The sequence below is a fragment of the Rana temporaria genome, chromosome 5, assembly GCF_905171775.1.
Source record: "Rana temporaria chromosome 5, aRanTem1.1, whole genome shotgun sequence".
Taxonomy (NCBI): Eukaryota; Metazoa; Chordata; class Amphibia; order Anura; family Ranidae; genus Rana; species Rana temporaria.
Genome location: NC_053493.1, coordinates 389,144,206 through 389,216,294, shown reverse-complemented (window position 1 = coordinate 389,216,294; position 72,089 = coordinate 389,144,206). Strand labels below are relative to the sequence as shown.

General features: G+C 42.1%; 1 protein-coding gene across 1 annotated transcript; it reads right to left on the bottom strand.

Annotated features, from left to right (window-relative positions):
- Positions 1-20,346: 20,346 nt before the first annotated feature.
- HAS2 (hyaluronan synthase 2) lies at positions 20,347-69,078 on the bottom strand. The gene is made up of 4 exons (XM_040354910.1): positions 68,532-69,078; positions 39,664-40,290; positions 24,594-24,695; positions 20,347-22,077 (listed from the first exon to the last, which is right to left on the bottom strand). Exons 2-4 carry the CDS (start codon positions 40,288-40,290, stop codon positions 21,148-21,150), a joined length of 1,659 nt encoding a protein of 552 aa, XP_040210844.1. The 5' UTR covers positions 68,532-69,078; the 3' UTR covers positions 20,347-21,147.
- Positions 69,079-72,089: the final 3,011 nt, after the last annotated feature.

Sequence of the window (72,089 nt, the reverse complement as noted above, 5' to 3'; positions counted from 1 at the left end):
CTATCGACGTCTAAAAGCATTGCTGGTATGATTAGAGACCCTGGGCCGAGTAGCTAAGCTGAGGCGATCCTTTTATGTTGCCAAATTGAAAAAAAAAAAATTGCGATTTTTCGCTATTGCGAATGGGAAAATGATTGCGAATTTTCGATAACTGTGGTAAGAGAACTCTGATTGTCTCTGATGCAAAAGGGGGGGGCTTTGTGTATGTGTATGTTATGAATATTTGTATGTTTGATATTATTATTTTTTGTAAGAAGGAAAAAATTGCGCATACCTTAAAAAAGGGGAGAATACAGCAGCAACTCAAAAATGTTATACAACATAAATTAATACAAGACAGAAAATGGAGTCGCTCTACAAGAATAAAAAATATGTCTAGTGACAAGACATGTGGGCAAATTATAAAATAAGCAAGCGCAAGTAACTTGTGAAATACACAGTGAAACAAATATATAAAGAAATATAGTCCCAATAATAGAAAAATAATCTTTCATAAAAATGTCTTTGATATGTGAAGTGAAAAAAAGTCCAAAGCATGCTGCATGAACGTGTTCAATCTTTAAGGTGTTTGATTGACAAACGGCTGTGACAGATGGATAGAGTAAAGAATCACCACCAATGCAAAACACTTTTTATTTTCTATTGTAAAATATCAATAATATTCTGAGCCAATCAGAGTGCTCCTTCCGCATTTGCCGAATATTCGCAATTATTTTGTATTGTAAAATATCAAGAATATTCTGAGCCAATCAGAGTGCTCCTTCTGCATTTGCCGAATATTCGCAATTATTTTGTATTGTAAAATATCAAGAATATTCTGAGCCAATCAGAGTGCTCCTTCCGCATTTGCCGAATATTCGCAATTATTTTGTATTGTAAAATATCAAGAATATTCTGAGCCAATCAGAGTGCTCCTTCTGCATTTGCCGAATATTCGCAATTATTTTGTATTGTAAAATATCAAGAATATTCTGAGCCAATCAGAGTGCTCCTTCCGCATTTGCCGAATATTCGCAATTATTTTGTATTGTAAAATATCACGAATATTCTGAGCCAATCAGAGTGCTCCTACAGCATTTCTCGAAATTGCGCAATAAATATCGCATTCGCATGTTGCGATATTTCGATAAAATATCACGAATATTCTGAGCCAATCAGAGCGCTCCTCCAGCATTTCTCGAAATTGCGCAATAAATATCGCATTCGCATGTTGCGATATTTCGATAAAATATCACGAATATTCTGAGCCAATCAGAGTGCTCCTACCGCAGTTATCAAAAAATCGCAATTATTTTCGCATTCGCAATAGCGAAAAATCGCAATCATTTACTTTCGATAAAATATCACGAATATTCGAATTTAGCGAATATATCTCGAATATTCGAATATATATTCGAGATATATCGCGAAATCGAATATGGCATATTCTGCTCAACACTACTCCTGAAAAGGTGCTGGAGCTTCTTTAGGACGTTTGTCATGGATAGGGTAGCCCAATTAAATTAATGAGCTTCCCTATGTGTTTTACACCAAAACACAAAAGAAAGCACACTAGCAAAAACCCTAAAGCAGAAGTAAACCTCTTTAAAAAAAAATAATAATGGGTCCCCAGAAGCACTTTGCACTGAATTTTAGCACATTAGGGAAGACTTACCCTGCTAGTCTTCCCCTCCAGTGCTGCACTATAAGTGCTCCTGCCAGTCACAGGCACAACTTCTCCTGGCCTTGCTTTCAGGACTTCTCCACTCTTTGGCCGCTTGGTTGGCAAGGCCGCTATGATGTCACTGCTGCTCATGCACACAGGAGTAACATCATCACAGCTCAGAGTCATGCCTTAAATGTACACATGCACTGACAGGCAGGGAGGAAGGCTTTATGACAAAGAGACTAGCACGGTCTCTCAATTGTTTGTGGAATATTTTATTTTACTTCCTGTCCCATATCCAAATCAGGAAGTGAGAGGAAATCCCTCCAAAGTAAAGTCCTTGGTAGCCACCAGAACTAGTGTCCCCATGATCAGATCTTTGCTCTATTCCTATTCTGGTGCCAAACCAACATTTGGGATTTTATTTTACATGCAATTTTGGTAAAACAGGACAAGAAGGCAAATCTCCCTAATGGGGACACAGAAAGCCGTAAAAACCTGAGGCCTCGTACACACGACCGAGGAACTCGTTGTAAATGAAACATCGTTTTCCTCGACGAGTTCCTTGTTAGGCATGTGGAGAAACTTGACAAGCTTTCTTTGCGTACACACAGTCAAGACCAAATCTCCTCGTTCTTAAAAGCGATGACGTACAACACATACAACGGCAGGGGAAGTTCGATTCCACTGGCACAACCCTTGGGGCTGCTTTTGCTAATCTCATGTTACTGCGTGTTAAATAAAAGTTTGGTAAGAGACGATTTGCACTTTTCAGTCTGTTACAGCGTGACAAATGTGCTATCTCCATTACAAACGCTACTTTTACCGAAGGTGCGCTCCCGTCTCATACTTTATTCTGAGCATGCGCGGGTTTCTTAGCATACACACGAACGTGTTTCTCGTCAAAAACCAGCCCGACGAGGAACACGACGAGGAAATTGAGACTCCCGTCGAGGAAAAAGAGAACTTGTTCTCTTTATTTCTCGTCGAGTTTCTCGACAGTTTCCTCGATGAAAAACATACACGCGACCGTTTTCCTCGGCAAAAAAGCTCTGCCACCAAGTTTCTTTATGGATTCTGTCGAGGAAAACAGTCGTGTGTACAAGGCCTGACAGGTGTTCTTATCCCTCTTTGCCTTTAGTTACATTTTAAAAACAATTTTAGTGATATTGTGGTATTTAGTGGTATTGTCCATCTTTGGGTATTTGCTACATTTAGTTGCATCAGCTTCAAATTTGGCCAACTTGGAATTTAGAAAACCCGGTAAGGACTTAATTGATAAGAAAACTCAATAAGACATTTGCAACACATTTCTGGTGGTGTGTATGCAGTCAGAAGCCTCGTGACAAATTCATAGAGAAATGCCACCATATTGGCGATAAGGAAGGTGGAGGTAACAAAGACCTCTTCCATCTTGGAGTAAAATTTAGGACTTTCAAACAAATTTTCTCTCTTGGCTGAAAGCACTATGTGACCGACCCTCAGCTATAGTAGCTGTCTTCCTTCCCAATCCACACGAATCCCAATACATAGAGGTACACGCCATGGATGCCCTCTCTCCCCTATCCTGTTTATACTAGATTTGGAACTATTGGTGTTCCTCATTAAATCCAATCCAGATATTCAAGGCATCAGTCTGGGATTCAAATAATTTAAGATAAGCTTGTTTGTTGATGATTTACTTTTAAAGGGGTTGTAAAGGTACAATTTTTTTCCTAAATAGCTTCCTTTACCTTAGTGCAGTCCCCCTTCACTTACCTCATCCTTCCATTTTGCTTTTAAATGTCCTTATTTCTTCTGAGAAATCCTCACTTCCTGTTCTTCTGTCTGTAACTCCACACAGTAATGCAAGGCTTTCTTCCCAGTTTAAAAAAATATTGGCATCATGCCACCGGCTCTGCCAGTTGGCGATAGACCTGGAGCTATGAGGAAATGCAGATCGTGAACTCCTAATAGCTAGGAACCACGATCTGTAATTTTCTCTTGTTAGTCCCATCCCCTCTTCAGTTAGAACACACATCAGGGAACACAATTAACCCCTTGATCGACCCCTAGTGATAACCCCTTCCCTGCCAGTGACATTTTTATAGTAATCAGTACATCGCTGTATAAATGCCAACGGTACAAAAAATGTGTCAAAAGTGTCCGATGTGTCCACCATACTGTCGCAGTCCCGATAAAATTTGCAGATCGCCGCCATTACTAGTAAAAAAAAAAAAAAATGCTCTAAACCTATCCCCTATTTTGTAGACGCTATAACTTTTGCGCAAACCAATCCATACACACCAAAAATATGTAGAAGAATACGTATCGGCCTAAACTGAGAAAAAATTCACTTTTTTTAAAAAAAGTTGGGGATATTTATTATAGCAAAAAGTACAAAATATTGTGTTGTTTTTTTTAATTCTCTCTCTTTTTTTGTTTATAGAGCAAAAAATAAAAATCGTAGAAATGACCGAATACCACCAAAAGAAAGCTCTATTTGTGGGAAAAAAAGGATGTCAATCTTGTTTGGGTACAACGTCACACGACCGCGCAATTGTCAGTTAAAGCGACGCAGTGCCGAATCGCAAAAAATGGCCTGGTCATTGGGCAACCAAATCTTCCGGGGTTGAAGTGGTTAAAGTTTATTTTTGGCATACTGGCTATTCATTCTAACATGCATATCAATCTATCGCAAGTGCCTTCATTTGTCGCACTGCCAAGAGATTTGTTAAGAGTAACTTCAACGCTTTTTTTTTAACTCCAGAGCATGTGTGGTTATTTTTTTTTACTTTTTATTGTCTTTGATATTTTATTATCTTTTATATTGTATTTTATATGTCTAATTCCACTTTTGTAGCCCAATTTTGGATGTTTAATTTAAAGAATGGCTTTAAAAAACAAACAACACATCACAGTAGCATTGTACAGATCTGCCATTCAGCAGTTCCCAGTTGTCACGTCTCCCCACTGGCCATGTAGGAGGTTACAAAGTAAACGGAGGAAATCACTGATCAATTTTCAGGCTGTGAAATGGTCCTTTGCTTTTCCTGACTATGTAAATGATGTCAGATGCCTCCAGAGGTTGAGATGTCAGCTTCCTAAATTGCCTGATGGCTCCAGCTGTCTCATGAGAAGCAGTTACTGGTGGTCTTGGGCAGACCTTTTGCAAATTGCTCTTGTACAACTTTAAGGTAATACAAACCCTAAAAATTTATGAAACAAAAACCAAAAAAAAAAAAAAAAAAATACAAACCCTTGTCCTCGTTATGGTACATGTTAAAATAAAGAAAACTGAAGAATAATATTAGGTTACTTAAAAGCAGAGCTAAAATCTGCGTCCTAACTTTGAAAATAAATAAATATATATATATATATATATATAAATTTGTGAAAAAGAAAAATAGAAATAATGACAATAATAAAAAGAAAGAAAATGAAGAGTAACATTAGGTTACTTGGAAGAAGAGCTACAAGAGGGTTCACCCAAAGCAGAGCTATAATCTGTATCCTAAATTATATATATAAAAAGAATGTAATACTTATGGAAAAAATAGAAATAATGATAATAATAAAAGAAAGAAAAATTAAGAGTAATATTAGATTACTTGGAAGAAGAGCTACAAAAGGGTTCACCCAACTTTCCGCTAAAATACTGTATATACTCGAGTATAAGTCGAGTTTTTCAGCAATTTTTTTTGTGCTGAAAATGCCCCCCTCGGCTTATACTCGAGTCACCTTTTTGCGCCTGATCTCCTGGAGTTTGGGGACCCGGTACTGGCCGGTCATAGGTCCCCTGGACCACAACCTTGGAACACATGTAGCCCCATTCTTCCTCTTCAAGTGTGTAAAGTTTGTTGTCCCGGGGACCTACGGCCGGGGAGCACCGATTTTTCAAAATCGGGCACCCCTTCCATAGACTCCCATGTTAAATGGTCATTTATCCGGTAACTTTGGGTACCCGGTACCGGACAACTTGGCACACATGTAGCCTCAGTTCTCATCTACAAGTGTGCAAAGTTTGCCAGGGTGCACCGATTTTTCAAAGCCGGGCACCCCTTCTATATAATCCCATGTTAAACGTAAGTCTAGTCATGGACACAGTGAGGTACAATGAGGCATGGACACAGTGAGGCATGGGCACAATTAAGGCATGGACACAGCGAGGCACAGTGAGGCATGGACACAGTGAGGCATGGGCACAGTGAGGCATGGGCACAATGAGGCATGGTCACAGTGAGGCATGGACACAGTGAGACATGGGCACAGTGAGGCATGGACACAGTGAGGCATGAACATGGACACAGTGAGGCAAAGTGAGGCACAGTGAGGCATGCAGATGGACACCCTAGACTTATACTCAAGTCAATAAGTTTTCCCAGTTTTTTGTGGTAAAATTAGGTGCCTCGGCTTATATTCTGGTCGGCTTATTACTCGAGTATATACAGTAAATAAATACATAAATAAAGAAAATATGTCCTGAATTTGTAAAAATAATGTAAATTTCTTGTAAAATAATAATAGTAAAAGAAAAAAATACTGAAGAGTAATATTAAGTTACATAGAAGCTTCACTCAACATTCAGCCTCTCAAAAAATAAAAGGGAATAAAATCAGTGTCCAGAATTTGTCAAAGGAATATAAAAGTTTTTGTAAAATAATATTTAAAAATAATAAAAGAGTAAAAACTAATAATATTAAGTTACTATGAAGCAGAAGAAGCTTTACCCAACGTTCACCCCCCCCCCCCCCCCCAAAAGGGAAAAATTTAACTATAATCTGTGTCCTGATTTGATTTGCCTTATTCTAAGTAGCAATATTGTGATATATAGTAGTTGTTACAAAGATATGTTTTGCTAAGCAGCACATCTACAAGGCTGTAATGTTCTGAAACATAATAACTGTCACAAAATTTCATTTTCTTTCCCTTACCTAAATTCTAATAATTTGCAAGGTAACTACCAAGCTTCTTTTATGGCTATTTTTAAAACAAGTATTTATTTTTTTTGGTTGATTTTGTATGTTTGCCCACTTACAAAGAAATGAAGGGTCTATCATTTTTATCATAGGTGTATTTTAACCACTTCCATACAGGGCACGTATACACCTTCCCGCCCAAGCCAATTTTCAGCTTTCAGCACTGTCGCAATTTGAATGGCAATTGCGCGGTCATGCTACACTGTACCCAAACAAAATTGGCGTCCTTTTTTACCCACAAATAGAGCTTTCTTTTGGTGGTATTTGATCCCCTCTGCGATTTTTTTTTTTTTGCGCAACAACTAAAAAAAGACCGAAAATTTTGAAAAAGATTACGTTTTTATTTTTTCCTGTAATTTTATTTGTAAATAAGTACGTTTTCTCTTTCAATTACGGGCACTGATATGGTGGCACTGATGGGCACAGATGAGATGGCACTGATGGACATCGACAAGGTAGTACTGACGGGCACAGATGAGGTGGCACTGATTGGCGGCGCTGGTATGCGGCACTGATGGGCACACATAGGCGGCACTGATGGGCACTCATGGGCGGCACTGATGGGCACTCATGGGCGGCACTGATGGGCACTCATGGGCGGCACTGATGGGCACTCATGGGCGGCACTGGGCACTCATAGGCGGCACAGATGGGCACTCATGGGCGGCACAGATGGGCACTCATGGGCGGCACAGATGGGCACTCATGGGCGGCACAGATGGGCACTGTGGGGTGGCACTGATGGGCACTGTGGGGTGGCACTGATGGACACTGTGGGGTGGCACTGATGGACACTGTGGGGCATCACTGATGGACACTGTGGGGCGGCACTGATTTACTTGTTGCCAGTCAGTGCCCATTTGTGGGCACTGATTGGCATCTTTTTTTTTTTCAGACTTTTATTATTTTTTTGGACTTTTTTTTTTGTTTTGCCCTTCCCTGGTGGGCATCCCTGGTGGTCCATGTGGCGATCCGAGGGGGGGCTGCGCTGATAAACAATCAGCGCGAACCCCCCCTGTCAGGAGAGCCGCCGATCGGCTCTCCTCTAGTCGCGTCTGTCAGACGCGAGTGAGGAAGAGCCATCGACGGCTCTTCCTGTTTACATCGTGATCAGCCGTGGTTGGACACGGCTGATCACGTGGTAAAGAGTCTCCGTGAGAGACTCTTTACCGAGATCAGTGTTGCGGGGTGTCAGACGATCATATGACGTCCGGTCAGGATTCTACAACCACTTTGCTGCCGTCAATCTGTCATTGGTGGGCGGCAAGTGGTTAAACTATAGAGACAGAGGGCCAGATTCACATAGAGATACGACGGTGTATCTCCTGATACACCGTCGTATCTCTGAGTTTCGTCGGTCGTATCTATGCGACTGATTCATAGAATCAGTTACGCATAGATATGCCTAAGATCCGACAGGTGTAACTGTGTTACACCGTCGGATCTTAGGCTGCAATTCCAGGCCGGCCGCTAGGTGGCGTTTCGGTTTATTTACGCGACGAATATGCAAATGAGGAGATACGCCGATTCAGAAACGAACGACCGCCCGACGCTTTTTTTTTAAGTCGTTTGCGTTCGGCTTTTTCCGGCGGATAGTTACCCCTGGGTCTATGAGGCGCAGCCAATGTTAAGTATGGCCGTCGTTCCCGCGTTGCGATTTAAAAAATTTACGTTGTTTGCGTAATTCGTCGGTGAATGGGGCTGGACGTCATTTACGTTCACGTCGAAACCAATGACGTCCTTGTGACATCATTTAGCGCAATGCACGCTGGGTAAATTTGCGGACGGCGCATGCGCTATTCGATCAGCGCAGGAAGGCGCCTGATTTGAATAGTACACTCCCCCTAGCCACGGAATTTGAATCCCGCCGGGGGATTTACGATACGCCGCCGCAAGTTTTGAGGTAAGTGCTTTGTGAATTACCCACTTGCCTCAAAAACTTGCGGCGGCGGATCTTAAATCACATAGGTTACGCGGATCTAAAGATCCGCTAACCTATTTGAATCTGGCCCAGAATATCAACAAAAAATCCAGAAAAAACACATAAAACAAATGCTATAAATTGAGTTGCAGTTTAGTGAATAAAATAAGTATTTGATCCCCAAGCAAAACATGACTTGGTTGAGAAACGCTTGTTGGCAAGCACAGAGATAAGACGTTTCTTGTAGTTGGTGATCGGGTTTGCACAGGAGGCATTTTGGTCCACTCTCCTTTACAGATCTTCTCTAAATCCTTGAGGTTTCTTGGCTGTCACATGGCAACTCGAAGTTTCAGCTCCCTCCATAAATGTTCTATAGGATTATGGTCTGGAGACTGACTAGGTCACTCCGTGACCCTAAAGTGAATGTAAACCCAATATTTTTTTATCTTTTTGCTGCCACAATGTAGAGTATAAGACCCCTTTCACACGGACGGAAAGAATGGTGCTTTTAGCTGCGGATTCTACCGCAGCTAGAAGCACACAATGCTTTCCTATGACACCCTTCACACACTGCGTTTAGCTGCGGTTTTGTTACCTGCGGTTTGGTGCGAATAGAAAAAACTGAATTGAATGCGTCCAGATGCGATCTGGCGCAGCTATCGGCACATAACCGCAGGTAATCGCAGAGCACTGTGTCAGCTAAGTTTGGTATGAATCTTGAGGGGGAACTCCACGCCAAATTTTTAATAAAAAAACGGCATGGGTTCCCCTCCAAAAGCATACCAGGCCCTTGGGTCTGGTATGGATTTCAAGGGGAACCCCATATGCCGAAAAAACTTTGTTGGGGTCCCCCCAAGATCCACACCAGACCCTTATCCGAGCACGCAGCCTGGTCGGTCAGGAAAGAGGGTGGGGACGAGCGAGCACCCCCCCTCCTGAACTGTACCAGGCCACATGCCCTTAACATGGGAGGGGTAGGTGCTTTGGGGGCGCTCTGCAGCCCCTCCACACCAAAGCCCCGTGTCCTGACAACCCTGGCCGTTGGTTGTCGGGGTCTGTGGGCGGGGGGGCTTATCAGAATCCGGGAGCCCCCTTTAATAAGGGGGCCTCCAGATACCGGCCCCCCCACTCTAGGTGAATGAGTAAAAATGTAAAAAAAAAACACACTACATGGGTTTTAAAAGTAATTTATTAGACAGCTCTGGGGGGGGGGTTTTCTGACTTCGGGGGTCTCTTCTTCTGCTCTCAGGTACGTTCTTCCTTCTGCCGGGCTACTCCGCTGTCTTCTTGCAGCTCTTTTACCAGCGAAGGGGCCCGGTCTTCTGTCGTCTTCTGCCCTCTTTTCTGGTGTCCTTCTGCCGGACTTCTCCGCTGTCTTCTTGCAGCTTATTTACCAGCAGGGGGGGCCCGGTCTTCTGTCGTCTTCTGCCCCGTTCTTTTCTTTGATGTTGACATGTTGCTTCCTCCCAATGTAATGCCGGGTGCGTGGCGCGCACCGATCTATATAGGCCTTTTATGATGTCGCAGTCCCATCATGCTCTGGGTGGTGACGACATAAGGGGGGCGGATATGATCATCGTCACCACCCAAAGCATGATGGGACTGTGACGTCATAAGAGGCCTATATAAATCGATGCGCGCCGCGCACCCGGCATTACAGTGGGATGAAGCAACGTGTCAACATCAAAGAAGAGAAGAGGGCAGAAGACGACAGAAGACCGGGCCCCCCGCTGGTAAAAGAGCTGCAAGAAGACAGCGGAGAAGCCCAGCAGAAGGAAGAAGGCACCTGAGAGCAGAACAAGAGACCCCCAAAGTCAGAAGAAGACCCCCCAGAGCTGCCTAATAAATGACGTTTAAAATCTGTGTTTTTCCTCCAGGTGAATGGGTAGGGGTTTCCCAGAAGAGCCTGTGTTCAGTGTTCCGCCTATCACGGATGTCCTCTCGTCCGAGGCCGAGGACGAGACGATGTCCGTGATAGGCGAAACACTAAACACAGTCTCTTCTGGGAAACTGACTGTTCCGCCTATCACGGAACACCACGAGGAGGAGGCGCGGCTTTAAAAAAATGGATGCCCGCAGTTTGCATCCGGCTTATAAGACGACCCCCGATTTTTGACCCATATTTTTAACTGTAAAAGGTCGTCTTATACGCCAGCAAATACGGTACCGTATGTACTTGAATATAAGCCGACTTTTTCAGCACATTTTTTTTATGCTGAAAAAGCCCCCCTTGGCTTATACTTGAGTGAGGGTTTCCCTCTGTGTCATGCAATTGTAGTCAGTGGCCATCCACTGTAACAAAGCCCCGCCTCCTCCTCGTCCATGATAGACGGAACACCGATAACAATGCTGGGGACTGCAGTTGCATGACACAGCAGGAGATCAAAGGTACATGAGGCTGCAAATGGGCAAAGTGAGGCTGCAGATGGGCACTGATGATACAGATGATCACAGTGGGGCTGAAGATGGGCACAGTGAGGCTGAAAAAAGGCAAAGTGAGGCTGCAGATGGGCAAAGTGGGGCTACAGATGGGCACAGTGAGGCTGCAAATGGGCACAGTGAGGCTGAAGATGGGCACAGTGAGGCTGCAAATGGGCAGTGAGGCTGCAAATGGGCAGTGAGGCTGCATATGGGCACAGTGAGGCTGCAGATGGGCATTGTTGACCCTCTTTTCCACTTACAGTAGCTACTGCATTTCCCACCCTAGGCTAGACTCGAGTCAATACGCTTTCCCAGTTTTTTGTGGTAAAATTAGGTGCCTCGGCTTATATTCGGGTCGGCTTATGCTCAAGTATATACGGGAACTATTAAATTATTGTAATTTCCTTTCAAAATTGGCTGTTAGTGAACGTAACAAATATGAAGTTTTCTAAAGTTACGAATTATCCGAAATAATGAATGCTGCATCTGAACAAATGGGACGGAATGAATTAATAATAAATAATAAAAATAATAATATGTTTTTTATTATTATTATTTATTATTATTAATTCATTACGTTCCACGTTTAAATATGGCATTCCTTATTTTGAATAAATCCTAATTTCGGATAAATTCACATTTTTTACGTTCACTAACAGCCAAATTTGAAAGGAAATTCCAATACCTATAATTTAATAGTTAGTAATAATAAATGTATTATTAGTTAGTTACTATTTCCAGATTTTCGGGTTTTTGGATTTTCAAATTTAAAATGTCTGAATTTTCGAATTTTCAAATTTATGAATTTCCGAATATTCAAATTTCCGAATATTCGGGAAAAAAAATTAAAACTGGTTTTCGTTAATTTGGTTATTTACAATGTTACGAATTTGTCGAAATTGATTAAAAAACGAATTCAGAGAGAAACAAATTGCACATATCTAATACTGAATAATCTCACAAACTCCTGTTCTGAGCTGTGAAAACTCTTCTCCACCTTTATCTGGACAGGAAAGACTCAGAGATTAAGCCTTTCTTAATTATCTCATTCAAAGAATGCAGGCTGGTCTCAAATTTTATCATAGAGCTTGCCACCTCACTAAGATGATGGATTGCCATATCTAAATTACAGTGAAAGCATGGGTGGGCCTAGAACAATATATGACTGATGTTCTTTTAACGGTTATTCCCTGGCTCCAAAAAAGGCCATATCCTCATCCTTGAATAGGCCCTCTACCGCCTGTACCAAAGCGCTGCCATAACAGCAGGGCTGGATTAAAGTAGGGGCTATTGGAGCTGCAGTTCCAGCCCCCTACCTTAATGTAGACCCAGCCACCTAAAAACAGCAGACTGCTCATGGAAGGCAATGGGCTAAAAGGGAGAGATATCCCCTGACGGACCCTGCATTTCACATGCACCGCCTGGGCAGGATGGTGGGATTGATCATAGGTGCCACATGAGTAGTCCTAATGGAAGCCTGGGGCACATCAATGCAGGGCTCTTACAGAAGCCTGGGGTTTCCATAGTGCAGTGTTTCTCAATTCCAGTCCTCAGGCCCCCCCAACAGGTCAGGTTTTCAGGATTTCCCTCAGATGAAAAGGCTGTGGTGATTACTAAGGCAGTGAAACTGATCAAATCACCTGTGCAAAATAATGGAAATCCTGAAAACCTGACCTGTTGGGGGGGCCTGAGGACTGGAATTGAGAAACACTGCCATAGTGTTAGGCCTGCATGGCTGTACTCTTTTAGCTCAGAGTGCATGCCGATACATGGCCCTTAAAGAAACCTGGTGAATCAAATTCCAGGCTTCCCTAGTGTTACGCCTGTGCTGGCGCACATCAGCACAGGCTCTTGGAAATGCAGCAGGGTGCCAAGTAAAAGGTCCATCAAAATCCTCGGCACCAAGCACATGATGCTCTTAATCTAGCCCTACATAACAGTGGTAAAACGCTGCTAAAAAGAGCGGCGCTTTACAACTAACTCCAGCACCGCCCCAGCGTGAAAGTACCCTTACACTTTGGTCATTGACAACTGCTCCCATATCTCTCGTTGCCTCGCTTAAAAATGGGAGGAGGGTTTGGGAAACGCAGAAGAAGACTGGGATAAGATCCATATACCACCATCCATAAAGGTTCCATTAATGTCAGCATAAAGGAACATAAGTTTAAACTCTACTCTAGGTGATATAGAACTCCATCTCTTTTGCACAAAATATACCCAACCGTCTCTAACCAATGCTTTCACTGTAGACAAGGCCGTGGGCACAATTTTTCATATATGGTGGGAGTGCTAACTCTTACAACCTTATTGGACAAAAGGAATGGATGGCTGCACACTGAGGTAGTGATGAATCTCTTGACCATTGTATAACAGATATACCTTTCTGCTTGACCGAGTCCCAAACTCCAACCTCTTATCAATACCCATTAAATTAAAATAAATTGGAGTAAAACATAGGCCGTAGCAATACTTTTTAAATTAACTTAACCGTAAAACATCTTTTATTACCCATCAGTCCATACTAATGTTGGTCTTTGCAGGAACCCCAAAAATAAACATTGGTGTAAATACTGCACTACGGTACCTTTCAAATATGATAATAGGCTCCAGCCGTCATGCTGGCTCAGAGACAACCACTGACCGCAGTGTACCTGTTACTCAAACTTCCAGCTAAACCACCGTTAGCAGGAATACCACCATCGGGACCCATACCACCAATCCGAACTCTTCCTTCCATGGTATCTTCATTCACCGGCAAAGTCCAACACCTGCCACTGCCACGACATTCTGAGATCATAATGCTCTGTAGGGAAAAAACACAAACTCCAACCATACAAACACAAAAGGGAGGGTGGGTGGTAAGCTTTTCCCTCACGCTGTGGTGATGCTGGGGAGGGGCCAGCTACTTTTTTTCAGCTCTGACCCCTCCTCCACTAATACTCCCCCAATCATGTTACCCCTCTTAAAACTGTACCCTGTTTCTCCTGTTATGTCAGCCCTGTGCTATGTAATTTCATTTATTTTTTGCTCTGGCTTCTCTTTATTGTAAAATCCATAACATGGATAACACTACAGGACAGGCAAACAGGTACAGGTAGACACCTTTCACACAGCGACGCTGTGCTAAAAAAGCACAGCGTCGCTGTGTAAAACGCGTTTACCTGTACCTGTTTGCCTGTCATGTGGCATTATTCATGTTACGGATTTTACAATGAAGAGATTCAACACTACCTCGGTAATCAGCCATCCATTCCTTTTATCCAAATTGCATGGCCGGAGAGCAGAGGCTAGCACCCCTGGGAGGTGTCCACTCCCCCTGGTTCCATCACTCACCTGGAGCAGCATTTTCTTTTCCTAAACCCGATTGGACACAACATTACCTCACAAGTTACCTCCTACCAGATGGAATTGACTGATTGACCATTCCACATCTATGGGACATGCGGATTTTGAAATAATTAGCAATGTATGTGCATTAGACATTTGCACACTAAAATATTTAGTTACTCCCGAAATTCGTTTTTACTCATTTTGTTTTTCTTTAGGAATTGCATTCGTCTGAAAATCCGAATGAATTAAGGTCAAATCTGTCATTGAAGGTGTCTGTCGAACATTTAAAGAAGATTCGACGGAGCAGCGAAACTGTACGGCGCTGTGATTGTACATTTCCGGTCGAATGTTCCACCTACAAGCTAGCTATATAGAATTCCAATGTTGTATGGCTAGTAATAATTATATTTATTAATTATTATTACTAGTCAACCAACAATTGACCGGAAATGTACGATTGCGGCGTCGTACAGTTTAGCTGCTTGTCGAATCTTCTTAGAACTTTCGACAGACACCATAAGCCTTCAATGACAGATTCACCATTTGTATGTTTTTCGATGCTTTGTCGAATCTTTGTCGTTCATGATGAATTGTCAAGTTAGTTCTAGCTTTTTTACCGCTCCTCCTCTTTGGTTACAATCAGCTAATAACATTCATTATCATCATTATTTTTATTTTACTTCCCCCACCCAATTCCAGCAGCGATCTTTTCTCTCTATGTCGAATCTTTTCTCTCTATAATGTCGAATCTTTCCTCTCTATGTAGAATATTCTTGGACTAATAAAGTTAAGGTTAGGCACATTCGACCGCAGGTTCGATAGACACAGATTGTTATTGTCAGCGTCATGTTGAATCTCCTATCTATATCGAACTGTTGTCACAACAAAAACGAAAATAAAGCATTTGTTTATGTCGGATGTTTCGGATTTCAGATTCTGCACTTTAGTTTTCGTTTATAAAACGATAACGAAAATACCTGAAATTCAGACATGTCTAATGTGCATTCCTCACTTCTGGAGGCAAACTCACATCCCCTCACTTAAAGTGGAGTTTCCATCCCAAAAATGTGTTTTCATTATTGTGCTCATTAGACCTAAAAAAGAAAAAAAGAAAAAAAATGTTTTACTCATCTGGAAATGCCTGTTGCTATGCAGTCTCACGAAATCTGTCTTTGGAATCACCTAGGATCCTGACATCATCTCCCTCTAATGCTCCTGGGAAATGTGTGTAATCATTTCCCAGGATGCAGTGCACTACCCAATTATCACTCCCCATCCAAGACTTCCAAGAAGTAAGTGCTTGTGGGCTTCACAATGCCCACAAGCAAAATGACAACGGTGTGGACATAGTTTTATAAACTATCTTTTTTGAATAACTATGCGGAGCGGCGGCGGATTTTAAAATAGTAAGTGACCGGATTTATATTATAAAAACGCATGATGAAAGGACATACATTTAAAAAATTGTGGTTGGAACCCTGCTTTAAGGACTAGTTTACCAGACTAAACGGGATGGAGTTACGTATACATATCTCCCAAGATAAACTATTAGCGTTAGATAAAACTTGGGTCTGTTAGATCCATTTCAAAACCACAATGGCCTATCTTTATGTAATGACCCCCCGATCAATCTAGTGACTCCCTGCCTCCCCGTATAAAGCATATGCTTAGAAAATATTTTTTGGAGGGCTTTCGAGCAACCTCATACTAAACTATATCACCTCTGTAGATTTATAGAGCAGAACACAGATTAAGGATAAGTAACCATCAGCAACCGAGTCCCTCTAGAGACATATCACCTCTGTATTTCGAGTAGTTTTTCAACACAGGGTAGTTTCTTTCGTAATCTAGCCCTTTCCCTATCCACCTTTCCCTGATCCACCTTTTTCTTTCTTTCTTTTCATTCTCCACCTTCCCTCTTTCTTAATCCCTCTAGTTGTTGACAATGGTGCCACCTTCCTCGTGCCATTGCTGAGACCATCTATTCGATGAGGGTTCAAATGTTGCTATTTTTTTGCGTTTCACAGAACAAGAAGTTATGTAATATGAGTGATACTCTGATTCTTTACACATCCTTTAAAAGGGTAACATTTCTGTCCACGACTTTTAGTGACTTTAGTTCTCAGATCATATGCAGATGTTCTGGATGCTTTGGTGTAGGCATGCATTAGGAAGAGAGCACAAGCGATGGTTTTAATTCCTTCTTGGTCCCCTTTGAAGGGTTATTGTTCTGTATGCGTTTGTAATTTGAAGATTCTAACCATAGGTGTGCGCAGCCTATTGCATTAGGGTGTGCACCCTTAAGCTCAAACACACATGCATGTGTATGTATCTACCTATATATGACCCCCGGCACATTGATCTCCCTGCCGGCACAGTGAAAGAGAAGAGCATAAACACTTCTCTTATGGCAGAGCCGGTAAGAGGGATATCTTACCCATGTTCCTTCTGCTACACAGAGTGAAAAACACTAATGTGCATGGGGAGATTAGGGTGTGCCTGGGCACACCCGGAACACCCTGTCCGCACGCCTATGATTCTAACGCGAGTCTTCTCCTATTAAGATCATTTCTCTGTGATGCACTTAAGAAAATTATGACTACAATGACTTATAGCTGGTTATGTTTTATGTTACTCTTTTGCATTCCACTCCCCTTGTAAGTTTAATATGTATTGCCCTGTATTCATTTGTACTTGGAGATGGAAATGTCACCACCAACTTTCACTATAATGTTTTCCTGCTTCTGACCTGTAACTTTGCATGTCTAAAAATATTAACAAAAATATTAAGAAAGTAAAAATATAAGTAGGTTGTCTATCTAGGAATGACAGAATGCTTTCACATTTTCGTGAAGTTATGTATAGCACCCTTCTGTTTTAGTAAATAACCCTCACTGTGTAATGGAGTTTAAAGTATGAGCTCTGGTTATGGATATACACAAACATGTTCCATTAAGTGTGGCGAAATATCACGTTTGACAATACATTACAAATTGCCATCCACATGAAAACCCAGACGCGTTTCAACCTAATCAGTCATAGTCTTCTTCGAGGGGATTTAAATTCTAGGAAGATATATCCCCAGGAGTAGAATGCAGAGTGCAATTTGTAATGTATTGTCAAGCGTGATATTTCGCCAATCTTAATGGAACATGTTTGTGTATATCTGTAACCAGAGCTCATATTTTAAACTCCTCTAAATAATATATTTTCACTTTGTATAAATAAAAGATTTTATCAAATTTTTGTATTCTTTTGATTTAAATATTTTGCTACTAAACCCCCCCCCCCCCCCCCTGTGGGATCAATCTAATTTTTTGCAAAGTTTTCTGGGATGCGCACCCCTATAGACTCTTATAATGCGTTTCTCTATTCCTAACCCTCACTGTGTCTAAGTTAAGGTATGTAATGAAAATTTAAAGGTTTAAAAGGTTTTATTGAAAAATGTCATTAGCATGTTGATATGGGGCAAGGATGGGGGGTGGGGGGGCTGAAAACATGGGAAAAGCCAATTCTAAGGAGATTAAACATATAGATTTAAAGTTTATCTAACCTCAAAGGCAAATCTAATATTCTCAGACAATTTTTTCTTTATATTCACCCGTTGATCTTGCCAATAACACCTGTCCTGTCCTATAGTCTACTGTATCTATGATGGGAGCAGTGTTTTCACCCTAGGCTGCACTCATGATTTGGACTTCAAACACCTCCCCTCCCCTTATTCCCATTACATATGTGGAGGTGTTTTGAAGTTCCCTGATGATAACAGGAAAAGTTCATAACACTGTTTAAGATTTTGCTTCAGTATGCAGGATCAACAGGTATTTTTTTGTGCATTTTATGTATTTGCAGAAAACTAAGTCTAAAAAAAAGTATAAGCAAAGTATACATTTTTCTTATTTAGATATACTTTAGGGCCTAAAGCCTCGTACACACTACAATTTTTCCCCCCAAAATCTGATGTTAGTACAGCGATCTCCCCTGCTGAGCTATTGTGTTCTGACAGGGTGACAGCTCGGGCCACCAGAACACTGTGGTCAGCAGAACGTTTTCGGTCATGAGCCTTCTTTAGAAGGTGGCTGAACTGGCTGCCGTACACATGGGATGAATGTCATATGTTTTCTATTGAATCATTCGATGCTGCCCGACATTCGGCCTGTGTAGTAGGCTTAAGTTCAGACAAAATAAAAAGCACAAAAATCAGCATTAAGCGCCTGTCACAGGCTCTCATCAAGAGAGACTGACTATGCCGACCCTTCCTGCCATTCATAGAAGCCGTGCTACCAAATAAAACAGGATCCATAAATGGAGGGGGCAGACCTATTATTCATCCTCCTGTCCTCCATTCATAGATTATTTTTCACTCATAGAAACTGTAATATGGCTTCTATGAATGTAGGAGATTGGTGGAGAGGATAGGCATGGTCAGGCACTCTTGACAAGAGCCCATGACAGTCCCTCAGTTCTAATAGCGCCTGCCACACCTGAAGATTGAGGTTGCAGGAGTGGGGAAGGGGACATGTATAGAGGAAGATTTCACCTAACAGATGAGGCATAATTTTATCCCTTGTGCTGATATTTGTGTTTTTTATCTTAGCTTCACTTAGGGTTTAAGGTTTGTTCAAATGAGTTTTAGCTTGTATAAGTTTGGCATGTGCACCAAACTTTAAAAAGCTTTTAGCTAGCTTTGAGCGGCTTTGTTAAACCCTTTAAAGCACCACCTGGCTCCAGTATAGTGAGTTTAAATAGATGTAAATATAAGGTGACTAGATTTTAAAATGAAATCCGGGCACATATTGTTTTTGTTTACTAGTAATGGCAGCAATTAGCTTCTCTCTGCCCCCCTGCCTCACAACCTGTCAAGTCTTACTCTCTGGGCCCCAGGCTACTACTGGGTGGAGAGTGGAGGAAGGTCACTTCACCAGGAAAGGCAAGGAGATAAACAGGCAGGGGGCTGGCTGGGACTTAAGCCAAGGAAGAAGAACATGCAAGCAGAGCTGGATGGGCATGCACCCGAAACTGAAGAAATATTCCCTCCACTCTGACCAGCACATGATCATCAGAAAGGGGCACAGATAATGAAAAGAAATACACCCCCCTAAGCTAGTAGGTGCGATGGAGTGGGGGTGTGTAATTCAGTTTTTTTAATTCTGCACTGACTTTGAAATTGCCCCAGCCCCTGATCAAATCCAATCCGGGGACAAACCCGGGGACAGACTTGGTCTGGGGACAGTGTCCTCAATCCGGGGACTGTTCCCTGAAACTGAGGATGTCTGGTCACCCTATGTAAACAGGAGTGATGGCTTTCACCATGCTTCAGCACTACCTAAAGCTTTTAAAAAGCTTGCGGAAATCTGCTAGCTGCTTGTTTAAAGTAACAGCCAGGGCTCTCATTAAGGTCCCTATAGTCCCTACATACTTTGGACCTCAATGGTTCACCCAAAAATACATTTTTAACATTACATTCAGCCGAGTTGTCCTAATGACAATCGGCTGTTTGGTTTTTTTTTTTCAGTACATACCGTATTTCACCGCCGCTTCCGGGTATGTCTTCTGCGGGACTGGGCATTCCTATCTAATTTAACAGGCTTCCGACCGTCGCATACAGCGCATCACGAGTTGCCGAAAGAAGCCGAACGTCGGTGCGGCTCTATACAGCGCCTGCGCACCGACGTTCGGCTTCTTTCGGCAACTCGTGACGCGTAGTATGCGACGGTCGGAGGCCTGTCGATCAGATAGGAACGCCCAGTCCCGCAGAAGACATACCCGGAAGCGGCGGTAAAAATACGGTATGTACGGAAAAAAAAAAAAAAAAAAACAGATGATTGTCATTAGGACAACTCGGCTGAATGTAATGTTAAAAATGTATTTTTTGGGTGAACCTCCACTTTAAGCTTGCCAAAACCATTACAAATGCTTCCCTATAGCTTTTAATATTTAGCTCTTATACAAGCCATACTGTATGAACAGGCTCTGATGGGAAGTGACAGACAGGGAACCAATCATTTCACACATAAAGGGTAGCGTGTGCTCATGTTATCACTTCATGATGGAATAAATAGATTCAGAAGTTAAAGTACAAATAATTATTTTATTCAATTGTTGGTAAACAATATGAACTGTTATAAAGCTTCACATTTTGACCAGTATCAGTTAAAAATAAAAAAAATTTAAAACATATTTTAAAAAGAATAGAGAACCAAATTATTTATCGGATAAGTAAAATATAAAATATGCATTTTTTTAAACATTGGCATACAAATAAAAAACATAATTAATTCAATAATATAAAAATACAGCATTCCACCGTGCTTGTATTTAAAGCACGTATGACATTTATAAATTGATGGCCACGGGGCCATCCCTAAAACAAAAAAAATAAAATAAAATTAGAAAAAGAACTTTAAAAAATAAAGTTTATAAATAAGGTTGTCCTTTATTGCTAGAGCCGATTGGCCCACTTTTAAGGAACTTTTCCAGAGGAAAAATACACACTTAGAAAAGATCCTGTAGGCCTAAAAATATTTCAGAAGGCTTTGTTCACCACGACATAAGCATGACCAGTGAGGTATTCAGAACATAACACTGTCAGGCATATGCACAATCAAAAAAAGTGCATAATAAAATGGCTTCACCAAAACAAGGCAAGGCCTGGTTTAAAGTTGTGTTCATTTTCTCAAAAGTTTTCTACAATTTTTTTGCTTTGGATGCATGACAAGTCACAATAGTGTTTGTTTAAGTCCCAGCAGCAGTGTTGCGTTTCCCTTCAAGACATGACTTCATGCCCCTAATACTTCTAGGAATTCTAAGTCTATTAAAGATTTTTTTTCAGAATGTCTAATAGGTTTGCAAATGTTGTAGGTAAGTTATCATCATACGTCAAGTACCATGTCATATTGCTGTTCTTTCTTCCGCCTGCCACACTTTGTTATCATCGCCACGTACAAAGTCAACAACATCACCCAGTAGCACGCGTAAAGTATTGCACCAATGATCAGAACCGTCTGTTCAGATTCTCCAAATGGCTTTCTTGTTTCCCTCCATATAGTGTAGAAGACTCCACCCAAGAGGATTGTAAACCAAACGGTTATAGGAATTAATCCTATAAAATTGACGACCATAATTTTTCTACCTGAAGTGCCCCACCCAGCCTTGTTGATGGTGGCGATAGCAAACATCTTTGCTGGTAGTAAACTGGACATGTACAAAACAGAGTAAAGAGACATGAAAACCATTACTATATTGCCTCGGAGTGCACTGGCAAAGGAAGACTTGATAAGGCCAACAAACTGCACGGTTAACAAGAAGAGTAGAATGTTCCATATACGTCCCCTGTAGAACAACTGAATGACTGTTGCAATTAAGAAGAAAGGAAAGAATCCGGTAATCACAGCTTCGTAGGTCATCCATAGATGATGCTTGTGGAACCACATAGAATTGTACAGCCACTCCCTGAAGTAAGACTTGCTCCAACGAGTCTGCTGGTTAAGCCACCTTAGATACTCAGTAGGTGTTTCTGTAAGGCACTTAGACCGTGCTGTATATTTGGTTGCATAGCCAAGGCTCAAGACCCGGTTAGTTAGATGCCTGTCGTCTCCAAAGCTACACTGGGAGCCCATAAATTCTTGATTGTACCAATCTTCTATGAATTCATGTAGTAGTGAATTTCTGTACATTCCCAGAGGTCCACTGATGCATTGAACACACCCAAAGTAGGACTGACAAGCTCTCTCGATGTTGAAGGCCATCCAGTATCTCACACTACTTAAGAAGGAGATCCATGAGTCATATTTGTTTAAAATCTGCCAAAAAAAAGACATTACATTAGTTATTGATAAAGTTAATACTAAGTTAAGGAGACATTGCTGAATTCTGCTTTGCAAAGCAAACTCAAATCTACAATATTTTGGTACATTCATCTAAATTATTTTAGTAAACTTTAAAATGATGCTATGTTTCTTTTTTCTTTGTCCTCTACTTTAATTTTACAGAACTTATGTTCCATGTGCAGACAGCTGGGTTAAGCTTTACGTTAGCCAGCAATTAAAAAAACTTACATAGATGATAAAAAAAACAATGGTACAAAAAGACTTGATAAAGCTAGGAGATATCACCTCGTTGGAGATGCCAGTCATAGCAGCCATCACTATGTTGTTTGGCTTTAAACCAGATCAGGTAGTCAGGTCTATTAAACAAAGTGTCAATTCACTTTTGGTGTGAGAAGCAGGCAAGGGATTGTATCAGGCAAACCTCATTGCTGGCATTGGGTGAAGTTCCCAGCATAGGTTGTGGAGGCCACCAAACATCTAGGTGTTGGTATGGTGTTGGGTGGAATAAGCCATTAGGATGGTAAAAAATTCACTCTCAATAATTTCTAAATTAGCAAGAATTTTAGGGGGGTGGCCTGATAGAATTCCAATACCGGCCATTCAGCTGATTGTGGTTGAGGAGGGCAATATTTCTACCTGTGTATGTGTTTTTTAACCTTGTAAGGTAGCTAAGCTCAAGTGACTGGAGAATTTTAATTGATGGCCACTTCTATTATAGCAAAAGAGAATAGTTATTTACGCAGAAAGAAAGAATAATAAAGAAAAAAAAAGGAAAGAAGCATAAATAAAAGCAAGTGGTATGAAAAGAAACTGAAAAGGAAAGAGGAAAAAAAAGTAAAAAAAGGCAATGAACAGAAGGGAAAGAAAAGAAATAAAGAAGGAACGAAAGACATTTTATTTGATTTTATATTTATCAATCTTGTTGCAAGCCCTTTCTGCATTCCTGATACAATAAAACTAATAACAATAATTAAAATATACAGAAAATACTCAAAGGAAGTGTATGGTGCCAACTTAAATGGAGGAGATTTAACACAGGAATAATTACTCTCTGTTGAAAACATCATGAGGAGGTTAAATTATATGTATGGGGACGAGGAACAATAGGGCAGTGAGCTGAACATCAAAAGGAAGATCTTAAGTCTTTCTCCTCCATTGCTCATATTTTACTTTAATTGTAAAAGCACAACTGCTGCTATAGCAGAGCTGCACTTCCTGCCAGTCCTCAGGAAAGTCATAAATTTGTATTTCGACGAGCCCCATGTCATCCAAGTGACTACAAGGAGGTATTACTTTCAAAGGGATGGAATTAGCCAAAACCAGCAAGAAACTTTGGGAAGGGACAAGCAGCGCTGTCTGGCTGGGTTACAGGCACACGTCGCTATAAGAGAAAGATGTCTGCCAGGTCATGTAAATAAAACAATATAATGCTAAAATTAGGCAACTGTATTCTGTCAAGCTCAGGTTCATTCAGTGTGGTAAAGTGCAAAGTACAAAGGGGGCCTACGGTGCAAAAAACAGATGCAGCATCCAGATTTCACTTGTCTGATTTACAATAAAATGATTTTGATTGGCTACTCGAGGGTTAATGTACTTGTAAATGATATCTTCTCTTTATAGTGCTTTACTGAATAATGGATAGGCAGGAAAGCGGAAATAACTACTGAAATTTTTTTATTGCTGCTTGTGTCCCCACAGGGAGGAAACATTGTCCTTATTTGCTCTGGTGACTACAGATACAGAAAGAAAAGAGAAATTTAAAATTTGCCGTCAGAACAGGAAGTAAGGATATTTTCCCAATGTTAACCCCTGTTCCTGTGACAGCTGCCCAAGAGGGGACCTCCCCTAACTTTGTAGAAATGTCCTCATACTTTCCTTTGCATCCCTGGAAGAGGAACAGAAGAAGTAGAAACCTTTCACAAAAAAAAAACTGAGTGGTTTTTAATCCTTCCCAATCTTTCGATCCAAAACGGAAAAAAACATTTTCGATTGTCATTATAGGCATGTGCCCAGGGTGTGCGGGTAGTGCCTGGGCACACCCTAATCTCCATATGTGCGTTAGTATTATCGCTCTATGTGTCGGCAGGAAGACGGGAAAGATCTCCCTCTTGCTGGTTATGCCATAAGAAAAGTGTTTAGGCTCTTCTCTTTCACTGTGCTGGAAGGGAGAGCAATGTGCCCGGGGCATATATATGTAGACACACACACCTGTTTGAGCGTTAGAGTGCACATCTTAATGCAATAGGCTGCACACACCTATGATTGTCATACAGTTGACTTTTAATCTGCTTATATGTTGCCTTCCCTGGTTTCTTATCATCAATACACTAATCTCCTTATCAATTTGTGTATAAAAATTTAATCAACCCCTATGGCATGAAAGGGCAATATGCAAGTTATATTACCAGCAGTTAGATGGGATTTTTATCTATACTATAAAAATAAAAAAAACAATAAAAATAAATCAATATCTAAGTTGAAGTGTTTACCTGTACATCTCCTCCGACACCGCCAACCATGATATCTTCCTCCAAAACCTTCACCATCTCCACAGATGATGCCGGATCAAGCACAGTGTCTGAGTCACAGACCTAAGAAACAGAGACATAATGGACATTAGATGAATCTTAATAAATATCTCAAATTTGATAAATCAATAATGTATTTGTATGCGAAATATACAATCTCTGAAAACAAGCATTTGTTACTTTTCAGAATATTTATAACTATTACCATTACTTTACCATTAAAACAATGTTTTCTTTTTTTTAAATCCCTTGAGTTAGATACAACAGGCTTCCTAACCTAGACGTAAACCCAGTCACTAAATTCTCATTCAAGTTGTACCTAAATATGGAACTTCAAAAAACAACTTTCTAAATAATAAATGAGAGCAACATAAAAACAGAAAAAAAAGACCAAGTGGTCCATTGAGTCTGCCCCATATTGTTTTAATTTAAATATGTTTTTAGGGTTATTTTGAGTATGTATCTATATCAGCAGTGTTAATTTTGGCAGGAAATTTTGATTTCGTTTTAATCTTAGTCTTAGTCGTATTTAGTCGACTAAATCTCCAGTACATTTTAGTCGACTAAAAATGTCCAAACTCATTATATACGGCTGGAGAGAAAAATCGAATATGTTATTATTTATGGTATTGATGTATGAACATGCACTACTATCTTGTACATGCACAGTGAGGAGCCGGCTGCAAAACAGCAGGAAGTCACAGCCGGCTTCTCACAGCCAAGATGGTGGGGATTAGAAGGTTGGTGTTCTGTCAAATACTCCAACCCATCAGAAACTCCAACCACGGTTTCTTTAAAATATCAGTAATTGGATATTTTTACGAATTTCTGTTTGGACATCACACCGGCAACCGAATAGAGTCCGGTACTGGATGATTTAGCTATTTTGACACCACAGCGGCTAAGGAAGACAAAGTTGTCGCCGCCATGGAGGCGCCATTTTGTTGACTAGTATTGGTGCAGAGTAACAATCTCATAATAGCGTGCACCAGACTCTATTCGGTTGCCCGGTGTCGTGTCCAAACGGGAATTAGTCAAAAAAATCCAATTACTTATGGTTTAAAGAAACCCGGAAGTTAAGTGGTTGGACTTTCTGACAAGCTGGATAATATGACAGAACACCGGCCAAGAACTGACCCAAGTGAAGACAGTGCTGGACTCATAGGCTGGTGAATGTCTTAAAAGTCAGAAGCTACAGAATTTTTTAGCTGCTGATTTATAATAGTTTAAAAATGACCATAGTTCCTTTTTAAAGAAGGAGTTGAACTGCCTATTCCTTTTAAATCTTACCACCTTGCTAGCCCGACCCACAGCCATATTACAACGTGCATACCACGTGCTGTAGTGCAGTGCTGTCATCACCAAATGGCACCACACAGCGTGCCATGTGTTTTACGGTAACATGCCAAAGGTATTATACCACCCATTACCTCAGTACATAGGTGTGAAGAAAGCTTCAGTATAAAAAAGATTGTGAATAACAAAACCAACTGAACTAAGAAGAAAAATGTTTTGGGTCTTTGGGAGGAATACACAAGTAAACTAATCTCTGGTTTTATTTATTTCTCTGGAACTCTTGAAATTCCTGGTTGGCAGAATTAACTGTGAGAAAATTCTAAATTCTTTCCTAAGTGTTAAGAACACAGACAAAACTGAGGTTTCGGTTTTCCCCTGAACCAAAAAAAAAAAAAATAGATCTCAACTTTTGGCAGGTTTCCTCAAGATGATCTTTAAATGATTCTGGCTCCATCAGTAATCATTTCCCACTTCGGTGTCAATCGTGAAAGCCGTCTCTGATTAGATGACTGTAGCAGAGGCACAGCTCCAGGCTGTATAGCTGTAACAGACACGCTGCAGGTGCCTCGTATTGTGGGAACATCATCGAGATGTAGAGAAAGATGATCCCAACACAAAAAAAGTTTAGCCTTCCTCTGTTCCCTGTGTCTCATCAACGAGGGCCTAATATAATTTTTTCTCAGGCTGCTTTACATCTCAGGTAATTCAACATTAAAGATCAGTATCCTAACATTATGGGGGAGATTTACTAAAACTGGAGTGCTCAGAATCAGGTGCAGCTGTGCATGGCAGCCAATCAACTTCTAACTTCAGCTTGTTGAATTAAGATTTGACAATAAAACCTGGAAGCTCATTGGTTTCTATGCAGAGCTGCACCTGATTTTGCACTCTCCAGTTTTAGTAAATCAACCCCTATGTGTCTTACTTGCTGAAGATTAATATCTAATTGTTCTGAACGACCAGGCCATGGCCTCCCTCCTCCCGGGTCTCCAGTCAGTTGGAGATCCCCCAACCTCCAACAGTGGTGTTAAGCTCCCATAGTGCCTCCCAACCTCCCATAGTGACTTGCAGTGCTCCCTAACCTCCCCCAGTGCCACCCTGCACCCTGGAGTACCCCCTATCTTGCTTCAGAACCTCTAACCCCCCATTCGTCCCCCTGCAAAGCTCCAAGCCTCCTGGAGAGACCCCACAGTTATATCCCGGCTCGATCCAGAAATCATCAAGTCTGCTACAGAGTCCCCTACTTTCCTCCAGAACACCCAACCCCCCACAGTGACACCTAGCCCCATCCATAGTTTTACTGTGTGAGTATAAAGCATGGAAGATTTTGGAAGAATTCACCAGGCCCTGGTCTCAATAAGGTGAAGAACCACTGGTCTAACCTACAATGAAGACCTGGGCATCACAGTGCGCTGGAAAATGGGGAAATATTGCGCTAATCTGAGTGAAAATAAAACTAAAAAACAGCTGCTACACAACAATGTGACAAATATTTTTTCTCCACATCACAGTGCGCTGCCAAGTGGATGGCAGCTATGGCCCAAACTATATACTTTGCAACCATAATAGAATATTAAAGTATATATCTGGCCTATGAAGCCTTGTACACACGACCGAGGAATTCGACGGGCGAAACACATCGTTTTCCTCGTCGAGTTCCTTGTTAGGCTGTCGAGGAACTCGACAAGGCAAGTTTCTCCATTCCCGTCGAGGAAATAGAGAACTCGCTCTCTACGAGGCTTGAGTCTTCTTTTTGTTTGGAACAAAGTAAGGAGGGATGGATAAAGCTCCTGGTGGTTTTCTTAGGGAGCTTCACTTCCCGTTACAAAGTTACCAAAATAAATGAGGGGAAACCTCTTCAAAGTGGCGGGAAATCCCCTCCAGCACTATTATCACCAGGAAAGATGTCCTTATTGGAAGATTCCTCCTCATCTCCTGTCCTGGTGGCGATAGTGTAAGGCCCCTTTCAGACAGACGGCAGTTTTGCCGCAATTAAAAGCATGTACATTTTCAGTGAAATTCAAGGCTCTGGGCATTGCGATTAGCTGCATTTGTACATTGCGATTACGTGCGGTTACATGCGGCCGCGTTTAGCTGCGGTAGTCATTTCCATAGCAACCCTTTTTATTTTTTTTGGATTATGATGTGCTTCCTGTTGTTCTTTTTTTTCCCTCACGCTGCTATGCGCAGTTGACACAAAAGACTGTGGTTACCTGCGGTTAAGTGCATATAGCTGTGCTAAATCGCACCTGGACGCATTCAATTCTATTTTTTCTATTCGAACCAAACCGCATACAACGAAATCGCAGCTAAACTTTGTGTGTGAATGGGGCCATAGGAAAGCATTGTGTGCGGTAGAAAACTAGAAAATCTGCAGCTAAAAGCACCATTCTATCCGTCCGTGTGAAATGGGCCTAACATTTTGGACATTCACTCATTTTCTGGCTTGGGGACAATGATTTTGAGGACAATTTGAGAGGGTGAATCTACCCACAAGGGACACAGACAGCTTTAAAAATCTGAACACAAGTTCTAACCATTCCCTGCTTGACCAGTATTTACTTAACCAAATCATTTACTCTTCCTAAGTCCATTTAAATCTACAAATAACAAAAAGAAATTGGGAAAATTAACTAGAGTTGAAGAGACTTTGGTAAATTAGAGGAGCAGATGTCAATGAATTGAAAGCCACAGGGGGGGCTGATTTGCTAAAGGCAAATAGATTGTTTACTTTGCATGTTTCCCAGAGCTTAGTGAATAAGGTTAAGCTCTGCCTATGTCTATCATTTGATAACATGCAAACAAAAATTCTGGCCCGGATTCTCAGTGGAGATACGACGACGTATCTCCAGATACGCCGTCGTATCTCTGCGTTGCACGGTCGTATCTATGCGCCTGATTCTTAGAATCAGTTACGCATAGATTTCCCGTAGATCCGACTGGCGTAACTGTGTTACACCGTCGAATCGTAACTGCATATTTATGCTGGCCGCTAGGTGGCGCTTCCGTCGAATTCCGCGTCGAGTATGCAAATTAGCTAGATACGCGAATTCCCGAACGTACGCCCGGCCGACGCAGTAAAGTTACGCCGTTTACGTTAGGCTTTTTCCGGCGTATAGTTACCCCTGCTATATGGTGGCGTAAGTGCGGCGTACCAATGTTAAAGATGGCCGTCGTTCGCGTGACTAAATTTGAAAATTTTACGTCGTTTGCGTAACTCGTCCGTGAATGGGGCTGGACGTAATTTACGTTCACGTCAAAACCAATACATCCTTGCGGCGTATTAGGAGCAATGCACACTGGGAGATTTCCACGGACGGCGCATGCGTCGTTCGTGAAAAACGTCAATCACGTCGGGTCACAGCACATTTACATAAAACACGCCCCCCTGTTCCAAATTTGAATTAGGCGGGCTTACGCCGGCAGATTTACGCTACGCCGCCGCAACTTACGGAGCAAGTGCTTTGAGAATACAGCACTTGCCCGTCTAAGTTGCGGAGGCGTAACGTAAATCGGATACGTTACGCCGCTGCAAAGATACGCGCTCCTACGAGAATCTGGCCCTCTGTCTTTTTCATGTTCCTTGCTTGTGATTGGGTATTCTTTGCAAAGTAAAATTTCTCAACTATCACTAAGCTAGTTAAAAAAAAAACTTACAAAGTGCAACTTCCTTTTTAAGTTGTTAGCATTCTTGTCTGACACTTTTTGTATGATGTTTGTATACAGTCCTCGTTATTGTAAGAATAGCTTCTGGGTGCTTTCCACACAATCCACAATATACTGGTAGGTTAATGTATGCTTTGTAGGGACATTAACTTGTGAGGTCTTTTGGGGACAGGAACTAATGTTATGTGTTATGTAAATTACTGAATGACAAGTTGATGTGATATAAGGGCAATGCCATAACAAAATGCAAATTCACCATCAATTCGATATATTCCAGGAACCGCAATGATCAGCTACAAGTATATCTAAAGCCAAGACTTTTAAGAAACTCAATATAGGTTTTTATTGCTATCTGTGATTCTGTCTCTATTTCACCTAGTGACCATTACTACCGGGGAAAAAAAGTAATGGGAAATCTAAAATTTTACAGTTGTCACCAAAACAAGCCAGTGGGAGTAGACAATGCCTCAGACTTGGTGGCCTTGGTGGAGGTAAAACAATTATATAATGCCTGTGAGTAGTAGGAGGTATTGGTGTTAGTGGGAAGAATAATCTTCATCGTTGGTTTCAGTTGGAGGAATAGTGCCTTATCATTGGTGTCAGTGGGAAGAATAGTGCCCCATCATTTGTTTTATTGGAAAGAACAATCCCCATCCAAGGTGTTAGTGGGAGGAATAGTGCCCCATCTATGGCATCAATGGGATCAATAGTTCTCCATCTTTGGTGTCAGTGGAAGGATCAGTGCCCTAAGGGCCTGATAAGGGCAAGCAAAGGGCCACATAAGGCCCACAGGCTGCAGTTTGAAGACCACTGTCCTAGAAGACAGGAAGATAGCTAATAAGGGGAGCACCTCCAGACAAGTTTACTTAGTCCATTGCCTGTCTCAGCCTAAAGGCACATTCCTGACTCATTAGAGGGGCTGAAGTTTTTTTGTTTGTAGGGATTAGCAGTGCATTTATAGGTATCCTGTAAACCAAGGGTCTCCAAACTTTCTAAACAAAGGGCCAGTTTGATGTCCTTCAGACTTTAGGGGGGCCGGACTGTGGCCATTGGGAGTAGAAAATAGAACATGTCCCAGCATCTGTTGGAATTAACAATGCCCCATTATTGGTGTCATTGGTAGGAATTGTGTCCCATCATTGGTGTCATTGAGAAGAACTGTGCCACATGGTTGGTGTCATTGGGCCCCTACTTTGGTGTTATTGGGTAGGAATAATGCCCCATCGTTTGAGTTGAATGAAATAGGCCACATAAAAGCAAGCACAGGGCCTCATCCTTCCCCCGGGCCACAGTTTGGGGACCACTGCTGTAATACTGAGCCAAACAAACTGCAAGTAAAGATTAACAGAATGGAAAATAGTAATTTTGTCGTGGCCGGCAGGTTAGGGTGTGCTATATGCCAGTCCACCAGTAGGTGCTTGTAGGCAAGTGCAGTCTACTTTCTCCATGACAGGTGGCGCTCTCATGTGTGCCACTGTCGTTGGAGGTCAAGAGAAACAGGGTTCCTCTATGGTTTCCCTGGATCACTAGGGAAGCTATCCAATTGGCTTCTGCCACCCCATGCGTCCATCGGCCATCTCGGGTCAATTTAAGGTACTGGCACCTGGGTTTGGCGTGCTGCATGGGAGTGGGCATTGTATGGAGAGGTACCCTGGCTGTCAGGGACAGTACTAGCAGTAGGGAAAGGTTCATGACAAGGAGGGAAAGCTTAGGAATGGTGATTCCTTTCGACATCTTCCCAATTGGGCACAAGACGGCCAGGCCGTATTCTGCTCTCTTTACAGATGCTGTCAGTCCAGCAGAGCATCGTCTTGTCCTCATTTCTGCAAAACGTGAATGTACTTGGCTGAGTGGAGACTTCCCCCAGGTGCTATTGTGAACCGTTACTTCAAGTTCTTTACTAGACCTGTCTGTGTGAAATATCGCCACCGCACCACGCTGTACTCCACCTACAGGCTAAAAAAATCCAGTGGCTCCTTAGGGGGTAAGAACTACAGCCATAAAAATCTTTACATACGCACAAAGAAAATAGATATTTTAATGACTCCTTTTCACAAACCACATTATAATATTGGCTTAGATGATCCTTCAAACATAAACTAAAAAGTCGATCAGCTGTCCTGAGAAAAAGTAATAGAACACAAAGGATAATAGAACAGAAAAAAAAAATTCTTTCCTTAAAATGAGAACTGAGTTTCCTGGAAAAATGCCACTAGACTGTTCAGGGATTAGAAAATTCACATATTTAACGTCAGCCGCTGAAACAACTTTCACCAGATGTACCGGGGTGAGGAGACCCTCCCTACGGGGAGTCCTGAGGGATACGAGACCTGTCTGACTCATAGCTAAGAGACAGTCAAATGGTTCTGAAAAGTGATACCCATCCGGGGAATCGTAGAAAAATTAAATGGTTTTCTCTGGAGAAAACATTGCTTTGTTTCACCTTGCCAACGAGCTACGTTTCCACTTACAAATCTACTGCCGTCCTAACTCATGCCTGGAGATAGCGTAAACTCCTAAACCTCACAGGATTAGGCTGGCTTGACCTCAGCTAACATTAAAGATCATTGCCAACCTTCAGGTGTTGTGCAGCATGAGAACTGAAGGAACGTGTGTAGACCATATGTACGTCAGGAACACACGGCTTAAATCTGACATGTGTTTCATCTACAGGATCTTATGAAATGAAAGGCAGCTTTGTTATAAAAGTTAAAAATATTTTTTTTGTAAAAATTTAAATGGGATATTAGTAGAGGCATGGGAACTTAAAGTGGAACTAAACTCATGTTTAAAGTGGTATTAAAACCAAAAATTGAATATATTGCATCTTACCAACTATCAAGCCTCGTACACACAACCGAGTTTCTCTGCAAAAACCAGCAAGAAACTTGCTGGGATTTTTTTTTTGCCGAGGAGAGGAAACTGTCGAGGATCCCGTAGAGCCAAAAAGAGAGCATGTCTTCTTTTTCCTCGACGGGAATGGAGAAACTTGCCTTGTCGAGTTCCTCGACAGCCTAACAAGGAACTCAATGAGGAAAACGATGTGTTTCGCCCGTCGAGTTCCTCGGTCGTGTGTACAAGGCTTAAGATGTGGAGGCTGGATTTTGTTTTCTTTTTTGTTTTTGTTTTTTTCCTCCCCTCGGTTTCCCCCCTGGTGACCTGGCCACTAACACACCTCCTGCATTAAGGCCCGTACACATAATCGGATATTCTGACAACAATTGTGTCATGCATGCTCTTAAATTGTCCGACAACAAATGTGTTCCGTCGGATAATCAATCGTGTGTACACAAGTGCGTCGGACTACAATCCAAAGTACAAACACGCATGCTCCAAACCAATGCTAACCATTAGACACCATTAGCAGAAGTTGCCCAAAGGGTGGCGTTAAAGAGCTGAAAAAACACGTAGGCCTAGATTCACGTAGGGTGGTGTAAGTGTGGGCGGGCGTAGCGTATCGTATTTACGCTACACCGCCGCAACTTAGAGAGGCAAGTGCTGTATTCACAAAGCACTTGCGTCCTAAGTTACGGCGGCGTAGCGTAAATGTGCCGGCATAACAGCGCCTAATTCAAATTGTGAAGAGGTGGGCGTGTTTTATGTAAATAAAGCATGACCCCATGTAAATGACGTTTTAAACGAACGGCGCATGCGCCATCCTTGGACGTATCCCAGTGCGCATGCGTCGGATAGAATTCCTAAGATACGTCGAACACTGCCTACGACCTGAACATAACTTACGCACAGCCATATTCGCGTACGACTTACGACGTAAAAAGATACGCTTGTTCCGACGTCCATACTTTGCATGGGCTGCGCCACCTAGAGACCTGGTTTATCTTTACGCCGGCGTATGTCTTACGTAAACGGTGTAACTAAATGCGACAGGCGCACGTATGTTCGTGAATCGGCGTATCTAGCTAATTTTCATATTCAACGTGGAAATCAACGGAAGCGCCACCTAGCGGCCAGCGTAAATATGCACCCAAGATACGACGGCGTAGGAGACTTACGCCGCTCGTATCTTGGCAGAATGTATGCGTAACTGATTCTATGAATCAGGTGCATACATACGACGGCGCTCATTCGGACTTACGACGGCGTATCTGGAGATACGCCGTCGTAAGTCTTTGTGAATCTGGGTCGTAGTTTTGTGAATGTTGGCTGAAAAAGTTCTGCCGTCTGTATGCAGAACAAGTTCAATGCCGCCTATCAGTGCCCATCAGTGGCACCTATAAGTGCTGTATTTCAGTGCCACCTATCAGTGCTCATCAATACTGCCTATCAGTGTCCATCAATTCTGCCTATCAGTGCCCATCAATGCTGCCTATCAGTGCCCAGTGCCACCTACCAGTGCCCATCAAAGCTGCCCTAATCAGCGTCCACTAGCGGTGCCTATCAGTGTCTATAAGTGCCACCTATAAGATGGAAGCCCCCGCTACAGCAGAGAGCTAGCAACCAAGTGCTGCTGGAGGGGATCACTTGGCAGGTAAGTCTTACATAATGTGCAAGCATAACTTGCCACAAAGTTGTGGCAGTGTTGAATTGTAAGTCTGTTGCTGCACATTTTCACTGGCAAGTTGTACACTTGCAGAGCATTCGAAGCACAAGTTCTAGTTTACATCTTTTCAATTTGTAGCACTCTTGCATGGCAAGTCTTTAGCAAGAGCAGAGTTGCAGTTGCAAGTCTACAGCATGAAAATTCAGCCACAGTGACCCCCTGTGGTGGGATCAGGGCCGGCGCAACCACCAGGCGGACCAAGCGGCCGCTTGGGGCGGGCAGGTCCGCAGCCTGGGATGGGGCGAAAAAATTACATTTTTTTTTTTTTTTTTAATTTTTTTTTTTTTATACTTTGTCCGGGGACCGGAGTTGCCGCCGCCCTCCGGCGCCCGGTGTCCCGCTCCGGTGTGCTAATGCGCCGCAGCGCCTGTCAGTAGCTGACTGAATGTGGCCCGGGCCGGGCGCAGCCAATCCAGTTACTGCCTGGTGATGGATGACGCCGGGTCCGGGCCTGTAACTGCACGGCACTTCAGTGACGACGTCCTCCTCCGCGCAGGAGGACGTCTGACGTCACTGAAGGGGCGGACCTCCGCTGCTGGGTGACACAGTGCCCAGTCCCGCGCCGCCGGAAGATTGAGATGGCAGAAAAGCGCACAGGAGGTGAGGGTGGGGTCGTGGCGTGGGGAAGAAGAATGGATGGATCATGGATGATGGATGATGGAAGAACGAAGAAGGAGCAAGGGGGGTTAATGGAGACGGGGCCGGGTGGATAATTAATAAAGCAGGAGGGCTTAATGGAACTGGAAGAAGGAGTGGGGCCCCCACTCCTTCCAGTTCCATTATGCCCTCCTGCTTTATTAATTATCCACCCGACCCAGTCTCCATTAACCCCCCTTGCTCCTTCTTCCATGATCCATCATCCATCCTCCCTGGGCCCTGCTCTGCTTCCGCCATTCCTCCCCCCCACAGTGGGGGGGGGGGGAATGGCGGAAGCAGAGCAGGGCCCAGGGGGGATGGATGATGGAAGAAGGAGCAAGGGGGGGTTAATGGAGACTGGGTCAGGTGGATAATTAATAAAGCAGGAGGGCATAATGGAAGAAGGAGTGGGGGGGGGGAATGGTGGAAGCAGAGCAGGGCCCAGGGGTAATGGATGATGGAAGGAGGAGCAAGGGGGGTTAATGGAGACTGGGTTGGGTGGATAATTAATAAAGCAGGAGGGCATAATGGAACTGGAAGAAGGAGTGGGGGGGGGAGGAATGGCGGAAGCAGAGCAGGGCCCAGGGGGGATGGATGATGGATCATGGAAGAAGGAGCAAGGGGGGTTAATGGAGACGGGGTCGGGTGGATAATTAATAAAGCAGGAGGGCATAATGGAAGAAGGAGTGGGGGGGGGAGGAATGGTGGAAGCAGAGCAGGGCCCAGGGGTGATGGATGATGGAAGAAGGAGCAAGGGGGGTTAATGGAGACTGGGTTGATAATGAAAGCAGGAGGGCATAATGGAAGAAGGAGTGGGGGGGGGGGGGGTTAATGGAAGCAGTGGGGGATAATGGAAGAAGGAGCAGGGGGGGAATGGATAATGGAAGCAGGGGGGTAATGGAAACGGAGGTGGATAATGGAAGCAGGGGGGGGTGGATAATGGATGCAGGGGGGATGGATAATGGATGCAGGGGGGATGGATAATGGAAGCAGGGGGGATGGATAATGGAAGCAGGGGGGATGGATAATGGAAGCAGGGGGGATGGATAATAGAAGCAGGGGGATGGATAATGGAAGCAGGGGGGTGGATAATGGAAGCAGAGGGGGTTGGATAATGGAAGCAGGGGGGATGGATAATAGAAGCAGGGGGATGGATAATGGAAGCAGGGGGGATGGATAATAGAAGCAGGGGGATGGATAATGGAAGCAGGGGGGATGGATAATAGAAGGGGGGGGGGGGGGGATGGATAAGTCGACTTCCACACTCCACCACCGGCCACCAGAACTCCCACACGCAAATAAATATAATGTAGTAGATGTGACCTGCAGTCCTATGTAACACCACAGATAACAGTGATAACCCTCAGAGTACAGATAATGTAGTAGATGCTACCTGTGTTATCTGTGGTGTTACATAGGACTGTCTGCAGGTCACATCTACTTCATTATCTGTACTCAGAGAGTTATCACTGTTTTATCTGTGGTCAGCCCTGTCGTATTTCAAGGTAACAGTTTAGGGCCACATATGGGGTATCTCCGTACACAGGAGAAAGTGTTACAAACTTTGGGGGCATTTTCTCCTTTTACCCCTTATGAAAAGGTAAAGTTGGGGAAACATTTTTGCAAGGGAGGTGGGTGGCCGTTGGGGGGGGGGGGGGGGGGCGCCAAAATGGAGCTTCGCTTGTGTAGGCAGAAATCCTTGCACCGGCCCTGGGTGGGATGACTATTGCACAACATAACTGAACCAAAACTTGCAGCAGACTTGCAGAATGTTTGCAAAGAAATTTGATCAATGCGGACTTGCTGCAATTGTGCAACAAACTCGTGAAGCCTGGCAAGTCTAGCAATTGCTTAGCAAGTCATTTTCAAACTTGCAGCACAATTGCTTGCTATATGGGATATTACTACGTTACGGCATAAAGCTCCCTGGGACCATTTTTTTTCCAGGTTTAATTCCACTTTATATTTACTTGTCCCCCAAAGTCATGCATGCAGCGGTCTGATCATTGAGAGAGAGAAGACAGAGAAAATACTTCCTTCTACCCCCAGCAGAGTGATCACAGGGGGTAGAAGTGTTCACTCGGTTTTATAGGTTTGTCACTTTGCTGCTAAATCATTATGTTATGTTAAGCTAAAACCATTTGTTAGAATAGACCTTCCCTCACTTCAGTTGCTGGCAGCCCCTCTGTCACTTTTCCTGATAGCGGTATCTAAGTGGAAATTTTTGCAGCTGTCAGTAAGGTGTGAGGATACAGAACTGACAGCAATGGCCAAGGGAACTAAGTGATCAAGTCAAGAAAAGCGACATTCAAACCCATTATAATGACATTAGATAATGGGAAGGCGTTTTGTATGTGGGATGGTCTGGTGCACCGCAGCTTTGCCTTGTTGAAAAACAGTAAATCCATGTATGCAAATGATTGCCTAATTTTCAGTGCTGCTTTTGTTTAATCTGTGAAGTTTAATTCTAGGAAAGTATCCAAAGACACAGCTGAAATGTATATCTGGGAATTATGCTACCTGCCAAGGGCCGCCAGAGGGGTGACACCTATGAATAGCAGCACCACTAACACCGCCCGCTGCCCTGTGCCTCTCGCCGCGGCTGTGTCCCTCAGCGGAGCAGAATGAATACGCCTCTCCTCCTCTCATCTATACTGATGGGGGGGTCTGCACTGAGGGGAGGGGGTGTCTACTGCTGGGGGGTCTGCACTGAGGGGAGGGGGTGTCTACTGCTGAGGGGTCTGCACTGAGGGGGGGGGGTCTGTGCTGCTGGGGGGGTCTGCACTGAGGGGGGGTGTATGCACTGATGAGGGTCTGCACTGAAGGGGGAAGTCTGTACTGCTGGGGGGAGTCTGCACTGAGGGGGAGGTTTATACTGAGGGAGGGGGGTCTATAGTGATGGAGGGGGCTCTGTACTAAGGGAGGGGGATCTATACTGCGGGAGGGAAGTCTGTAGTTAGTGGAGCAGGGTCTATAGTTGGTGGGGGGGGTGACACCATTTTTTTCCGCACCGGGTGACACCAACCCTAGTGACGCCACACTGCTGCTACAGTAGATGTCCATGACTTAGTTAAAATGTCTAGCAGGGGTGCCTGGATCACAGTAGCTGCACAGAACTACTTGGCAGGTAGAAAATACCCCAGTGTCAGTGGAAGCAACAAAGCCTTATGCCGCGTACACACCATCACTTTATGTGATGAAAAAAAATGACGTTTTTAAAAACGTCACTTTAATTGACTGACTGTGTGTGGGGGAAAACGTCGTTTTATGTCTTGTAAAAAACGACCAAAAAAAATTGAAGCATGCTTCAATTTTATGTGTCGTTTTTCAAAAGTGCACTTTTTACTTCACAGAAATTGACCGTGTGTAGCAAAAAACGTCGTTTTCTAAGACGTTTTTTCATCCACGCATGCCCAGAAGCTACTTATGAAGCAAGCTTCAATGGTAAAACGTGGTGGAACGTAACCTCACTTTGCAAGAACATTGTGAGAAAAACGATGGTGTGTAGGCAACTTCGTCTTTGAAATTGAAGTTTCAAAAACGTCATTTTTTACTTCACAGAAAGTGTCGTTTTTTTTCATCACATAAAGTGATGGTGTGTATGCGGCATCAGGCTTGGGAGTAGGAAAATTGCATAGTAGTAGTAGTAGTCAGTAGTCATTGATATTAGTTGAAGAAATAGCGCTCTATTGATCATTGGTGATAAATTGGAGGAAATTGGTGTCAATTGAAGGAATAGTGCACCACCATTGGTATCAGTGGGGGGAACTGTACCCCATCATTGAAATTATGCCCCATTCTTGGTGTCAGTGGAAGTGAGAGGAATTATGTGCCACTGTTGGTGTCAGAGGAAGGAATGGTGCTTCATTGATGTGTCAGTGGGAGAAATAGTGCTTTGTATCATTGGAAGAAATGGTGACCCAAGAGCTGCATAAAGGCAAGCAAAGGGCCACATCTGGCCCACAGGCCACAGTTTGGAGACCACTTTTTTTGTCAAGTTGAAAAAGACTTGCTTTAAAGCGATTAAGCAATGGCAATTATTGGTTTAAATTCACTATAGTGTAATAAATGTCAATGATAATCACAAAATCAAGGCCTTATTTACACTTGCCATTGGGAGGAGTTAAAAAACAAACAGATATCAGTCTGAAGTAGAGGGCATTCCTAGGTTATGTGATGTGATGCTGAGCCTCCACGATCGAAACAACTGAAATCCAATGAATGAAAGGGGTGGGCCAAGAACAGTAAAGCTGGAGAGTAAAGGCTTAGAATTAGATGGTACCTTACTTATCTTACTGCAGCGTTTAATACACATTGTGAGAAGTTCACAGTGTGCAGTGACATCAGAGTAAGCCATTTCAGCACAGAAGAGGAATCTGTATAACTGTACAAGTCTAAACATAAGGCCGAAGCTCAGTTTAAAAGTTGTGTATAGCTAAGTGCAAGCCAAACAAGCTACAAGCTTCTCACTTTCAGAATGTTAATGTACTGTACCGCCTATTGTATGTATTATTTTAACCCAAACAGGTTACAGCTGACAGTGTACGTATGTGTTGTTTTGGCATTCGATGAATGAGTTTCATTTTCCCGTCGTCTTGAAGGGTCGCACCTTTCTAGGAACATATGTGAGTGTTGGGGGATCATGGGAGGGCTAGATTTGGGACCCTTCACTTCTGAAGAGTGACGTTATGCTCTTTCAATACAGTTTACAGTTTGTACAAGGTTAATAAAGAAAAACACTTTCATGTAACAGAGTGTTTTAAACATCGTGAATGGGCCACTATGTTTAAAAGAGCCTGCTGTATCCTGTAACTTTCTGCTGGCCTTATACAAAGGCCCTTCTGTCTGAACATGCATTGACTTATGACCTACCTGCACATAATCCACGCTTCTCCCCAGTGCATTGAATGCCGTGTACATCACTTCTCTCTTCCCACCCCACTTCTGCATGATGCAAATGTATCGGTTGCTGAGCACCAACTGAGTCACGTGTTGCATGCTCTCTTTGTGCGATTGCTCCGTCTCCCCGGGGCCCTTTTGGTGGAAGTTATTTTTCCAGATGTAAGTGGCGCTTAGGTCAGTGCCCATGATTTCACGAAAGGTGTCCATCATGTAGATGTCGTCATCGGAGTTGCCGTCGATGACCATGATGATTTTCATCCCGGGGTAGGTCAGCCGTTTGACGGAGAGTAAACATTTTCGTAAGTAGTCAGGATCCTCTTGATATGCAGCAATACAAAGGGCGACGGACTTGTTCAGTTTTATAGGGGTCTCCAGGGAACGTTTCATCTTTCTGTGCTCTAGGTAAGCGAAGAGGCTTTGGATGAGGAGGTGGAGGGCTAAGATTGCACCGTACAGTCCGAAAGAGAAGTAGTAATTGTCCGTTTGGATAAACTGATACCCTACGATATAAGCAGCCGTAATTCCTAGTAGGAGGGACACTCCGAAGAGGGTTGTTCCAATTATTCTTAAGATGCAAATAAATCGTTCACAATGCATCTGCAACAATAGAGACACAAAATCTGTTAATTACATGTTTTGGGAAAAAAACATTATAGGGTCACATGTTTGCAGGTAGCCAAAATTATGAGCCAATTTTCCCTTGGTGCCACTGTCTTGGAAGAATAACTGTGTTTTGGTCAACTCTAACATGACCAGTAGATTCTCCCTGGACCTTGCTCTGCCAAAGGTTTCTGGTTTGAATGATGCTATCCCTTACACTACCAGTACATTTCCATATCCAATTATCCAATTCATATACCAAGAGTTTTCATAAGCCTCTAGTTCATCTCCAATTAAATTTCTGCTATGCATGGGAGTGTGGGAAGACATTTAGTATAAGTATTTTAAATTAAATGGTTTAAATCCCAACCATGGCTACCTGCATGGAGTTTACATTTTCTCCCTGTGTTTGCTTGGTTTACTCCAGTTTCCCCACACACTCTAAGGTCATTCAAATACAGTCTTTCTCAACCTTTTTACCCCAGAGGAACCCCTAAAATAATTTTCATATCTCACGGGAACCTTACTAAAACCAACTCATCTGGGGTTAATAGGAAACATGCCCCTTGTGGTGGTGGTGAGTATGAGGTTTGAACCCCCTTAGTGTTGGTCAGAATTCCACCCATACAAGCAGCTAAAAAGATTATTGGTGTCATACTGAGGGTTCTACTAAATGGCATTGGCACTGGAACTATGCAGTTGTCATTAAATAAAGCTAAAGGAACACCGAGCAATAGCTGGGGGAACCTTGGGGTTTCAACGGAACCCTGGTTGTGAATCGCTGTTCTAATAGGTTAACTGGCTCTTTTCCAAATGGTTCTATTAGACATACATGTGAGACAAGGATATTAGATTGTAGGCTCCTTGGGGGCAGGGACCCGACCAATATGAATGTACAATATGTAAAGTGTGGGGTATTATATAAATACAGATGTATAAATGAATAAGCAGCCTAAGTATGAAGGCCTAAAGCAGCTTTTCTCAACCTTTTTAATCCTGAGGAACCTTTGATACAATTTTCAGGTCTCAGTGAGCCCCAGTGAAGAGTAGGCACCTTACTTTGTGGAATTTCAAAAGGGATGGACAGCCGCACTCCAAAGGAACTTCAAAAGTTGTCTTTATTGGTAAAATTGGACATGCATCACAGCCAAAGAAAGGGACATCCATGGCTAAGCACTGAACTAGTGTGAAACGCGTCAGCATGTCCATTTTTAGCAATAAAGACAACTTTTGAAGTTCCTTTGGAGTGCGGCTGTCCATCCCTTTTGAAATTCCACATTTGCCTAGTGCATTGCCAGCACCTTGGTTTCCTGAGAAGTTCCTAAATTGCTTACAAGGCCCACCTGGAGCGGTGACTCCCTTCCCTAGGCACCTTACTTTGGTGGGCAGTGAGAAGTTTATTGTTAAAAAGCCTTCCTAGAGCTCCAGTCCTATTCCTTGGCCCAAGCTGAGATGATGTTAGCACTCTGCTGCAAGCAAGTGGAAGTATTTGCTCAGTCTCCTCTCCTCTCCACGAGTATTTAGAATGCAATACTGCAATTTTATACAAGTCAGAAGGCAAATGGTAGCAACAGAGACAGATCTGTATCAGACATTTGTGAACACAGCCAAGGACTACAAGACACGATGATTTACATGATTGTAGCATCTCTGAGCCAATATCTCAGTCCAGGACATTGATTCTGACCCTGGGTCTACATAAAATTGTCTCTCTCCTCTCAGGGAAAAAAAGTAGATAATGGCATGATTAATGGGTACTGTGATCTCTGCCATACATAATAAATACCTGGAAATGTTTTGCTTTACTTTACACATAGCATGAACAATCAGATACTAGGTCTTCTTTAGAGCCTATCTCTAGGGAATGAAAAAAAATCCACAGCCTCCTTCAAAGAGTTAGGTGCTTGTTTAGGTCACTTTTATTTACCTGACCCCCCACTGCCCTTGAAGTTGGCCAGGGCCATCTCTAACACAGGGCAAAAGGGGCAGGTCCCCCGGGTCCAGTCATTGTTTGGGACCCAGAGAAGCTGCCCCTTGAACCTGCAAATAGTTAATAAGTGGATTCAAGAGGGCCCAAGAAAATGTTTGCCTAGGGTCCAATCAATATTAAAGACGGCCCTACAGTCGGCACTCTACCCTTCTCCTCTATGCTCTGGCAGAGGATGTCCCTTGGCATCCTCACATCCAGTGTAAGGCTATAGAGGAGAAGCGGCTGTGGCGACCAGTCTAGCAGCATGAAAGAAGCCTGCAGGAGCAGGGAACCAAGTATATAAAAGTGCTTTTTCCTGTACCCTAAACAAGCATTTAACCCTCGCAGTGTGCGGGCAGTTCCACTACAAGGGGCAATTTGTGTCTTTCCCAGAGGTTTAATTGTAAAGTTAACTCCACAATGATGTGTAAAATGCTCTGTTTAGATGCCCCCCTTTGTTCGTTAAAACTAGGTATGTTGGGTGGAGCCCCTGTGTACAGAGGTTAAGTAGGATCTGATTTAATGGCACAGATGTTTTTAGTCAATTTTTCCAGCCTCCTTCAGAACCCCAGGACAACCCAGATTAGAAGCTTAGGTGGTAGCTCGTTTTTATTCAGGGAATAGATTTGGGTCCTGGGAACAGCATGATAAGCTTGCTGCTAGCCTTTCTTTCCTTTGTATTTTATCAGCCAGCGGAGCTTGCTCTGATTAGGCTCATCTCACATCATGCCTTGGCTTCAGCAGCCTTTTGGAACAACACCCTCTTACATCATGCAACAGCAAATGTTGCTTTTCCTGTGCCGTCTAAAGCAGTACAAACACAGCCCGACTTAAAATGTTACAGTCTTCACAGTAGGATCAACTTTGCCTCAGACTGCTAGGAGAAGTTGAAGAAGAACGAAGGCTGATTGTCTTAAGCCTCGTACACACGGCCGAGGAACTCGACGTGCCAAACACATCGAGTTCCTCGGCCAGTTCAGCCCTGAAGCCGCCGAGGAGCTCGGCGGGGCGAGAGCTCCCATTGAACAACGAGGAAATAGAGAACATGTTCTCTATTTCCTCGCCGAGCTCCTCGTCGGCTTCCTCGGCCGAAAGTGTACACACGACCAGTTTCCTCGGCAGAATTCAGCCAGAAACTCGGTCGGAAGCTGAATTCTGCCGAGGAAACTGGTCGTGTGTACGAGGCCTTTAGTATAAAGTTTCAGGTAACAGCAATTCCCAAATAAAAAATCAACTTTTGAGGCCCTTCACTGTTTTTCCAGTTAAAAAACGTAAATGAAAAATCCATGAAAAGTTCATATTTTTTAGGCCCCGGACCGTTTTCATCGGACATGTCTCCTGGGAGCTTTTGGTCTGATGTGTGTACACACCATCAGACCAAAATTCCCGCGGACAGAAAACGCGGTGACGTAGAAGACACTGACGTTCTCAAACACTGAAGTGCAATGCTTCCACGCATGCGTCGAATCAATTTGACGCATGCGCAGGATTTTGGGACGCTGGTTACACGTCATAACCAGCGGACATGTCCGATTAGGTGTACTAACCATCGGACATGTCCGACGGACATGTTTCCAGCGGACAAGTTTCTTAGCTTGCTAAGAAACTTTTGTCCGCTGGAAACCTGTCCGCTAGGCCGTACACACGGTCGGACATGTCCGCGGAAACTGGTCTGCGGACCAGTTTCAGCGGACATGTTCGACCGTGTGTACGGGGCCTAACTCCTATGGAGTCACACTGGTCAGTTGTGTTTTTAAAAGACCTGCATTTTTGGTGCATGTTTAAAACCACACCAAAAACGTATCTATCCATTTAAATGCATTGAAAACACACAAAACTGTACCTGCATTTGCGTTTTTGGTGCGTTTATTTTTTTAAGACACTTGTCCATGTTTCACAGGTGCATGGTGATATCAGGCAACCAGAAAACACACTGGAAACACAGCAAAAACTCATATGCATTTTTATCACATTTTTGAAATGAAGCAGTGGGAAAGCAGCCATAAGCCTCGTACACACGGCCGAGGAACTCGACGTGCCAAACACATCGAGTTCCTCGGCCAGTTCAGCACTGAAGCCGCCGAGGAGCTCGGCGGGACGAGAGCTCCCATAGAACAACGAGGAAATAGAGAACATGTTCTCTATTTCCTCGCCGAGCTCCTCGTCGGCTTCCTCGGCCGAAAGTGTACACACGGCCGGGTTTCTCGGCAGAATTCAGCGAGAAACTCGGTCGGAAGCTGAATTCTGCCGAGGAAACTGGTCGTGTGTACGGGGCCATAGACTATTCTCCACAAAAGTCCACTTTTTGAACTGTTCGGTATTTCAAAATGGTGCTATTTGTTGGCTAGAAACATTTTCATGATTGCCTTTGCTGGCTATTTGATGAATTTGGAGATGGAATTTGCTCTTCAGAGCTGGGGAGAAGAGAAAACCAAAACAAAGGTCAATTGGGGTAAGTTAGCCCCTGAGTGTCCTATATTTTCTTTAACACAAGGTGACATGGGTATATGGGTATCACTGATGTATGCCAATACACAATTTCTAATTATGTTGTCATAGAAAAGGAATACCCATAGGATGCTATGCTATCTTAATAAATACAGAGTGCTTCATCAATATCTTTATGCTGTGACTGAATGTTGTTGGGGGAGGTTTGTGAATGAACAGGAAGCCGCTCCGCACAGAGAACTTCCCATTCATTCACTGTCCCATGCCGCTGAGGCTGCAGAGAAAGGTGTGTGTGTTTGAGCTTTGGGGTGCACACCCTAAGGCCCCTTTCACACTGGGGCGGGAGTTGTGGTGGCAGTATAGCGCCACTATTTTTTTCGGCGCTATATCGTCGGAATTGCCACAGAATTGCGGCGATATTCGGCCGCTAGTGGTGCGGTTTTAACCCCCTCTAGTGGCCGAAAAAGGGTTAATACCGTCGGCAATGCGCCTCTGCAGAGGCGCATTGCCGGCGGTATAGCCGCGGTGTCCCATTGTTTTCAGGGCAGGGCAGTTTTTCAGGCGGTATTTAGGCGCTATTTTTAGTGCTAAAACGCCTGAAAAACTCCTCAGTGTAAAGGGGTCTAATGCAATAGGCTGCGCACACTTATACCCTTTTCACACTGAGGTCGTATTCAGGCGTTTCAGCGCTAGAAATAGCGCCTGTAAAGTGCCTGAAAAGCGTCTCTAATTCATTTCAATGTGACTTTTAAGAAAAGTCCTGCAAGCAGCATCTTTGGCGCTGTTTGGGAGCGAAAATGCCCTGCCCATTGAAATTAATGGTCAGCCTAAAAAGCGTTTTGGAAGCACCGCAACACAGGCACTTTTAACCCCTTCTTCAGCCACTAACTGGGGTTAAAACGCCCACTAGCAGCCAAAAAGTGCCGCTTAAACAGCGGTAAAGCACCGCTAAAACGAGCGTGCTTCAGTGTGAAAGGGGTCTTTTGATGCTGAGCATCTCTTATGCTTTTCGATTCACTGACTGGCACTAGTATACAGGACAGTCAGAAAAAAGTCAGAAGTTCTTTGCCTATGTGTTCCATGTCACTGGCTGGCTATTTAATCTAGAGGGCTCGGCAACTAGCATTTTCAAAAGAAATGGCATGTTTCTCTCATGTCAGGTTTTCTTTACCAACGTTTCAAAAAGACATTGCACATTCCTAGGCTCGGTGGTATGGAAGCTCGGCCTCTCTACCGAAGAGCGCGCTGCGCACTTCATTATGCTGTGAGGCTGAACGCCAGGATATTTAAAGGCCTCTCTGTGGTGATGGAATGTTGTGAATTTACCTCAAATAGCACATGTTATTTTTAATAGCACAAAAGTCCGTACTTTCACCGAATGTGACAGAATCACCTTTCAGGGTACATTTAAAGCGGCAGGAAAAAAGCAACAAGAGCGTCCTCTGTTTTGGAAAGTGCTCAATGTATATCAAAGTCAGCGATGTAGTAAATATCAGGGCAGGGTTGTTGTTTATCGGCGGCGGCGGGTGAAAATAATATAAGGGCTGTTCATCAAAGACTGCGGTAAATGAGCTAACATAATGCAATTAACTCCGGGGCTGGTGACTTTGATTAGAAAACACACTGACTAGTCATACTATGTTTCCTGAAGAAAAAATAAAATAAGCAAACACAGATGGTAAACTGAGCATGCTATGAGTTAGCCTGTTGGTTTCCATGGTTTCCAAAATGGCTGACAGGAAGTGTGATGCATTAGGGTAAATTAGTCAACCTAACTACCCCTTCTGTGATGTTATAACTTTAATATATAACAAAAGGCAAAACCTTTTCTAGTTTTGGATAAAGCAGAGAGGGATTTTACCACCTGTCTGTATTTTTTTTCATTGCCTTGGTCCCCATTTGGAAGATTCACTCTGTTTGTCATGGCGACCATTATCACTGAGAGTGAAAATGGAAGAAAATATGGAATGTTTTTCTGGAATGTTTCCAGAACAGGAACAGAGGGGAAATATTCTAATTGGGACACTAGTTCTGTTAACTCTGGAAACAAACAGGGATTCCCTCGCTGTGGAGGGATTTCCTCTCACTTCCTGTTGTGGTTATGGAACAGGAAAAAAATTTTTTTTTCCTATAATTGCACACCGATGGCAAACAAAACTGATAGAGGTTATAACTCTCCCTTACTATATCCAAAATGAAAACAAAAATGTTTTGCCTTTAACTCTACTTTAAAGTAACCCTATCATGAGAGTGGCGTGGCTGCCGGTGTGGCCCTTTCTAAATTTCTGTTTACCCAGCTGTGATTCTGGCCCTCTGGCCTACATATGTTAAAGGCCAACCAAACTTTACAAATACTTCATTAGAAAAGAGAAGAGAAGGATTAGGGCTTCTGTTAGGATTTTACTGCCATTTGTGTCTCTGTTGGGGAGATTTTTCCTCACTTCCTGTTAGGATAGGAGGGCAAATCTTTACAACAAAGACCCAGACAAAACATTACTTTTAAAGAGTGGGGAAGGGTTAGAATCCTCACAGTGTTTTTTTTTTTCTATGCCTTTCTGTCTTCTCCCCATTTCTTGTACAAGCTTTACAGGTACAGGAAGTGAAGACAAATCTCACTAGTTGGGTGACAGACAGAAATTAAAATCTGTGTGTTAAAAGTCCGATGAGATTGCCAAACCAAGTATCTAGGAGCCCACAATCTTTTAATCTTAGTGTTTGCTCATAACAAGACAACATGGAACAGCCAACATGTTTTGGGGCTTCAGACACTCCTTCATCCGAGCTTATAAATGCTATAATTGGACTCAATAGGGTACTTTTAGTGCTTGTTAGCATAACAAAGAGCAGTATTGACAGTATTAGCAGGTTGCATTCCAAAGGGTACTGAGTACTGCCAAAACTGCTCTTTGCTATGCAAACAACAACTAAAAGCATCCCATTGCGTCAGGTTACAGCATTTATAAGCCTGATGAAGGAAGGGTGTCTAAACCCCCAAAACATGACGGCTGCACAATGTTGTCTTGTTACAAGCAAACACTAATATTAAAATTATTTGGATTTCTAGAATTTTGGTTGCTCTTTATAGACATTATAAACATGGATCTTAGGGCCGTTGTTTAGGCACTGCATTTTTAACATGGTTCCATTTCAGCTTGAACCAATGTAAGTATGTATGTGCCATACCTGTGGGATCACCGCGGAAGCTCTTGTGAGGTGAGGCAGTGATGTCACAATCTCTACCTTATCCAATCAGGGAATGATTTGCATTAATTAAGAAAATGCAAATTTTACTTTGAATGGTGCCCATGCCAAGTGAGTGACCTTCTGTATTTACTAAGTGTGGCAAGGCAGTCACTTGGCATTGGACCAGGAAGCATTACAATTCCCCTACCTGCCTGCTCACTGTCTTCTCTGGCACTGTAAACTGAGCTACACATGCACAGCTTAGTTTAGAGTGTTGGGCCAGTCTCTGAGTGTCGAGATGACTAGCTTCTGCACTCGCACAGAAGTGACATCATCCCCTGCTAGCCAATGAAGATGCCTGAAGACCGACACTCAGAAGAAGATGCTGTTGCTGGTGAGGGACGGTTAGACAGGTAAGTATTAACCTCTTTAGTTTCACTTTAAGCGACATAGGAGTTGGCAGGAGGCACCACTGGGCACAGTGGGGGATCAGGAGATCAACACTCCCTGAAGGTTTCTTAAGAGTTTTGGAGCAGCGACTTCTCTGTATTTCAGTGGCACGGGCAGTGGGAGAAGTCTTTACTATCTTATTTGCAGGAAGCCCTTTTAATCACAGTTGCATTCTCAACCAAGGTTTTGTGGAACCCTAGGGTTCCCCCAGAGGTTGCTAGGGGTTCCTTGAGATTTGGCTATATCAGCACCCATCTATGGCATTTTCCCCAATGAACTAATCCTAACAGGGGTTCCCTGGGCCCAACATATTATTTCAAGGGTTCCTCTAGGGTAAAAAGGTTGAGAAAGGCTCACCTAGAACAATCATGCAAATAAGGGTTTCTTACTTTCCTCTAACATTCTTATCTGTGTACATGTTCCAGGTAGGTGATTTAGAAAAAACAAAATCCAGAGGATCAGCATAACAGCCAGAAAAGTAGCATTTTCAGAAAGAGATCTGTAATGGCAGACCCCTATATTTCTCCTATGGCAGGTTCACTAGCTATAGATAGTTCCTGTGAAAGAATTCTCTCATGATATTACCACCAACTTTGAAGGACTGAAGGTTTTAAAGGGTTAGTCATACTCCAATTCCTAAAATAATTTTCAGTAATTATCCCAGTGTTGGAGTCAGTCCAATAATCATCCCGTGCATGCTTTGTTTGAAAAACATTCCACATGGACTATTGTAAGATGTTAATTGACCGGTTTTTGGTAACACATTATTTCATACATAGTAAATGGACCAGATTGTGATTATTAGGCCAGCCGTGTTTTACAATTAGTGTACAACGTCTTAATATAATGAATACACTAGGCTGAAAAGTCTGTATTTGTTCTGTGTCTGCTTTCATTTTTGCCTGGCACAGCTGTAGTCAGGAAAACAGAGTGCCAACACACCTCCGTCACTTGTGAGGCCAGTAATGGTGGAGCGCAAAAAGCATTGCAGAAATCCAGAGATTGCCTTTACCTTTCAAATACCAGACAAAGTTTAGGATTGTGTTGTGTCTCTGTGCAACAAATGTTGATCCCTGCACAATATTCATGTCTTTGCTAGAAACAGCTACGTGAATTTATCACATAGAGACATGGGGATGCATAGCATCACAGGCTGTGTTGTCGTGTAGCCAACAACATCCTAGCAGGCAGTGGTACCGTGTAGCAAACAACATCCTAGCAACCTTGTGATGCTGCATAGCAACAGCGTCCTAGCAATCTGTGATGTTGTGTAGCCAACAACATCCTATCAGCCAGGGACACTGTATCGCCAACAACATCCCAGCAACTTGTGATACTGTGTAACCAAGCAACAGGTGACATTGTGTAGCCAACAACGTACTAGCAACCATTAATGCTGTGTAGCTGGCAGTGTCCTAGCAACCAGTGGGACAGTGTAGTCAACAGAGCATCCTAGCAACTAGTGACGTTGTGTAGCAAAAAACGTCCCAGCAACCAGTGATGCTGTGTAGCTGGCAGTGTCTTGGCAACCAGTAATACTGTGTAGCGAACAACGTACTAGCAACCACCGATGCTGTGTAGCTGGCAGTGTCCTAGCAACCAGTGGGACTGTGTAGTCAACACAGCAACCTAGCAACTAGTGAAATTGTGTAGCCAACAACGTCCCAGCAACCAGTGATGCTGTGTAGCTTCCAGTGTCTTAGCAACCAGTGAGATTTTGTAGCAAACAACGTACTAGCAACCACTGATGCTGTGTAGCTGGCAGTGTCCTAGCAACCTGTGGGATTGTGCCACCAACAATGTCTTAGCAACCAAAGAAGATGTGTAGCCAACAATTTCTTAGCAACAAGTGATGTTGCATAGCTGACAGCATACTAGCAACTCTGTCCTCGTCCATGCTAGTGAGAGAAGGGGATTTCATTAAGTTCTTGTCCATTTTTGCACAGTTGCTATCTAGGGATTTCTATGGAGCTTGATAGTGGATAAGATAAAATAAAGCTCTTACAGCAGCCTCTTTGCATAGCTGTTAGGTGGGATAGCAAGAGGGAGGGAAAGGGTTTCCTTGATACACATTAACCCTCAGTGGTAAAAATAATTTCCAAACAGGTGAAGATAGGTCCTTTTTTGTGGAAATAAGTACTTCACTGTACTTGTGTGCCCACACTCATCAGTTGACCCAGATAGGACATTATAGATGGTGTCAGAACCATGGCAGTGCAGTCAGTTATTGGCAGATGTCTCATGAGTCATCTCAGTTAATGTTATATCCGCCTCTCAGTATAGGGTACTCTACATGGCTAAGTACCATCTTAAACCAGCAGCCCAGTGAGAATGTCAAGTGAGGACTAAACCATATAGACCTTTCATATAGTGCACAAACTAGCGCTTCCGGCAATCACAAAACAGAACTTTCCTTTCTCAACCTGGAACATGTACCATAACATTAAGGCTTTATAGATGTCTCATCCCCATCGCTATCAGCAAGACATCCATCCTATATGCTCTATGTTATTTTGCCCTTACACAGCACAGCTAATAGATCTTTGCTCTCCAAATAACAATACAAGTTTCTTTTTTAACAGAAATCTTGGAACAATCTGAGCATGTAAGTGAATAGGAAGGGATGGATTAATGTAAAGAATGCAGCCTTAACTGGATTACCCAGCAGGGTCTGTGTTATTGGATGCATGTACAACTGTGCTGGAAAATTATATCATGTCTACTGTGGTCCCATAGATCGCCTGGCTGCCAAGTTTCACAGGGGCCTGGAATTAGGAGATGCCGGGAATCCAAGCATAAACGGTTTATATGTATTTCTTAATAGGTTTGAGGGAAAACAATTACGGATTTTCATTTATTAGGTGCAGAGCTTGGGCAGCATAACAATAGGATGGTAACCCACAGCAACTTACCAAATCACCCTTAATATGTCTGACTACAGCCAACTGCTAAAAGTTTATTGGTTGTTATAAGTTACTGCCTATCATTCTCTAAGTTACCCTTTGTCAACTCAAATCAGTATATTCCTCTCTTTCACAATTGTTCCTCTTGTATGTCTTATACTGTACATAGATTTGTACAGATACATGTATTGTTTAACTAACACAATTATTTACATTGATATAATTACATGATGAAATGCTAAAAACGTGCCTCATCCATGAAAGTCATGACCCTCCATGTAGCCCTTACACATACAGGGAGTGTAACCCTACCAATAGTCCTCCCTGTAACCCTAACATTAATCTTCCCTATAACCCCAATACTAACCTTCCCTGCAACCCTACAAAGAACCTTCCCTGTAACCTTACCACTTATCTTCCCTGTAACCCTTAAACATTCCTTCTCTGTAACCCTTCCTCTAATCCCCCTGTAACCCTTACACATACCCTACATTCCCTGTAACCCTAGCAGTAACCCTCCCTGTAACCCTAACACTAAACTTCACTGTAACCCCAATGCTTACCTTCCCTGTAACCCTACCACTAATCCTCCTTGTAACTCTACTACTGGATCTTCCTGTAACCCTACCACTAAACCTCCCTGTAACCCTACCACTAATCCTATCTGTAACCCTACCACTAATCCTCCCTCTAACCCTACCACTAATCCTCTCTGTAACCCTACCACTAATCCTCCCTGTAACCCTACCACTAATCCTCTCTGTAACCCTACCACTATTCCTCTCTGTAACCCTACTCCTAATACTCCCTGTAACCCTACCACTAATCCTCTCTGTAACCCTAGCACTAATCCTCCTTGTAACTCTACTACTGGATCTTCCTGTAACCCTACCACTAAACCTCCCTGTAACCCTACCACTAATCCTATCTGTAACCCTACCACTATTCCTCCCTCTAACCCTACCACTAATCCTCTCTGTAACCCTACTACTAATCCTCCCTTTAACCTTACCACTAATCCTCTCTGTAACCCTAGCACTAATTTTCCCTGTAACCCTACCACTAACCTTCCTTGAAACCCTAACACCTTACCCCCCTGTAACCCTAACATTAACCTTCCCTGTAAACCTAACAACTATGCTCCCTGTAACCCTACTACTACTAAATTGAAAATTAGCCCTCTTAGTAACCCTAACACTAGCCCTCTCTGTTAGCTAACAATAACTTACATACTAACCTTCCCTGTGGTCCTACCACAAATATTCCTTGTTACCCTAGCACTAACACTCCATGTAGCCCTAACACTAACCTTCTCTGTAGCCCCACCACTAATTCTCCCTGCAACCATATATTAACCCCAGCATTAATACTCATTTTCCCTGTAGCTCTGACACTAACCAGCGCTATCGCTCCCTCGAACCCCAGTGCTAACACTAGCTATCTTACTTCGTTATCAAAGTCTTACTTTCCTGAACTGACAAACACTGGTGTCCAGACCCTGGTGCCAGCAACCTATATTTATTAACCTTTTCCTGTAGTGTGTTACACTGCTCTAATTTGCCACCTAAATACTTGGCTTTAAATGTGCTTAGCACTGCGTTTGGAATCTCTCTGCTACCCAAACTCTCTGGTTTGCTTCAAATATAACAAGCAATGCAATACTCTATACAGAAGAACTATTTCTCAAAAGAAAACTAAGCAGGCCAGCCAATAGGAAAATGTTTGAAAATTCTCCAAAAAAGAAGGTAGAAATCTGAAATAACATTTGCAAAAAAAAAAAAAAAATAACTTTTAGTATAAAAAGGTTTTTTTTTTTTTTAACCAAGCAGGATTTTTGTTTAACTATAGCAAAAATATAACCAAATTATATGTGTTACGTTAGAAAAAAACACTACTAAGTATTTAGATCCTTCACCTTCCCAGCAGAAAATGATGCCAAATAACAGGTGCTAGTGACCAGCTCAGAGAGGTGCAGAAGAGGACACGAGTGCCAGGAGGTGACACCCTTGCAGACATCTACATCCTACCCAACTGCTAGGGACAGATGTCATGACACTACAATGCCAAAAAAAAATAGAAGAAGGGGGTCGATAAGTACCAATAAGTATACAAAGATTCTGCATTGTACAAAACAGAAGTATTGTAATTTACCAAAATTAATGTTATTTTCAGCAATGAAAGGCCAATGAGAAATGAAAATAACAGTCACCTGGCTGAAAATAGAGCGCATTTTGGGTAGCAATACATAGGTTATAGCTTAGTGAATAAAGCCTAATACAACATTCATGGCCTTTATATCTATTTTATTGTAATCCTAACAAATGTTTGTTAATCCTAACAAATTATTACCAGTTAAACAAACTCAACCCCCTTTAAAGTGAACTGGTACAGGGGTCCCTTAAAATTGGTCTGTGGTTCATGCATGCTCCTTCACATTATTTATAATAATATCACTTAATCGTTAGAAAATATCATAGCCTCTTTATTTCCTTTTAGCAAGAAATTCCGGCAACATGATTGCTTCTTCTTACAAATCTTTATTAGGCACTAACAGCAGTGCTACATCTATAGTGCTAACGGGTTTCGGCCAGAGTCTTCCTCATATGAGAAAGGCTCCGGCCGAAACCTGTTAGCACTATAGATGTAGCACTGCTAATAGTGCCAAATAAAGATTTGTAAGAAGAAGCAATCGTGTTGCCGGGATTTCTTGCTATTTTGATGTTCGTGGGACACAACAAAACCCGAGCACCGATATTCAGCTCATTACTTTACAATTGTGCAGTAGAGCTTGGGTGAGTCTTTTTCTACATTATTACCCTTATTGCCTATTGGTTAAAGCAACTTTGTTGCTAATCTAAAAAAGAGGGGAAAGATGGCAGGCCTGCAATGAGAGCAAAATAATACTTACTTGTCCTACTGCCCGTGGTGTCAAACTTCATTGTTTTGAAAATCTAAGCTTGCTGAGTGATCATCATTCTTATTTATTAACTAAATTATATAGTGCTGACAATTTACGTAGCACTCTACATACTGTACATTAACATCTGTCCTTGTCCTTAAAAAAATTACAATCAAAGGTCTCTATCCCATATACATACAGTATGTACAGTACACGTTAGGGCCACTTTGGGCAAGGGCCAACTAACCTTCCAGCTTGCATTTGGAGTGTGGGAGGAAACAAGATTAAACCTTTGCAAGCAAAAGGAGAACATACAAACTCCATGCAAATAGTGTCCTGACCAGGATTCAGCCTAGGTATCCCAGTGCCGCAAGGAAAAGGGGTGACCACTAAGTCACTATGCTGCCCCCATGCCTCTGGGTATGTCCAATGTTGTACCCTGTGGTTCCTTCACCGACACTACTGCATAGGGACTGTCATAGGAGGACTTAGCACAGAAGGGGAATGCAAGCACCTGACAATTCCATAAGTGCCCAATGCTGAACACTCTTTAGAAAGCTTGGGTCTTTAATGCAGCAGAGATGAGTGGCCTAGACAGCAGATAGGTAAATATGAATTGCTTTAATGCCACAAAAAAAAATAATAATGTAGCAAGAGAGTCGCTATAAGTCATTTTGGGTCATTTATCTAAAACACACACTGCTATTGGATTTTGAAGGGCAGGCAAGTGGGGGAAGGGAGAGCAGCACTACTAGACATTGTATAAGGACTGTTAGTAGAGAGGGTCCCAAAGACTGCTCTTCCATTTTACTTCATTGATGAGTATAGATTCATTGGTTGAGGTATTTACCACTATCCGTGTACCTATGAGTTTGACTTGGAGTCAAATCTTGGTTGAGGCCAATCAATTTTCTCATCTCTCCTGCTTTCAAATCAAACTGTCAGACTTACGATGAGTGATTTGGACTGTCAGTTTATCAGCTTATAAGGGATGTAAGTGGGCCACTTTGCTGAGAATTTCTATTTCTCTGGATGTAATGTTCCACTCTGAGAGGATTATTAGAAGACTGCCACAAGGGAAGATTATGGAAATTTCATTGTGGGTTATTTAATAAGTTTCCCATGCTAAAACATTCAAAACATTTCCTCTTCTTCCAGTATGAGTAAAAAATATAAATTGGAATCTTAAGGAAAATGAAGTGCTACTGGTAATTCCCTATGGATAGAAATAGACCACACTCAGACTGTGAAGCCCTGTACACACGATCAGTCCATTCGATGAGAACGGTCTGAAGGACCGTTGTCATTGGTTTACCGAAGAAGCTGACTGATGGTCCGTCGCGCCTACACACCATCGGTTAAATAACCGATCGTGGCAGAACGCGGTGACGTAAAACACAACGACGTGCTGAAAAAAATGAAGTTCAATGCTTCCAAGCATGAGTCGACTTGATTCTGAACATGCGTGGATTTTAAATCGATGGTCGTGCCTACTAACGATCGGTTTTGACCTATCGGTTTGGAATCCATCGGTTAAATTTAAAGCAAGTTGGCTTTTTTTTTAACCAATGGTTAAATAACCTATGGGGCCCACACACGATCGGTTTTGATCGACGATTGTCCTCTGGTTAACCTATCGTGTGTACGAGGCCTAAGGCAACAAAAGGCCATTAGGGGGATCCAGTGGCACTACTACTGTATGAGATACAAAAGGCAATAATTAATGTTGACATAGGAGGGTGGTGCTTGCAGGGCCACTCGTGGCTCAAAGTTTGGCAAATCAGAAGGAAGGAATCAAAATTTAAGCCTATGAGGTTTTTATATTGTTTAAGAGTGCAAGAGCTTTTTGACATTTACCATAGGCTATTCTAGAGTGCTGGCAGAAAAAAATAACCATGAAGGAACACCTATATAATTTTGTACCATATACAGTGCCTTGAAAAAGTATTCTTACCCCTTCAAATGTTCCACATTTTGTTATGTTACAATCAAAAATGTAAATGTATTTTATTGAGATTTAATATGATAAACCGACACAAAGTGGCACATAATTGTGAAGTGGAAGGAAGATGATAAATGGTTTTCCAATTTTTTTACAAATAAATATCTGAAAAGTGTGCTTTGCAAGTTTTGCTCTGTAAAGCCAAAAAGTTCAGTTTTGGTCTCATCTGACCAGAGCACCTTCTTCCACATGTTTGCCGTGTCCCTCACAAGGCTTCTCGAAAACTGCAAACAGGACTTCTTATGGCTTTCTTTCAACAATGGCTTTCTTCTTGCCACTCTTCCAGAAAGGCCAGATTTGTGGAGTGTACGACTGAAGCCCTGTACACACGCTCAGTTTTCTCAGTGGTAAAAGTCTGCAGAGAAAACCGAGGGGAAAGCCGAGAACCTGGCAGGAAAACTGCCATGGAGCTTTGGCCTGGAATCCCAGCCGTGTGTATGCTCCATCGGCACTGCCTCGCAGTGTTTCCCATAGGTAAGTAGTAGATCTGGCAGAAAAAAAACAACGGGAATCCCAACGGGAAAGTAGAGAGCGGGTTCTCTATTTTCCCGCCGGGATTCCCGGCTGTTTTCCTGATGGGAACACACGTCCAGTTTTACCGGCCAAAAGCTCTCCTGGCAGTCTTCCTTAATAGTTGTCCTGTGGACAGATTCTCCCACCTGAGCTGTGGCTCCTCCAGAGTTCCCATGGGCCTCTTGGCTGCTTCTCTGATGAATGCTCTCCTTGCCCGGCCTCTCAGTCTAGGTGGACGGCCATGTCTTGGAAGGTTTGCAGTTGTGCCATACTCTTTCCATTTTTAGATGATGGACTGAACAGAGCTCCGTGAGATGTTCAAAGCTTGGGATATTTTTTTATAACCTAACTTTACTTTAAGCTTCTACACAACTTTATCCCTGTCTGGTGTGTTCCTTGGTCTTCATGATGATGTTTGTTCACTGAGGTTCTCTAACAAACCTCTGAGGGCTTCACAGAACAGCTGTATTTATACAGAGATCAAATTACACACATTTGGACTCTATTTACTAATTAGGTGACTTCTGAAGGCAATTGGTTCCACTAGATTTTAGTTTGTGGTTTCAAATTAAAGGGGGCTGAATACAAATGCATGCCACACTTTTCACAAATTGATTTGTAAAACATTTTGCAAACCATTTATCATTTTCCTTCCACTTCACAATTATGCGCCACCAGGGCTTAATTTCAGGGGGAAATTGGTGGAACTCAGTTCCACCACCTCTGTCTCAGAACCTTCGGGGGGAGGGTGGGGCTGCTCACCACAATCACTTGTAAACACAGAAGTCTGGTTTACAAGTGACAGTGTCACTTGTGTTTACAAGTGACAGCTTTGCACTCTATGTGTAACCCCCCTGAACTCTGCACTCTGTACCTAATGCAATATTGGTATTTGATGCCCCTTTAAGACCCTCCTACTGTTTGTAAAACTTGACTGACCACACCCACTATTTGATGTGATTTGGAGAGTGTGTGTGTGGGTGGAGGGGTTTTGGGGGGTCGTGCTTGAGTTCCAGTTTGAGAAAAAAAAGCCCTGTGTGCCACTTTGTGTTGGTCTATCTCATAAAATCTCAATAAAATACATTCACATTTTTGGTTGTAACATGACAAAATGTGGAAAATGTCAAGGGGTATGAATACTTTTTCAAGGCACTGTACAGGAAAATTGTAGTGGGAGAAATATGAAAGTGGCCATTACTATCTTTATCCTAGAGAATGCTTTCTTTAGCCAATCACCCAGAACATGAGGTCAGAAAAATCAAAACTCCTGATCTACATGTTTACATGAACTCAAAAAGCATGTAAGCCTTTGGATCATCATACCTGTAACTAGTCAACTAGCATCTTCAAACGTTCAGCAATTGCAGTTTGCATATACAGTAAAACCTTGGTTTGAGAGTAACTTGGTTTGAGAGCGTTTTGCAAGACAAGCAAAATATTTTAATAAACTTTGACTTGATATACAAGCGATGTTTTGATATAAGAGTAGAGTCAAGTCACAACTGAGTATAAAAGAGAAGAGAGGCTCCTCTAAGTGTAGTTATATAGTTACATTTAAAGTGGTTGTAAACCCCAAAAAAGTAAAAAAAACAACAACCTGCAAGACAAAGGCATAATGAGCTAGTATGACTAGCATACTAGTTCATTATGCATTTACTTACCTAAGATCGAAGCCCCCGAAGCCGTCCTTGTCTTCCCCTCCAGCCGCAGATATATCTCCCGGAGGTTACTTACGGGTATCGCCGCTCCGGCGTTGTGATTGGCCGGAGCGGCGATGACGTTACTCTGCGAATGCGTGCGGGAGCCGTCAAAGCCGGCATTATCCATTTAGAAAACCGGCATTCTCAGTGTGCCTGCGCCGTTGTCTATGGCGTGCCGTAGACAACTGTGCATTCGTTTTGGCATATATCTCCTAAACCGTGTAGGTTTAGGAGATATTGCAAACACCTACAAGTAAGCCTTATGCCGCATACACACAATCATTTTTCGGCATGAAAAAAACGTTGTTTTTCAAAAATGTCATTTAAACTGATCGTGTGTGGGCTTCACATCATTTTTCAGGTTCTGAAAAACGAAAAAAAAAAAAAAAATCGAACATGCTGCATTTTTTAACGTCATTTTTCGGGTTGTAAAAAATGATCGTGTGTGGGCTAAAACGACGTAAAAAACTCAGAATGCTCAGAAGCAAGTTATGAGACGGGAATGCTCGTTCTGGTAAAACTACCGTTCGTAATGGAGTAAGCACATTCATCACGCTGTAACAGACAGAAAGGCGCGAATCGTCTTTTACTAACACGGAATCAGCTAAAGCAGCCCAAAGTCGTACGTGTTGTACATCACCGCGCTTTGCTAGATCATTTTTTAAAAACGATGGTGTGTAGGCAACATTGTTTTAATGATGAAGTTGGAAAAACTTTGTTTTTTCGACATGCTGAAAAACAACGTTTTTTTCATGCTAAAAAATGATCGTGTGTACGCGGCATTAATTTAGGCTTACCTGTAGGTGAAAGTTGTAATGGAGGGTTTCCTTCCATTTCAATGAAGGTACAACATTTTGCTATACGTAAGGCCCCGCACACACGACCGAGTTTCTCGGCAGAATTCAGCCAGAAACTCGATCGGAGCCGTATTCTGCCGAGAAACCCGGTCGTGTGTACCCTTTCGGCCGAGGAAACCGGCGAGGATCTCGTCGGGCCAAATAGAGAACATGTTCTCTATTTCCTCGTTAGTCAATGGGGAAACTTGGCTCGCCGAGATCCTCGGCGGCTTCACAAGGAACTCGACGAGCAAAACGATGTGTTTTGCCCGTCGAGTTTCTCGGACGTGTGTACGTGGCCTTAGAGGCTCCTCTCTTCTCTTTAATACACTGTAGCTCCTGCTGGATTTTGCTTCTAATCCCCTTGTGGAGGCTTCCATTTGTAGATTGACATTTTCTGGTTACACAATCTTTCACATTTCTATAATCTATTTATATGGACTATAAACTGAAGGAGTTATGAATAAATGGTTGTGGAACGAATCATTTGAGTTTCCATTATTTCTTATGTGGAAATTTGCTTTGATATACAAGTGCTTTAGATTACAAGCATGTTTCCGGAACGAATTATGCTCTCAATCCAAGGTTTTACTGTAGCTTCGGACAATGCTTCCTTGAAAAAAAAAAAAACCCAAGGACTAAGCACTATAAATGGAATAAAATGCGTAGGTTCTATATTTGGTCTTGGTAGATAAGGCAGAAGGTGACAGTGAAGAATCCAAAGCGTTGGAAAATGTGCCACTATTATCCAATGGAAAGTCACCCTTTTAATGTATGTAGAGATAACAGCTTCCTGTCCCCATTGGAACAGCTTCAGACTCCCAGAATAAAGTACCAGATTATCTGTGGGCTGTCATCACCTCTCTAAAAAACCATCCATCCCTCTTTGCAATCTCTAGCTCAGCCTTCCAACACAGGGAACTCCTCTAGTCTACAGCAGCCAACCAACCCCCAGGCACAGCAGATGTTGCGTCACTCGAGGAGGTCTACATCTCGGTGACGTCAAAGGTATTCCCCCACATGGATCACGTGGAGAATGGAGTACAAGAGGCAACTTCATAACTCTGGGAGCTTGCTGCTCAGGAGCTGAGCCAACCTCATACACTGCTCTCTCTGTACAGCGAGTTTTATGATTTAAATAATCTGACTCTCTGTGCAAACAAGCTCGCTGCTGACTTCACGCAAAATAAGTCATGTCACAAATTGTGCCTCTTACAAAAAAAAAAATCACATTTACAAAGCTTCAACATCAGCCTAAGGCACTCTATTGTTATTCATGTGACTGTAATTGACAAATGTCATTGGACTTGACTGAAAATAACTGTCACGTTTTTTTTTTGTGGAAAATAAGGGTACTTATCCCGTTGTGTTAGCTTTGTGAACTGAGCCTTATGTGCGCGTTATAATCCCACGTGCTTGTTTCTGTCTCCCTTTTCCGGCTGGCCCTGCCTCTCTTAATGACTTAGCTTTTCATTATGCTAGAAATGTGCCAAAATAACGTTATAACCCCGACTGTTGTATCCAGCGGAGCTCTGGGTTGGAGCCCAAACAGGGAGGGATCACAAATGTGGTTTTCTAATACAGCATGGCTATCTGAAGGCTGCTCAGCTGCCAGTAACCTCACCCTGGACATCATTAAACAAGCTTTTATTGAAGTAGGTACCCTGCATGCCACGTTTCAGTCTAATTATCAAAGCGAGGAGAAACTAGGCTGTCTAGTGCTTGGATTGTTATGATTTAACAGTTACAGAGTTCCAAAAGCCTCATGCAATGGAACAGCTGTAGAACTCAAAATTGTTCTTACAAAGTGAACTTTAAATGGCTAGTGCATTGTAACAGTTAAGCCCTGTACACACGATCGGTCCATCCGATGAGAACGGACCGTTTTCATCGGTTAACCGATGAAGCTGACTGATGGTCCGTCACACCTACACACCATCGGTAAAAAAAACAATCGTGTCAGAACGCGGTGACGTAAAACACAACGACGTTCAATGCTTCCAAGCATGCGTCGACTTCATTCTGAGCATGCGTGGATTTTTAACCGATGGACGTGCCTACTAACAATTGTTTTTTTCCCATCAGTTAGGAATCCATCAGTTAAATTTAAAACAAGTTGGCTTTTTTTTAACCAATGGTTAAATAACGGATGGCGCCCACACACGATCGGTTTGGACCGATGAAAACGGTCCATCAGACCATTCTCATCGGTTTAACCGGTCTTGTGTACGCGGCCTGAGGCTTGGTTTCCATTGTGTGACTTGTAATGCGACTTGGGACTGAAAAGGCGCATGACAAGTCGTACTCCATGATTTCCAATGAGTACAGTTCATATGTGTGCGACTTCAAGTCGCAGCGATTTCAAAGTAGCCCCTGCACTACTTTGGTCCCACTTTGATGCGACTTAAGGTCCATAGACCTCAAGAATACACAGGCATTGCTTCAAGTCGTGGGAAAAAAATGCGGTAAAATTGCGGTAAAAAATTGCGCGACTTTGGAGTTGCAATAGTGGAAACAGAGCCATAAAGAACTCTTAGGGCCCTTTCACACGGGGCAGATCAGTAATGATCCGCCTCCGTGTGTCTGTCAGCTCAGCTGGGATCCTCCGTAAAATCCCCCCTGAGCCGTCTGCTGACACGGCGGTCCCCGCACACTGTGCAAGGACCGCCCTGTCTTTTCTCCGCTCTCCCCTATGGGGGGATCGGATGAACACGGACCGTGTGTCCGTGTTCATCTGATCCGATCCGCAGACCGAAGAAAAAATAGGATTTTCTTCCATCCGCAAAATCGGAGCTTTGCGGAGGCGGGTGATTACGGATGTTCATCCGCTGACACCCGCAATCACATAGGGACCCATGTATGTCCCGTTTTCATCCGCAAACGGATGGATGAAAATGTGGACATACGGTCCACACATGTGAAAGGGGTCTAAATGGCTCCTACAATGTAACATCAGTAGAACTTTTAATGGCTCATACAATGTAACATTTATAGACTCTAAATGGCCCAAACAACGTAAACATCCATAGAAATCTCAATGGCTCATTCAATGTAACATTTATAGAATTCTCAATGGCTCCTACAATGTGACATCTATGGAATGTTCAATGGTTTGTGGAATATGACATCCATAAAACTTTCAATGGCTCTCACAATGTAACATCTATAGAACTCTTAATGACTCCTACAATGTTAGATCTATATGACTCTCAATGGCTCTCAAGGTCTTCTACAATGTAACAGCTATAGGAATATCAATAGCTGACTCAATGTAACATCTATTCTACTGTATAGGACTCTCAATGACTTTTACAATGTAACATCCATAGAATTTTCAATGGCTCAGACAATGTAACATCTATAGAACTCTCAAGGACTCCTACAATGTAACATCCATTGAACTTTCAATGGCTTGGGCAATGTTACATCTATAGAATTCTGAATGACTCCTACAATGTAACATCTATAGGACTATCAATGGCTCACTCAATGTAACATCTATTGTATAGAACTCTCAGTGACTCCTACAATGTAACATCCATAGAACTTTCAATGGCTCAGACAATGTAATATCTATAGAGCTCTCAAGGATTCCTACAACGTAACATCTATAGAACTCTCAAGGACTCCTACAATGTAACATCTATAGAACTTTCAATGGCTTACAACAAGGATCTCCAAACTACAGGCCCCCCAGCTGTTGCGGAACTTCACATCCCATGAGGCATTGTAAAACTCTGACATTCACAGACATGACTAGGCATGATGGGAATTGTAGTTCCTGAACAACTGGAGGGCCGTAGTTTAGAGATCCCCTTGGCTTACACAATGTAACATCTCAAAGGACTCTAACTGACCCATGCAATGTAACAGTTACAACATTCTAAAGGGCTCCTGGATTATAACAGTTGAAAAAAACCTAAACGGCTCATAGAATATAACAATTACAGAATTCTAAACTGATGATGTCATGTAACGGTTTATGGGATTCTAAGATGCCGATGCAGTGCAGCCACAAACTGTAGCTAGCTAAAAACTCTTAAACTGATACAATGTAACTTTTGAATTCTAATAACAATGGTACAGTGCATAAGGGAAAAGCATATACATTCAATAGAGCCTTTCCTCGTGCATGTCAGAGAATGTAAGTTACATTCTGATTGGTTGCTATAGCAACAATCATTTTTTTTACCTTTGCTTTACTTTCAATCAACTATTGTCAATGTTATAAAATCCTAATTTGTTGGTACAGTATAATGATTTAGATCTCTAAATACTGCTGCTACAGTAAAGCAAAGAGCTGTTGCTAATAGCAACAAGAATCCAACAGTACAAGATCGAAAAGAGATCCACAGCTGTGAGTTGATCTGCCCCCAAATGGGCTCCAAGAATTATTTCTACAGATAATCACATATTCAGTTGTTTTAGAAACTAATATTGTTGAGGGTCTTAAAGGCAAACTGCCCCACCTTCACCCTCTCAAAAAAGGTCTTCATTGACTTTGGCTCCAAGATTGGCCAGGGATGCACAGCTTTGACTCACCCCGCCCCCAAATGAGCTCCAAGGATTATTTCTGCAGATGATCACATATACAGTTGGGGTTTTTTTTTTATAGAGAAGCTAATATTGTTGGGGGTCTTAATGGTAAATGCCCCCTCTGCCACCACAAAAAGTCTTCATTGACTTGGGCTCCAAGATCCAACAGCTTTGAGTTACCACACCCCCAAATGGGCTCCAGGGATTATTTCTACAGATAATCACATATTCAGTTGTTTTAGAAACTAATATTGTTGAGGGTCTTAATAGCAAACTGCCCCACCTTCACCCTCTAAAAAAAGGTCTTCATTGACTTTGGCTCCAAGATTCAACAGGGATGCACAGCTTTGACTCACCCAGCCCCCAAATGAGCCCCAAGGATTATTTCTGCAGATGATCACATATTCAGTTGGGTTTTTTTTTATAGAGAAGCTAATATTGTTGAGGGTCTCAGTGGTAAATGCCCCCTCTGCCACCACAAAGAGTCTTCATTGACTTGGGCCCAAGATCCAACAGGGATGCACAGCTTTGAATCACCCCGCCCCCAAACGAGCTCCAAGGATTATTTCTGCAGATGATCACATATTCAGTTGGGTTTTTTTTTTATAGAGAAGCTAATATTGTTGAGGGTCTCAATGGTAAATGCCCCCTCTGCCACCACAAAAAGTCTTCATTGACTTGGGCTCCAAGATCCAACAGCTTTGAGTTACCACACCCCCAAATGGGCTCCAGGGATTATTTCTGAAGATGATCACATATTTAGTTGTTTTAGAAACTATTATTGTTGACGGGTCTTAATGGCAAACGGCCCCACCTTCAACCCCTCAAAAAAGGTCTTCTTTGACTTGGGCTCTAAGATTGAACAGGGATGCACAGCTTTGACTGACCCCACCCCCCAAATGGGCTCCAAGAATTATTTCTGCAGATGTCCACATATTCAGTTGTTTTTTTGTTTGTCTTTTATAGAAGCTAATATTGTTCAGGGTCTCAATGGGAAATCCCCCCCTCTGCCCCCACAAAAAGTCTTCATTGACTTGGGCTCCGAGATTGAACAGGGATGCACAGCTTTGACTCACCCCACCCCCCAAATGGGCTCCAAGAATTATTTCTGCAGATGATCACATATTCAGTTGTTTTTTTGTTTGTCTTTTAGAGAAGCTAATATTGTTCAGGGTCTCAATGGGAAATCCCCCCCTCTGCCCCCACAAAAAGTCTTCATTAACTTGGGCTCCAAGATCCAACAGGGATGCACAGCTTTGAGTTACCCCCAAATGGGCTCCAAAAATTATTTCTACAGATAATCACATATTCAGTTGTTTTAGGAACTAGTACTGTTGAGGGTCTTAATGGCAAACTGCCCCACCTTCAACCCCTCAAGAAAGGTCTTCATTGACTTGGGCTCCAAGATTGAACAGGGATGCACAGCTTTGACTCACCCCGCCCAAATGTGCTCCAATAATTATTTCTGAAGATGATCACTTACTCAGTTGGGTTTTATTTTTTTTAGAGAAGCTAAAATTGTTGAGGGTCTCAATGGCAAATCCCCCCACCCCCACAAAAAAAAGGTCTTTATTGACTTGGGCAACATCTTTAAACAGTTGGCACTAGGTCTGAGAATTATCTAAGGTGTGATTGGTTACTATGGTGATCCCACTATGTTCCCTTCACTCTGGTATTAATAAATCACAGTTCTCCTATAGGAAATCTTGAAGTGTTGATATAATGTAACAATTTAGCAACCCAAAGACTGGTGATACAATGGAGCTAGAACTAGAAGGTTGTGTATTGGGATAATGGAGCAGTTTTTCTACTCCTCCAGGCCGGCAACACAAATGTTATTTGGGACAAGGCGGGATGCTGAACAGAACATCCTTTTTTCATTCAAATGCAGAGCTGGAGAGGTGTGAAGACAGATCTGCCAATGGGCACAGCCTTGGACAAAGCCCACCCTGGATCCACAATTCCAATAGAGGTGTCTGTGTCACATCATCTTTAAGTCTTTTTGTCATTGCCTCTGAGGTTGGACTTGACACCCCCCCCCCCCATACCTAGACAAGTCCTTGGCACGTATTTCTATATTCCTGGAGGCAATATTCTGAGCCACATCCCCCTCCCCTCCTCTGCAGACATCATCGCCTGCCTTACTTATAAGGGAAGGGGCTGAGTACTACAATGAATGGATACATTCTATTACAATACACACATGTAACACTTATTAGCAACTGTGAGAATATATTGCCTGAGGATGTCCTTTGCATGCCTGAGTATAATAAATGTTACTATTACATGCAAATGGTACATATGTTTATACATATATAGAATAAATGTTACTATTATATGTAAGTGACACATCAGTCTTATATATATATATATAATAAATGTTACTATTACATGTAAGTGACACATCTGTTTATAAATATATATAATAAATGTTACTATTACATGTAAGTGACACATCTGTTTATAAATATATATAATAAATGTTAGTATTGCGTGTAAACAGCACATATGTTTAAAATATATACATATTACTATTGCATTTAAATTCCACTTTCTATTTTTATTGTGATGATTATGTTATATACTTATATATATTCTACTTACATCTATATTTAACAGGGAATGTTTTATGTATATAAGTCTAATTAAATAATAATAAAAAAAATCTAGAGTGCACGGTCCAGTTGAATGTAAACTACTATATTAAAAAAGCTGCATTTTGAAAAAATAAAAATAAAAAAATACTATGTATCAAAAACACTATTATGAGAAGCAGGCATATTATGCCCATTTAACTTCTGTAGAACCGCAAGTTCCAGCCAACCAGTCCCACAACCTGCCCCCAGAACCACTAATGGGAGCAGCATCAGACCCATCACCCCTCTATAGCATATGTAGAACTACAAATCCCAGCAGGTCATCCAACCAGTCTCATAGCCCACCCCTAAGACCATTGATGGGAGCAAATGCAGACTCATCACCCCTCTACAGCATATGTAGAACTACAAATCCCAGCAGGTCATCAACCAGTCCTGTAGCCCATACCCAGAACAGTTGATAGGAGCAAATCCCATTAGCCATCTATAGCTGCTGTAGAACTACAAGTGCCAGTAGGTCACCCTGCCAGTCCAACAGCCTTCCGTTAGGATCACTGATGGGAGCAGAATTAGACCCATCAACCCTTTATGGATGCTGTAGAACTACAAGTCCCAGTAGGTCACCCTACCAGTCCCACAGCCTACCCCAAAAGATCAGTGATAGGAGCAGAAATAGACCCCTCACCCCTTTAGAGCTGCTGTAGAACTACAAGTCCCAGTAGGTCACCCTACCAGTACCACAGCCTGTGCCTAGGATCAGTGATGGGAGCAGAATTAGACCCATCACCCTTCTAGATCTGCAGCAGGACTACAAGTCCCAGTAGGTCATGATACCAGTCCCACAGCCTGCCCCTTGGATCTCTGATGGGAGCAGAATCAGACTAACCACTCCCTCTATAACTAGCAAATAACTAAAAATCCCAGCAGCTCACCCTACCATCGTCACAGTCCATCCCCTTTGGCAAAAAAAAAAAAAAAATCTATGAATCAATACTATGAATCAAGACTTTTGGGGGAAAGCAAGCACATTATGCCTATTTAGCTGCTGTAGAACCACAAGTTCCAGCAGACCACCCTACCAGTCCCACAGCCTGCCCCAAGAACCACTGATAGGAGCAGAATCAGACCCATCACCCCTCTGTAGCTGCTATAGAACTACAGGTCCTAATAGGTCACCCTAACAGTCCCACAGCCTGCCCCCAGAACCACTGATAGGAGCAGAATCAGACCCATCACCCCTATATAGCTGCTATAGAACTACAGGTCCCAATAGGTCACCCTACCAGTCCAACAGCCTGTCCTAAGAATCATTGACCGGAGCAGAATCAGACCCATCACCCCTCTATAGCTGCTGTAGAACTAAAAGGTCCCAGTAAATCCCAATACTAGTCCAATAGTCTTCCCTAGCATCACTGATGGGAGCAAAATCATACCCATCACCCCTCTAGAGCTGCTGTAGAACTAAAAGTCCCAGAAAATCCCAATACTAGTCCCATAGACTGCTATAGCATCACTGATGGGAGCAAAATCAGACCCATCCTCCCTCTAGAGCTGCTGTAGAACTAAAAGTCCCAGAAAATCCCAACACTAGTCCCATAGTCTGCCCTAGCATCACTGATGGGAGCAGAATCAGACCCATCACCCCTCTAGAGCTGCTGTAGAACTAAAAGTCCCAGTAAATCCCAATACTAGTCCCATAGTCTGCCCTAGCATCACTGATGGGAGCAAAATCAGACCCATCACCCCTCTAGAGCTGCTGTAGAACTAAAAGTCCCAGAAAATCCCAATACTAGTCCCATAGTCTGCCTTAGCATCACTGATGGGAGCAAAATCAGACCCATCACCCCTCTAGAGCTGCTGTAGAACTAAAGGTCCCAGTAGTTCACCCTGCCATCCCCACAGCCTACCCCTAGAATCACTGCTTGGAGAAAATTGAAGCAAAATCAAGATCACCTTTAGGAGAAGCAGGCACTGTGTATCCATTGAGCTGCTGTAGAACCACAAGTTCCTGCAGACCACCAGCCACACAGCCTACCCCAAAACCAAAGATGGTAACAGAACCAGACCCCCCCCCCTTACAGCTGCTGTTGAACTACAAATCCCAGCTGCCCACCCTACCAGCCCAACAGCCTGTCCATAAGCACTGTAGAAACTTTTGCACCACGTGTAAAATCAAGTAGAAAGTTGCAAGCATCACTGTACCTTGAGTCTCCCAGGGTTCCGGTGGTCACAGGCTTTGTGTGGTCTTCTTGAACAAACAGTTTCCAACACTGAGGTAATATAACAGATGAAGTATGCTCAGAAATGTCAAAGCAACCATAAAAAAAAGTGAAAAACCACTTGGAGCAAGTAAGTGGTTGTATTAAAAAAAAAAGTGAAAAAAAAAAATAATAATTAAAAATCCGCTTGTATTCCAAGTTAAAAATAAAATAAAAAAATCTATCTAGACTAAAAATATATAAAAACTAAATAAAAAGCCTATATTATCTATCTGCCCAAGACTGGTAATGTACATACAGTGCAAGGCATTGAGCAGTGGGCAGTCCAGATGTGCAGCATCAGTGTACAGTCTGTGTTGTGAGGCTGACACACCACTGTGGAGCCCTCTTTAAGAGAACTTCTCCAAACCATCAGCGATTAATTTTTTCCAGACCTTCTCCTTTGACATTTCCTCTTTTTTTTTTATGCTGTTGCCTTTCTTCCTCCAAGTTACAGGGGTCTTTAAACCAGTGCAAATAGAGCTGGGGATCCTGTCTTTATTAGGGGAGTGACTCAGGGAGGAGGGGACTTCACCAAAAAAAAAAACTCATTCACTTTTTTTTTTCTCTTGGCAGGGGTGAGTTTAAAGAAAAAAAAAAGGCATACAATTACCATAATTGCAACCATCGCATGAGCCAACATGGCTGTCACCACCTGATTTCTTTTTTTTAAAATATTGTACATAGAGATCTGCTAGAGGGGGACTTGCTGCTGAAAATCTGAGACTTCTCAGAACTGATGCTAATATATGTATATATATATATTTCCAAAAAAGTTCTAAAAAATATATGTATATATTTTTAGTACTATATATACATTTATATATACATATATTTTTTAGAACGTTTTTTAGAAATATATATATATATATATATATATATATATTCTGTTTTTTAGATACTTATACAATACTTATTTTTTATATATATATATATATATATATATATATATATATATAAAGTATCTAAAAAAAGAATGGTATAAGTATCTAAATATATATATATATATATAGTACTAAAAATATATACATATCAGAACGTTTTTTGGAAATATATATGTATATATATATATATATATATATATATATATATATATATATATATATATTCTAAAAAAACTAAGTAATCTAAATAAAGGATGGTATAAATATAATATATATATATATATATATATATATATATATATATATATATATATATATATATATATATATATATATATATATATATATATAATCTAAAAAATAAGTATCTAAAAAAAGGATGGTATAAGTATCTTAAAAAATATATATATATATATATTTAGATACTTATACCATCCTTTTTTTTAGATACTTATTTTTTAGATAATATATATATATAAATATATATATATTTATATTTATACCATCCTTTATTTAGATACTTCGTTTTTTAGAATACATATATATATATATATATATATATATATATATATATATATATATATATATGTATATATATATATATATATATATATATATATATATATATATATATATATATATATATACATTATATTACATATATTTTTTAGAACTTTTTATATATATATATATAATTTTTTTAGATGTTTATACCATCCTTTTTTAGATACTTATTTTTTAGATATAAAATTAATATATATATATATATATATACATTATCTAAGAAATAAGTATCTAAAAAAAGTATGGTATTAGTATCTAAAAAAGAATATATATATACATATATGTTTTAAGAACGTTTTTTAGAACTATATATATATATATATATATATATATATATATATATATATATATATATATATATATATATATATATATATATATATATATATATATAAATGCATCAGTTCTAAAAATAATAATAATTATATATATTTTTAGAACTGATGCATTTTTTTTTTTATATTTAATTTTGTTTTACTTTACTTTACTTTATTTAACCATCAAAAACTTTTGCAAAAGTTTAGGCAGTCTGACAGCTGTTGTGATTACGTGACTGACCACCCAACCTACTGGACTATTGAAGCATCATCCCCCAATACGACAGCTTGCTTTTCTAAAACCATCAGGATCGTTACCTCTAGACAGCCATGGAAGGGTTAAAAAGACAAGGATGTAATAAATACCTCTTTTTTTTTTGGAGTGAAAGTTTTTTTTTTTTTTTTTATTAATTTGTTTTACATTTTTTTTCTAACATCGTATATTTCCAAGAAAAAAAGGTGCCCCCTTCCCCTCCTCCAGTTACAAGCGTATTATCGGAGCTCCCCGCCAGTCCAGAGTAGAGTTAAATGTCATTGAGTCAGGCTGGAGTTTGAGGAACGGTCGGTAGATGGCGCTGTTGAGAAAATAATAAATATACAGTATGGAGAAATTCATGGCAATTTTTTTTTTCTTGCTGAATTGCTTCTGAGACTCCACTGTATTGCAGAAATGCTAACTGTGAACACTGCAAGCTTGCTGGAACAAGAGCTGTACTGTGCTCCCAGCTGAGTTTGCAATAATCACTGTAAGTCTCAGTAAATAAGTGATAGTGCCACAGCATCATCCCTATAAAATTACCAACCCATTTCTGCTGATGGCTGGAGGGGGGGGGGGGTGGCTGGGTAAAAACAACTGATTATTGAATTGTGCCATTGGAAATCTTTCCTCCCTTACCCCCCAAGAGGTGAATAAACATACTGGCACATAGATCTCATTGCAAACGTGGAACTGGCTATGATTTTGATGGGGTTGTTACAAAGCACAGCACTCTGAAAAAAAAGGAGAAGAAAAACAAGGAAGGGGGTTATTACCATAATAGGCTGGTTGGGAAATATATATATAAAAAAAAAATACAGTAAATCCTTGGATTGCGAGCATAATTCGCTCCAGAAACATGCTTGTAATCCAAAGCACTCGTATATCAAAGCAAATTTCCCCATAAGAAATAATGGAAGATCAAATGATTCGTTCCACAACCATTTATGTATAGGTCCTTCAGTTTATAGTCCATATCAAAAGATTATAGCAAAGTGATAAGTTGTGTAACCAGAAAATGTCCATCCACAAATGGAAGCCTCCACAAGGGGATTAGAAACAAAATCCAGCAGGAGTATAAAAGAGAAGAGAGGCGCCTCTAAGGGTAGCAATATTTTGCAAAATGTTGTACCTTCATTAAATGTAACCATATTGCTACAATTGCAGGCGCCTTTCTTATCTTTTAGGCCCTATTCACACCTGAGCGTAGCGTTTTTGAGCGTTTTTTCTGACGTTTTGTCGCGTTTGCATACAACGTTGTCTGACGTTTTTAAACTTCGTCGTTTTTTATTTTAGCCAATAGGAAAAATTATCGTCTCTTTCATCGTTTGTTGCTATGTTTGTAGATCTTTTTTATCTTCTTCCTGGGTGAATATTCTATTTCACAGAACAGAAAGCGACAAAACGCCCGTAGAAATGCTTGTTGTCGTGCTAGACGCTTGAATCGAGCGTTTCCATTCGTTTCTATGGGAATACAAACG

Bases quoted from the DNA above. Each gene is read 5' to 3' on its own strand.
- HAS2 (XM_040354910.1), bottom strand. From the start codon at position 40,290: ATGCATTGTGAACGATTTATTTGCATCTTAAGAATAATTGGAACAACC. The intron at 24,696-39,663 runs GTAGGTCATAAG...TCTGTTTCTTAG, and splicing joins GAAGCGTGGATTATGTGCAG to GTCTGTGACTCAGACACTGT. The intron at 22,078-24,593 runs GTAAACACTTCA...TTTTTTTGGCAG, and splicing joins GTGTCGGAGGAGATGTACAG to ATTTTAAACAAATATGACTC.